Source organism: Pistacia vera, unplaced genomic scaffold (genome assembly GCF_008641045.1).
Source record: "Pistacia vera cultivar Batoury unplaced genomic scaffold, PisVer_v2 Contig181, whole genome shotgun sequence".
NCBI classification, from domain to species: Eukaryota; Viridiplantae; Streptophyta; class Magnoliopsida; order Sapindales; family Anacardiaceae; genus Pistacia; species Pistacia vera.
Window position 1 is genome coordinate 347,300 of NW_022195908.1, and position 72,089 is coordinate 419,388.

General features: G+C 36.8%; 3 protein-coding genes across 7 annotated transcripts; 2 read left to right on the forward strand and 1 right to left on the reverse strand.

Moving 5' to 3' along the window:
- Positions 1 to 8,803: 8,803 nt before the first annotated feature.
- Positions 8,804 to 33,524, forward strand: LOC116126622 (sodium/hydrogen exchanger 8). 4 transcript variants are annotated; one of them, XM_031412307.1, is made up of 23 exons: positions 8,804 to 9,056; positions 9,146 to 9,196; positions 9,287 to 9,378; positions 10,578 to 10,655; positions 10,748 to 10,905; positions 11,083 to 11,184; positions 11,259 to 11,376; positions 11,915 to 11,967; positions 12,041 to 12,106; positions 13,937 to 13,981; positions 17,046 to 17,098; positions 17,285 to 17,469; positions 18,102 to 18,149; positions 18,342 to 18,449; positions 20,520 to 20,751; positions 21,391 to 21,693; positions 24,478 to 24,575; positions 24,766 to 24,897; positions 30,229 to 30,447; positions 30,571 to 30,777; positions 31,074 to 31,338; positions 32,245 to 32,546; positions 32,921 to 33,524. In XM_031412307.1, the coding sequence occupies exons 1-23, from the start codon at positions 8,840 to 8,842 to the stop codon at positions 33,215 to 33,217; spliced, it is 3,429 nt and encodes a 1,142-aa protein (XP_031268167.1). In that variant the 5' UTR covers positions 8,804 to 8,839; the 3' UTR covers positions 33,218 to 33,524. The 4 variants fall into 4 exon arrangements, with proteins under 4 accessions (XP_031268167.1, XP_031268163.1, XP_031268164.1 ...); XM_031412303.1 differs by lacking the exons at positions 20,520 to 20,751; positions 21,391 to 21,693; positions 24,478 to 24,575; positions 24,766 to 24,897 and adding exons at positions 25,715 to 25,946; positions 26,586 to 26,888; positions 29,709 to 29,806; positions 29,995 to 30,126; XM_031412304.1 differs by lacking the exons at positions 20,520 to 20,751; positions 21,391 to 21,693; positions 24,478 to 24,575; positions 24,766 to 24,897 and adding exons at positions 25,715 to 25,946; positions 26,586 to 26,888; positions 29,709 to 29,806; positions 29,995 to 30,126 and having other exon boundaries at positions 12,062 to 12,106.
- A 4,354-nt stretch (positions 33,525 to 37,878) lies between these two features.
- On the reverse strand, positions 37,879 to 44,689 carry LOC116126621 (probable potassium transporter 17). Of its 2 annotated transcripts, XM_031412301.1 has the most exons (9): positions 44,466 to 44,689; positions 43,502 to 43,678; positions 43,104 to 43,323; positions 40,931 to 41,173; positions 40,811 to 40,861; positions 40,463 to 40,723; positions 39,706 to 39,758; positions 39,258 to 39,627; positions 37,879 to 38,851 (listed from the first exon to the last, which is right to left on the reverse strand). In XM_031412301.1, exons 2-9 carry the CDS (start codon positions 43,634 to 43,636, stop codon positions 37,998 to 38,000), a joined length of 2,187 nt encoding a protein of 728 aa, XP_031268161.1. In that variant the 5' UTR covers positions 43,637 to 43,678; positions 44,466 to 44,689; the 3' UTR covers positions 37,879 to 37,997. The 2 variants fall into 2 exon arrangements, with proteins under 2 accessions (XP_031268161.1, XP_031268162.1); XM_031412302.1 differs by lacking the exon at positions 44,466 to 44,689 and having other exon boundaries at positions 43,104 to 43,359; positions 43,502 to 43,634.
- A 25,090-nt stretch (positions 44,690 to 69,779) lies between these two features.
- On the forward strand, positions 69,780 to 70,328 carry LOC116126615 (secreted RxLR effector protein 161-like). Its single transcript, XM_031412294.1, has one exon. The coding sequence runs from the start codon at positions 69,780 to 69,782 to the stop codon at positions 70,326 to 70,328; it is 549 nt and encodes a 182-aa protein (XP_031268154.1).
- Positions 70,329 to 72,089: the final 1,761 nt, after the last annotated feature.

The following is a 72,089-nucleotide window of genomic DNA, read 5'->3' on the forward strand; positions in this document are numbered from 1 at the left end:
AACTTGAGTTGGGAGGTGAATGCTCGACCAACCGGGGTTGGGAGAAATATAAAGACTTGCTCGGCCAACCTAGGTTGGGAGGAGTTATCGACTTGTAATAGAACACCTAGGCGTTAGGTCATATGGTCGAGTCGGTATGACTGACTTGTAGTTGAACTCCCAAGGCATTAGGCCTTGTAACCGACTTGTGGTTGAAATTCAAGGCATCACGCCTCGTGGCCAAGTCGATGTGACTGACTTGTAGTTGCAAATTTCAAGACGTTAGTCCTTATGAGCCAAGTCGATGTGAATTGATTGAAAGTAAACATTGTTTTTCGTTAAATAGCACTTTTATTGATTCAAGGCCTTGAGGCCGACTAGCGTTGAAGGAGATGGACAGGCCCACTCATCTTTTTTGAAAAAATAAAATGAAGCTAAGACACGGTCTATCAAAAGTGATAACTCTTGAGGTGGATGACATTCTAGTTGTGGCTAATGTCTTTGCCTTTGGGAGTTTGGAGTTTGTAAGCACCTTTGCCGACTGACTTGGTGATCTTGTATGATCCCTCTCAGGTAGGACCGAGCTTACCAGCATTAATCTCCTTGGTGTTCTGGAATACTTTGCGGAGGACTCAATCGCCTTCTTTGAATGTTCTCACTTGGACATTACATTTGCAGTGCCAAGCGACGCATTGCTGGCAGATGGCATTTCTTATATGAGCTTGTTCCCCGAGCTCATCGATTTTGTTCAAGTTATGGCACAAGTTCTGCCTATTTGATTCTTCACTCATCCATTGGAGCCTAGATGATGAGACCGACACCTCGGCTGGGATGATTGCTTCCAAGCCGTATGCAAGGGAGAAGGGTGTCTCACTTGTGGACAAGAGGGCAATGGTTCTGTAAGACCATAAGACTCCCAGTAGTTTGTCCGCCCACACGCCCTTTGCTTTTTGAAGGCGCATCTTCATTGTTTACATGACTGTCTTATTAGATGACTTGGCCTGGCCGTTTGACTGAGGGTTTTGAGATGTCGAGAAGTTAAGCTTGATGCCCCACATTTCACAGAAGTCCCTGAAGCTAGAGCTGATGAATTGGGACCCATTATCGATGACTATCTTTTTCAAGATCCTAAATTGACATATGGCATTATTCAGATGAAGCCTTTTACCTCCCAGTCTCGGACTTGAGCAAATGCCTCTACCTCGATCTATTTTGTGAAGTAGTCTGTGACTGTCAGCATGTAACCTCGCTACCCAAGTGTAGTTGGAAGCTTTGCAACGATGTCCATCCCCCACTTCATGAATGACCAAGGGGTGAGGACAGAGTTGGGTCATTCAGGGAGGAGGTGCGAGACATGAACAAATCGTTGACAACTGTCACACTTCTTAACATATGAGGTTAAGTCTTAGTGCATACTCGACCAATATAATCTAGAGGTGATCACTTGGTGTGCCAGACTACGTCCTTCGGCATGGTTCCCACACTCGCCCTCATGGAGTTCTGCTAATACATATTGGGCTTCTTCCAAAGTGATGCACTTGAGGTAAGGACTGGAGAATGATTTCTTAAGGAGTTGACCTTCAAATATGGTAAATATGGCCACCTTGGCTCTTAGTCGGCATGCTTCATTCTTGTCGGTTGGGAGCTCATTCTTTTCTAAGTATTTGAGGATGGGAGTCATCCATGAGTCAGTCGACTCAATATCCATAACCTCTAAAGGTTCTTTGGGGATCAACACTATCTCAGACTAGGATTCTTTCCAGTCGGCCGTCCATTGGAGAAAAAGTAGTGGGATGGAAGAGTTAGAAATACTTTGAAGGACTGAGCCGAGGTTGGCGAATGCATCAACATAGGTGTTCTCAGTTCTTGGAATTTGGCTGATGGTAAACTCTGTGAAGGCCGATTGGAGCTCCTTAACCAAGTTCAGGTATGATGTCATCTTTGTGTCTCGAGCCTAACAGGTACCTTGTAGTTGATTGACTACGAGTTGGGAATCAGACTTGACTTCCAACCTCGTTACCCCTATCTCCTTCGTGAGTAAGTGACCGACTATAATCACCTCATACTCAGTTTTGTTATTCGTACACTTGAAGTCGTACCAGATGGCTCGCTAGATGACCTTTCCAACTGGAGTAACTAGTACTATACCTAAGCCGCTTCCATTTACATTGCTCAACCCGTCGACCAAGAGAGTCCATTTCAAGGGAGTTTTGCTTGTTAGGCATAGTAGCTCTTTCTCCGCCTAAATGGAAGTGTTAAAAGTGAAGTCTGCTATGAAATCTACTAACACTTGAGACTCAATGGCAGTGCACGGCTGGAAGGAGACATCAAACTCACTTAGCTCGACTGTCTATTGGATGAGTTGCCCTGAGAGCTCAAGCTTGTGTAGTATCTTCTTGAGTGGGTAGGTGGTAAGGATAGTTATGGAGTGACATTAGAAATAGTGTCGGAGCTTCTTGAATGCGTGGATGAGTGTAAGTGCCAGCTTTTCTCATTGACTGTACTGGGTTGAGGGTCGAGGAGCAACTTGCTTACATAGTAGACCAGCAGTTGTTTCCCGTTATCCTTTCTAATTAGGACGGCTGAAATAGTTGACTCCGAGACTACCATATATGTGCACAATTTTTCCCCGACTAGTGGTTAGAAAGTAGAGGGGGAGAAGTCAAGTACCTTTTAAGTTGTTGTAGGGCTTCTACGCAGGCTAGGGTCTATTCAAACTTTTTTTACTTTTGAAGGGTCACGAAGAAGTGGTGATACTTGTTAGACGACCAAGAGATGAATCGGCTTAGGGCAGCTACTCTTCCAGAGAGACCTTGGATGTCTTTGATGCAAGTGGGTGAGGGAGTGTTCAGGACGGGTTGGATCTAATCAGGGTTAGCCTTTATCCTGCGTTGAGTCATCATGTACCCTAAAAACTTACTAGAAGAGACTCTAAATGAGCACTTGGCTGGGTTGAGCTTCATATTCTACTTCCTCTGAACTGTGAATGCCTGATTGAGGTGGTCCAAGTGCTACTTGGCTATCAAGGACTTGATGAGCATGTCGTCAATGTACACTTCCATAGTATCCTCCAAGTATTCTACAAACATCTTGTTGACAAGCCGTTGATAGGTGGCCCCAGTGTTCTTAAGACTGAATGACATCACTTTATAGTAGTAAGTGCCACTCTTTGTGATGAAAACAGTCTTCTCTTGGAAATCCAGGTGCATGAGTATTTAATTGTAGCCAGAAAAGGTTCTATGAAACTGACCAACTCATGACTGGCTATGACATCGACCAGCATGTCGATATGTGTGAGAGGAAAGGAGTCCTTGGGGCATGTTTTATTCAGATCTATGAAATATCTGCAGACTTGGCACTTTCCACATTTCTTTCGAACTACTACCACATTCGCGGGCTAGTTGGGGTAGTGAACCTCCTGAACGAGCCTATTACTCAATAGTTTCTCTACCTCTTCATTGATGACTTGGTTTCGCTCTAGAGTGAACTTTCTTCTCTTCTGGTGGGTTTTGGTGAATTTCTCGTGGGTTCTTCTTGATCTTGAAGGAGTAAAGAGGTGAGTTTCGTGCTTTTGGGATTTGGGTAGTGGTTTAAAGTGTGAAGAACAAAGTTGAGTATTCCCCTGAAAAAGTTGGTTGGAATGCGCCCACTTTGCAAAGTCGAATGACATCTATACTTTTCCTTTATCGCTAAAAAAGGAGCAGATAGAGTCGTATGAACTCATATTGTTAAGAGCCGAACCAAGTTGACTGCTTTGCAAAGTGCACCGAGTGCAGTGGAATGGAAAGAATTTTGGGATTTTTGTGACTTTCAAAGGGGAGTTTGAGAGAAAGAATAGGTTTCATGTTTTCAAGGAGAATCGGCTTATTCGGTACTACCATTTGACTTCACTCAGTCATGACAACCGAGTCGAACGGATTGTGAGTCTCAATTGACAATTAGTTGTGTGACTCTTTGATTTTTGTAGTGTCGAGTTGGCTAGAGTTTCACCATTATGGTGTGCATGTCTAAGACTGGTGCCGAGTGGCATTGAGTGAAACTGTTATCGTCAAGTGACATTGGGTAGCGCTGAACATTAACGAGTGAAATACCTTCCGAAGAAGCAATTAAACATGCATTGAAGCATATAAAGTCCCAAAATGTGATCAACGTTTAAAGTAGTGTATGAACAAATAATAAACACGGGAGAAGCATTTTAACGCTTCAAAATATTATGTTTCATGTTGAACAAATATAATACGATATTTGAATGATTCATAGATGCTTTCAATTAAAAAAAGAAAAAAAGTAGAGAAAAACTTTCTTATCATAATGGGACTTTCTGATTAACAATGTCAGTCGAAGGGAGTTTCATGCCTTCTTTCATGTTGTAAGTCATCGTTGGCAGATGATTGTTAGGGTCCCACGTTGGGTGCCAAACTATAGATGCTAAAATCTACGGTTGTGGAAATAGGGTCTGATCCCATGAGGTTGAGGCCACTGGCAATCCGTTGGACCTGCGCATACAAAGAGACAAACGTGAAACTTACGAGAAACACCGAGGTGGTGTTTGCCGTAGGTACTCCGACGCTTAAGTTAGCAAGGCTAAAAGATACTCATTTAATAAGAGTTAAGGGAAAGAAGGATTACCGGGAGTCTTTTTGGATTCCAAGACTATGATGAAGGTGTAGAATTCTAGGGAGCAAGAATTTAGGAGCAAGTAGACAGTTTTGAGTAGTGGAGATTCCATGCATTATGAGAGAGCAAACCTCTGTTTATATAGTGAACCCAAGGGGTTGGAATCCTAGTAGGACACTAAGTCATACTTTGAGAGACAATCCCTATCATAAAAGAAATAAGATTTTCTGCCTTTATCAGATTAGGTTTAATAGTTTTAATAAGATTCAGGATCTTAGTAGAAAAGGAAATAGAATGAGATTCTGATTTCTTATTTATGGGTACAGTTGTAGGCTAATAGGCTGGAATCCAGTTTAGCTTAACTTGTAAGATAGCCCAACTCATAGAGTAAACAGTTCACAGGGTGACTTTAAACTTAGGCCCAATTGGAATTGGACTAAGACCTTGGACTGTGACATGTTTATTTCGTTATTGAGTCTCGTCAGACTTAAGATGATTTTTTGTCCCTACAATGGATGAGATGGTTGTAGGAGAAAAAATATGAGTGTCCATAAGCACTAAGACTTAGTAATTTATGTCGTATACCAACACAAGTGTGGTGTGTTGCATCAAAGAATGAGAAGTTGTGTAAAATTGGCAATTAAAGGCATTGAAGGGCTTTTCACACAAATCTCAAAGGAAAGTAGTAAGTTGACTGAAGACAGCACATAAAATATATTGTGGACTTCAAATATTCAAGAGCAAAGTGTGGCTGATAAATCTAGTCAAATATCGATTCAAGATCTACATGTGATACAAACAAAAAGAAGACTAAAAGATGATAAAAGAAAAGTTAGTAGCACTGGCATTTATAATGTAATGTATTTATTTAGTTGAACAAATAGTAAGTTTTTAAGCTAGCCCAATTCCCAAATGGTTTTTCTATAACAATATAAGATATGTGATACCCTTCGTTTATCTCAACTCAATAATTTGAATATTGAAATTAATTATTATTAATGTAAATCAATTGTGCATATATTGCTAGAGAGTGGTGTTAGATATCTGAATAATATTTCAATTTTTTCACTTCATATGAAATACTTGGAGTACCACCTAGTAATTTGTGATATAACATATTATTATTTCTAAGGGTATAGTCAGTATTGTTTTTTTTTTTTTTTTTTTTAAATCTGGTTTTATATAGTTTTTAATTTCTCAAAAAAACATTTATTCATCAATATTATTCTAAAATCGAAATTGAAAAGAAAATAAAGTTAATTACTAATTTGTATCGAATTTAATATAAGACAAATGTCAATATAAACACATAAATACAAATATATATAAAATTTGAACAGATAATATTATTTAACATTGAAAGAACTAGAAATATCATGTGTATTATTATGTTAGAGAATCAAAGTTAGTTTAATTGCTTGTAAAGAAAAAAAAATATGTAATAATTACGAACGATTTTTAATAAAGATATCCTAGAAACTTTGATGAAAAAAATAATATTAAATACCTTAAATATTATTTTTATTTTATAAAATAAAAAATTATATTTTAATTTATATATTTTTTTTTAGAAAATGCCCTCGATTAATACCTCTCACAAATACGCTGATGATTAATTCATCCTTGGTTCAATGATTTGAAAATTGAAATCAATGTCAATAGGTAATTATTGTTAAATGTAAATATAATTTTTTTTTCATAATTAAAGCATAGTATTGTACAACTTTAGAAACATCTTAAATTTTTTATCTCAAGTGATAACATTTGCTTATACGACAACAAATGTTAAGTAAATAACAAACTAAATTTAATATACTATTAGATGAATTTGGAATATTGCACTGAAATACGTAAGATTACTCGTCATCAAATTTACTAACCTACTAGATGATAAGGGTTAAAAGTTAGGATTAAATATTTGTTGTTGACCTCATTGATTGCTTTGGCCTTACCCAAAGTGATGTTGAATTAATATTAAATAACTGATCAAATATCAATCTTTAAACTAAGTAATTTAATTTGGACACGTAACAACTTCAATAATACGAAAACAAAAGATTATTTTAAGAGTAAACGACATGTTCCCACCCAAAGATTAGCGAAATAGCAAGCTTCGACCCTAGTTTTATTTATTCCAAAATTTCACCCTTAAAGTAGCATTGCTAGGTTATTAGATGTTATTATCGTATTACCCTTGACAACCTGACAAACATGCCCCTCGGATTTTCTAAGTATTTACATATTTGAAAACCTAACAAACACACCCCTGCAACTGTTACAGTCCCACCCACACAATATCACCACCATAGAACACAACAAAAGCCCTTTCTTCAAACACTTTATGTGCAATCGGGAAAGGGTTGAAGGTGAGAGTTTTGGGGAGCGCTAGCGACCGGAAATCAACAACACAACCTCAAAGCACTTCAAAAAACCTTCCTCAACCGTCCTCCAATCGAAAGAAACAAAAAATTCGAACAAATCAAACCCAATTAACCTTTCACACTCAGAAAACCCTATGGTGGGGAAGTTTTAATCACCAGCGAACGATGAGCGAACGGGAATGGGATTGTCAGGGCTTTTGGAGAGGAAGGGTCAGTGGGTTGATTGATGGTGACAACATCAATTTCCAGCGAAACAATCACTGGAAAAGCAAACGGCACACAAAAAACCAATTGAGAAGGTGGCCAGTGAAGAGTGTCCAAGCAGGGGTCGGACGACAATGGGTTTAATGAGGGGAGTGAGGTGAGTATTTTGGTGGTGGTGAGGGAGATCGGCGACGCCGGAAAAGGCCAAATCGGAGAGTGGTGAGTTGAGAGAAATAGGAGACTCTGGCTATGAGAAAAATTTGAGATATGGAGGGCTACCCTAAAATTTTCATTCTCAGTTTAGATTTAATCTAGTGTAGAATGACTATTTTACCCTTTGACCATTGTATTACAGTTTTTTTGTTACTTTTAAGGGGTGAAAATCTAAAATAAATGAAATCAGGGTGGGAGCTAGCCATTTCGGTAATCTTTGGGTGGGAAAATGTCGTTTACTCTTATTTTAATCTTCGCTAATTGGGAACCCTAACTATTTTGTTTCTGCTCGCCGCCTCTAATTTTTATTATATTAATTGGGTCAGAGCGAAACTTATTTAAACTTGTCAAGTGGGAAAAGATTCGATTTTCTTGTACATGTAACATGCATCCGATTATTAATTAAGTCGCGGCTTTGATAGTACGAATATCATAAGCAAATTTTTAAAACATGGAATCGACGAATAAAACTAATTAATTAACAACATACAATAATGGAGATAAAATTAAAATTGGATTTGAAATTTAAAAGTAAAAATAAAAACCTTTTAAAAGTCCCGATAAAGATATTTTACAAAACCCTACCATTGATTCTATTACAAGACTGAAGTCAGGTTAATTTCCAATATTTTATTTTTAATTAATCCCATTAATTATAATAAAAACAATTGGTAAACAAATTTAAAAGAGAAATAATATTAATTTCCCCAAGTAATGTTTGAGCATGCTACAAGTTAAGCTTTTTTTATTTTTATTTTTTTGGTGGGGATGTTCTCACTTTAAGATTGATAAAACAAGCGTGCAATTTGATAGAATTAAGCAAAAGAATATTAGATATAATAGGTGTTACTTTTGTTTAAATTTTCCAATTATATAATAGCGTAAAAGATGAAGAAGAAAAAATGCTGAGTTTACCGCAGTGGAGCGTTTACAACGTTGAAAGTTGAACAACTTGATCCTGATTACTGAAGTGAATGCGTACATGTTCATTGTTAAAAGTACCCCTATTAGATCATCTATATTACAGCAGTACCCACTCTTAGTCTCTTAGTACTTGAACTAGGCACTCTAAAATGGACCAAAAAAACCCCTCGTTTTCCTCCTATTTTTAAAACCCGCTACTCAAGACGAAATAAAATAATAACAATTTCTCTTTTTTTAATGTAAGAGGAAATATCTCAGATTCGTTAATTTCGTGAACAGTTGACCAACACCCAAGAGATTTGTCTCTTCGGAGAGATCCGATAAAATTGGATGTAACCAACAAATTTCACAAGATGGACTCCTAAAGTAATTCAGACTCTTCTCAAGGCTATTTTTGACAATTCAATCACCATCTCCCTCAGGACTCGGCTAAGAAAACGAGCATTATAAATATAAATTCAAGGAATCGATCTCAAGTGCACTAGAGTAGTGAAAGAAAGAAAAACTTGAAAGCTCTTCACATGGAGAGCTTGACGGAGGAGCTCTTTCCCTACAGAATCTTAGGCGAAGAAAGCGGAAGCAATTCTGGTTCTAATGAGAGTGGCAATCCAACCGACGCTGTCATTTTTGTCGCTATAAGTTTGGTGCTTGGAATTGCTTCCCGGCATTTATTGCGTGGAACCAGAGTTCCTTACACCGTCGCTCTTCTCGTAATCGGAATTGCTCTCGGCTCTCTAGGTTAAATTTTTTCTTCTTCAATTCGTTTTGTGTTTTCAAATTTTCTTTCTATTTAAAATTCAACGATCTTTTTTTTGGGTTTGTTTCAGAGTATGGAACAAGTCATAGACTGGGGAAGATTGGCGATGGAATTCGTCTTTGTAAGTTGTTCAATTAGTTTTATTCATAATGAGTTGAAAGTTGTTTGTAGTTTATTCTTTAGTGGAGTTGGTTTTGTTGTTAACGTGCAGGGTCAACTATTGATCCTGACCTTCTATTGGCTGTTTTTCTTCCTGCTCTTCTTTTTGAGAGTTCATTCGCCATGGAGTTGCACCAAATAAAGGTTTGTTTTATCTAGTTACTTTGGTTTCTATATGATTATAGCATGAGTATGATTTTGAGGAACTTATTTTATCTTTATCGCTTTAGGTATGTACTTGATTAAAATCTGAAATTCTTTATTAATTACAGACTTTCTTTTTAGCTTAAGGACACTGATATGTTGTCTTGAGGCTTTTGAAAACAATGAAATAGTTGGCTTTTTAGACCACCCCAAAATAGGCCTAACCAAATAAGAATCCAGAGTTTTGACAAGGAAAGAATTTCTAAGCAGGATATACAGATACAAAAGAATTGAACTTCTATGAATTAGTGAGTTTGATAGGGGTGGGTGCAATCACTTCTATCCTTCGACAAGTAAACTGAGCTCTAGCTTGATATTTTAGTTGCATGATCACGGACTTGCCAAAGACACAAGAACGAGAAACATGAGCTCCATGAATGATAGAAAATGTGTAGACAAGATCTACTTGATGTAGAGCTAGAAATCAATAATGTATGGATTATAAAATTATGATAAATGATCATTTGTAGGTAACTAAGTAGTTCAGAATGTGTTTTGTAGATAACTAAGTGTTTTAGAATGTTCTTCGACCCCTTCTCAATATTTATATACTTTGAGCTATGGACAATTAACTTTCCACTATTTTTATAAATAAGGGTTGGAACTATTCTGATTAGAACACTTGTTGGCAACACTTTGTGATCATATAAACCAAAAACGCCCAATCAATTATACGTTTAAACTTCTGAGATTAGTTATACTTCAACATTATTGGAACCTATTTGGCCAAGATATTTGTCCAAATCATAAAACTTTTTCCATTTTTTTACATAAATCACAACTGTGTGCTTGTGCTTTGGAACCACATATGCATGTTTGGGTTATGACGTACATGATAAACCCACTGAACCTTGGCCAAACATGCGAGCTGCATGTTAGACTTTAACTATTATTCTTGGACCCTTTTCCATCAGGCTTTAACCATTTGGATATTTAAAATTTTATGAAATATCTGTAATTTGTTTTCTGTAAGGGCCTTTTTTTATTTCCTTTCTTTTTTTTGTCTTATTGCGTACTGGTTTCTGGTGGAGCAAGATTACCATTATGCAAGTGATTAGTTAAATGATTTGAAGTTTCTGGACTCGACAAGAATCAACTGCCTTATTATTTATTTATTTGTTTTTTTTCTCTGTGTACAGAGGTGTATGGCACAAATGCTTCTTCTAGCAGGTCCAGGAGTTCTGATCTCAACCTTTCTTCTTGGATCTGCTTTGAAGGTATCCTGCATTCCACAAAGTAGATTCTTCTTCTTCCCTATTCTAGTATTTTTAGTTTAAATATATAATACATAAAAATTGCCATACTGCAGTTCACTTTTCCATATAACTGGAGCTGGAAAACATCATTGTTGCTTGGGGGACTTTTGAGTGCTACCGATCCTGTGGCTGTTGTTGCTCTACTGAAAGAGCTTGGTGCTAGCAAAAAACTGAGTACAATAATTGAAGGAGAATCCTTGATGAATGATGGGTATTTTTTATTGTTGAGCTGTTGATAGGTTTCGATAGTTGACTTGATGCCTCTTAATGTTAAATCAGCATCTTGCTTTAATACCTTAATGTAGTATTGATGTACTGAACATTTACTATAATGACTTCTTCTCTATATTTAATGTTCTTTGAAATACACTTCCTTTCCATTGTCCAGGACAGCGATTGTGGTTTATCAACTATTCTATCAAATGGTCCTTGGAAAGAGCTTTACTTGGGATGCCATAGTCAAATTTCTGGCTCAGGTCTCACTTGGAGCGTATGTATCTGTGACTTTCTTTGAGCATTTGTGACAGTCTTTACTTTTGTCATGAAACTTGTTTCTTGTTCCAGTGTAGCCATGGGTCTTGCTTTCGGGTTTGTATCTGTTTTGTGGCTTGGATTTATCTTCAATGACACAGTGATAGAGATTACATTGACACTTGCTGTGAGCTACATTGCTTACTTCACTGTAAGTTCCTTCCCAAATTTAGGATGCTAAATCAATGGTTTTTATTGTCTTATAGTCAATATGTCAATTATCACATTTGTGGAAGTTGTTAAGAAACTTATTTGTTTCCCTTAATAAAATTTAGAAACTCTTTTGAGTTTGAGCTTCTTTCCAATAGGGTTCAACCTAGAAAATTTTCCTGGAAGAAAGCCAATGCCGGCTTGTGTCTCAGACTTTAAAATATTGAGTTTAAGGCATATATGATTGGCAGTGTGCAGTAAGAACTTTTCACTAGGATTTAATGTTTATGCTTCATAGAACGTGTAATATTTTCTCAATCTAGATGTATGCCTTGCTTTTTTCCTTAGCAGTTTATTCCTGAAGGTATCAGCAAAAGAAATTAAATTTATATGTATTTATTTGTATCCAGTAAAAATGAAGTCAATACTCCAAGAGCATTCTCTGATTTTCTTGTCTAGAACGATTCATGAAAAGTCAATACTAAACAAACTTTCTCTGCTATGCATGAGAAGCCTGACTAGCCTTTTTCATATGGTAGGCTCAGGAAGGTGCTGAAATTTCTGGTGTGCTGACAGTAATGACTCTAGGAATGTAAGTAGAATTCATATTAGTATTTCCTATGCAACATTAGGCTAGGATATCTCTTGATATTATCTATGAACAGGTTTTATGCTGCATTTGCCAGGACAGCTTTCAAGGGTGAAAGTCAACAAAGCTTGCATTACTTTTGGTATGCCAAGCTCCTTTTTGTGTTAATTCAAGTAACATTTTTGGTTAATGACTTCAAAGATGAAAAGTAATCAAACTAATCATAGGAAAATCCATAATCAACGGAAATACTAGACCTTTTAGCAGAGGGTCAGAAGCTGGTGGACTCAATTTATATAAAAATGTCTGCTGTTGATCTTGAGATTTGCTTGCTTCGTTGTGTGTGTTAATGAGGAATGAAAGGTGGAGAATTCTTTAGAATAATGAACACTTTTAAAATTCAGAAAAGTCTATCCTTTGCATTAATAGAAATGATGCAGGGAGTGAGAAAGTAGAAATAAATAATTAATACTGAAACTAACTTTTGGCAGAACCTGTGACATTGGACTTCTTGGTCGTGTGTGACCAAATAACATGATCAAGTTTAGGACTTCTTTTATTTTGTTATTTCTTTTATATCAAGAAACTTCTTTTTCTTGTTTAGTTGGTTTGCCATTCAAATAGTAGTCCTATTACAATAAGTCGTAAGCTATATGCTTAGTAGTCCTACCAGCCTTTTATAAGTGTTTTCTGTTATTTCAGATAGTGAATTTATGGAGACTCAAATTTGAGTCCTATAAATCTGGCTATATTCTTGAAAATCTTTTGAACCAACAAGGATGTGATTTGATTCTTCATTTTCTTGTGTTTTTGATTCCATGTAATGAATACATTATCTTTAACTTTTATCTTTGTTTTGTTTTATTTTTCACATTTGATTATTATATATTTTTCTGTTATAATTAATTTCTTAAAAATTTGTAATCATGCAGTGGCTAAATTATCTTTAAATTATATTTCTTTGTTTTGTTATGTTTTCATATTTTATTGTTTCAAATTGTTTTTAACATTTAAAATATAAAAATATATTATAATTAACAAGAACATATGTGTCAAAATGCTAGTTTAAAGATGTTTACCTTCTACAAAAATTAATAACTTAACAATTAAACGAATGTAAAAGAAAAAGAACAAACATATTGTTCAGACCTATGCTTACTGATCTGTTGATCTTTCATTCTAATTCAGAGCTATTCATGTTTCAGATAAAAGAACAAATAGCCACCTATCCTTGGAAATTCATCTAACATTAGAATATATGGTAAATTAATTTAAAAAGCATAATATTTTTTTATATATGAAAACTAGAGATAACATCAGTATGCACAAACTTTTTAGTAAAGGACGCTTGATATCATGTGAAAGCGAGTGTTATATCAAATTACTTCATATAATAAGAGGTGTAATATAAGGTGAAAATGAATGTGTTTTATGGAAGTATTTTGTGATGAGGAGCAGAGTTGCTGCCATGATGGATAAACCTTAATCTCTTGTTGATGGGACTCCTTTGTCTTTTTGAAAAGTAGAAGGCAGAAGAAGAGAGAATAGTAACAAAAGAAAAATAAGTTGTTGGCTGTTTTTGAGAACATTTTCTGCTAATTTTGCTGGAGCCAAACAAAAGACAGGAAGAAGAAAATTTTGGATTGAAACCTTGAGGTTTAGCCCTATGGTAGGTTTGAAGAGTAAATGTAAGGCTGTTAAAAGAATTAATTTATCTCACTATGAAAAAAGAAAATAAAATTAGCGGGGTTTTACATGAGTTGCTACTCTTGTATTGTAAAAAGATCCATTAAGGACATAAATTTCTTAAAAGCATTACCATCACATAATTGTTAAATGTGTTCCCAGAGTAAAGTTGGAAATACCAGCCTTGAATGCCATGGTCATCAGGTTATATGCGCGAGGCATTTAGTTATAAATTTTGCATGTCAATATGTGGAACTGTGTAGTGTGCTGATTTGATTCTTTTCAGGGAAATGGTTGCTTATATTGCCAATACGCTAATTTTCACCTTGAGGTAAGAGAATAGAATTTTTAAATATTTTTCCTTTTTTGTTGTCAAGTAAAGGTAGAATTCTTATACTGTTTAATCTTTGTATTGATAAGCAAGTCAAAATGAGCTACACGTTTCATTCATGCTTCAACACACATGTAATATATATCTGTCTCATGCCATTCTTACATTGAGCATCAGCTGCATCTTTGTAATAAGGCTTGAAATTATTACTAGAAAACTAGTATATGAAGCCACATTCTCTGAATTTTCTCTTTTTCCTTATGATGATAATTGTTACTGAAACCATGGAAGGTTTTCTGAATTTTTATTTTCTAAATAAAATGCATAGGATACACTACAGAGTACAGAATTTATAGAGAACAATCCTCAACAACTTGATAACAATCAGCTAGGACTAATCCTAATTTAAATTCAGAAAAGCAACTAGATAACAACTAAGTTTAAAATTCAAACTGCTAGGCTAGGAAATCCGGTAGTTACATATTTGACGTTTTGTGCTTTTATCATTTGTATTATATGTCTTTTTTCCAGCCTTTAGGTCAATATGCTTCACATACTGTTAGATACTATTTTGTTCACTTTTTATGAGATTTTAATTAAATAAACTAACCTGAAAACTCCTATGGGTCGGGGTTCCAACTTCCCTTGTGGCCATCTGCTTAGGATAATATATCCTACAAGTTCCCTGATTATCAAGATTGTGGGGTTTAGAAGTGACCCCCAGTTTAGATTTCAATGACTACATATGAAAGGTCATTGGATTTTCAGTATCTTAAAAAAGAAAAAGTAACTGTAAAAGCGTCAACTAACTTATACAATACTTGTGGTACAGTCATTAAGCCTCAGATGACCGTTAATTTCTTACCAAACTAGCCACCCTAATAGATTATACGGGTTTCTTAATTTCTTTCTATCAGATTGATAAGGGTCCAATGATGGTGAGGCCTGCAAGTTCTTGAAGGCAGCTTTGTTTAGTGATGGCAAAATTCCTCATGGGCCACTTTTTCTGGGCTGGGGACGAGGATTGGGGTCATTGGCCCAACCCGGCCTGAAATCCCTGAAATATATTAAAAAAAATAGTAAACCAATGACAATAAAAAAATTAAGGGAATACAAAATTACTAGCAACAAAATAAACAGAAAACTAAATCAGTAAAAATATTTATTCCATTGGCCTCCTCATAAACTAAATAATTAAGTTTAAAATATAGTATAGCCAAGTTTTAACATTTTAATTAATGTAGCAATTTTTAGGATTAATATATAAATAATTATAATAATTTAAATAAAAATTGAATTATTTGATGTGATAAAATTGAAATAATTTTCTTTTTATATATCATATTACTCGAAACGAAAAAGAATTGAAAGGTCCTAAAGTTTGATAAATGAAAAATAAATTTATAGCAGGCTAAAAGCATTTGTTCCTCCACATTAACACAAAAGTTCTATAAAACTCTAAAATAGTAAAATCACCATGATATTAACAAAGAAACCAAGCAATCACTCAGACCAATGTGTCTGAGTGGTGTTGGTTGGTTTCTTTGTTGCACAAAAACCAATGATATTGACACATAAAATACACCTAAATAGCTGATTAATCAATCAATGATATTATAATGTTGTCCATCCATTAATTGGTCTTTTTATTTTTTGTTTGGGGCAGTGTTTATTCTAGAATCACAGTGAAGGTTAGATGAATAAGAGAGGAAGGAGATAAACAGTGGTTTTGGAATTAAATTTTATTTAATAAATTTTAATTAAAATGGGGTTCAAATAACACTGCTCTAAATAAAATACATCAAGACAATAACCCAAATTGAAATAACTGAATAACTATTCAGACCCATTAACCCAAGATAATTTAGAAAAAAGAAATAGTAAACAATCAGGGAAAATTAGGCCAGGATGGGGATCGAATTAAATTTCCAGGAATCCCTGGTCCGTTTCCAGGAATCCCTGTTCGATCCCCGCTTATTATAAGCAGGGATCAGGCTGGGGACAGGGGTGTTTTTTTTATTCAGGGATGGCCCAGCCTGCTTTGACCCGTTGCGATCCCTAGCTTTGTTACAGTAGAAAAATACACCATTCCTTGCGCTCCATTAACCCCAGGTGGCAGAAGGAAGCTTTCTTTCTCCTCATAATATTTGATAGGGACCAGCATCTGCCATCATGATTTTATGAGAAGAAATTGTTGAATGGAAGAAAACTTGATCAAATTTGTTTTGTATGACAAACATGTGAAAGAATTGTTATTGCATTGGAATTTTAGTGGTGTTAACAAAGGTTGTTGGTGGTTCTCATTAAGTTCAAAATGATTTCATTTTTTAAAATTTATGTACATTCCTAAAGTACATTGCTTTATTATCATCCATGTTGAGCTCATAAATTTTCTTGGTGTGAAGTTATTTCATTTAAAAGTTTTCAATTGGTATGTTAAATTTTTGGAAACCTTATTTTCTTAACTGATGCCTTCTAATTTATACGGTTCCTTGAAGCCTAAGCCCCCACGGCAAGCTAATTTTTTTTTTTTTATCAACCAGTTGCTACCAAGATATGTGTCCATTGGTTGATTATATTGTCATTACCATTTGTGACAATGCACTTGGAAGCCTTGGTATGTAATCAAGTTAACTTTGATGTAATTTAATTCTTTCCTTTTCAAACCCTGAAGTATGGCATGTGGCAGTCAGGTGTTGTGTTGTTTTGCACAATCTTTTGGATTTAGGGTAGTTGTTGGGGTTGATTGGGTTATGGGTCACAGGGGAATTGATAAATGGCACTTCAGAATAAGAACAAGGTTTCAAGGTAGTTTTGGGGGTCTACTTTGCCGTTCTTGTATGATATAGATAGATAATGCTAAGTTGAGAGACAATAAGATACTTCTCATATTACTAGGAAAATCATGATCATCTTATCTATTTTTGTCCCTATTCTTTTCCTTATTTTTAATTTCAGTTCTTTACTTTTGGAAATAACAATTAAAGACTAAGTTTATGTATTTATATTCTTATTTATGTAACTTTAATTGGATGGCGTTCTTAATTTTTTTTCTCTTTTGCAGTGGTGTTGTTATTGCTGAAGGAATTCTAGGCAGTGACAGTGTCTTTGACCATGGTAATAGTTATGTCAGACTGTATTTGCTTTGAACCTATGTATATAAGAAATTACATTTTGTATTTAAAACATTATAGATTTTTCAAACCAATGCCTTCATTTGTAAGAAAGAAATATTTGCACATTAAATCACTATTTCAGCTCTTCATTTTTTAATGATATCAATAATTGATGTTTTTGTCTCAGGATATTCATGGGGCTATTTAATTCTTCTATATGTTTTTGTGCAAGTTTCACGGTGTGTTGTTGTTGGAATACTGTATCCTTTTTTGCGATATTTTGGCTATGGTTTGGATTGGAAAGAAGCTGCTATTCTCATATGGTCAGGCTTGCGAGGGGCTGTTGCGCTGTCACTTTCACTATCTGTTAAGGCAAGTTTCTATGAATTTTATTATCATAATTTATATTACTAATTGACCTAGTATTTGGAGTATCAACTCAAAATGATTCAGAACAGTGCCCCTACATATAACCATGAATTCATATATGCATATCTTCTTCTATTTTTTAAGAAAAAAAAATCTATTTTTATATCTACTTTCTGGGTTTTAGTCTGTTGGATCCTAATTACATACTCGACTCTTTTTCTTATTGACCATGAAACTATTTATGGCTAGCAATGGATGTTTAATCTGTGTTAAATTATACTTTGAAACCTACTTTTGTACAGTGCAGACTCATATATATGTTTACTCATTTGTACTACATGCAGTGCATGCCTTTTGAGTTTGTCTCTGAAGAGATGATTGTGTAAGAAATTTTTGTCAAATTGTGCCAGCTACCTTATCAGTGGCTATGTAACATATAACTTTCAATTCCAAAAAGTCTGATGGCTAAATGTTAAAGCTCATTTATTTCAAGCATACGAAATTTCTATGTCCATATATGTTAAGAGAACCCATAGGCTCCTTTATTACTTTCATGCCTATACATATCACATACATGTATTTTTGGTCCTTTAAAACTTATTTGCTGCTAATTTATCTGCTTCTTGGTTTTTTAGCGTTCTAGTGATAGCTCTCCACTTATCACATCTGAAACGGGAGTCTTGGTGAGTTCTTTTTCATTTTATTATTATTATTTTTTAGTTTCTAGTTTTAGAACATGCATGTTGATTTTATAATTAGTCAACTTATGTACGAAAAAGAGCATATATATAATTTACCATCAAAATGGATTTATATGACATGGATGTCATATTTATTTTTTATTTGATGTAATTCTTTATCTTTAACCTTTGTAGTTTGTCTTCTTTACTGGTGGCATTGTATTTTTGACGCTCATTGTGAATGGATCAACTACGCAATATATTTTACATTTTTTAGGGATGGATAAGCTATCAACTGCGAAGGTAAGATTTAACTTCATCTCCAGAATATTGATGTTGTTATTTTTTTTTTTTCCCTTTGGAAGTTTCTGTAGTAAGTTCTTTAACGCATTTCACAATGTGGTATTTGGCATTTATTAAGAGTTATGACAGCTTCTCTACAATTAGTCCAGGTTCAGTGTATGAAAGTTCCATGAGTGAATTAGATGTCATCATCTCAGTCATGGTTGACTTTAATAATCCAATGTAATAATGCATCGGATAAAATTGCCACCAATTTCTCTCACAACTTTGTCTAGCAGAATAGAACTAAACACATAGACAACACTTTATCTAGGAAAAGCTAGAGAATGGCTTGTTTAGTGTGTCGATTCCACTTTTGATTAGGGATATATTTCACACTTTTTTTCTTTTTATATAAATTTTGATTAGGGATATGTCTTCCTAACACTGTCCAAAGGCTTCCAAGGAAACTGTTCAACCTCTGATTGAAAAAGCTGGAATGTTATAATATCTTTGAATCAGCTTGAGGGAGAATGTTGAGTCAAAGTTTCCTATTCTCGTCATAGGTGTAATTTGTGGGATCATGTTTATTTCATGGTTGTATTGTTTCCTATGCTTTGTAACTAATTGACTGTCTATATAGATTTCAAATTTATATTTTCCTAGTTTCCTTTTCTTGTGACCTAGCTACAGGGTATGATGTCTATATATGTTGTAAAATTATTTTCTGCTAATGTATCAATCAAAACCATATCCAATTGTCCCCCCTTTGCCATCTCCAAATTCATTGTCAAATATTCTGCAAGTTTCTCTCTTTAAGTTCTTTATTTATCTATATTTTTTTTTTTGTAAGAACACTGAACTTAAAGCCATACTAGCCTACCAATTGCTTAGGATACAAAAACAAAATTTTCTCATTATTCCTTAGTTCGACACTGCTCTTATTTCACATAAATGCCTTAGAGTTGATTTGTTGCAATGTCAATGATTGTTCCACAATTCTTGACTATAAGCCTTTTGTCTATGAAGACATGCATTGTATAATTTATAGCAAACTTATATGAGAAAATATTGAATTAATAGTTCAACTAGAGTTATTCTGATATTCTCTGCTTAGATTTATGAGTTTTACATTTTACACTTTTTAAGATTTTTATTGACAATCGGTTCACTTTGGTTTATGATGTTATTTTAGAGAGTGAAATCCAATGTGACTAAATTAATTTAGATTTTTTCCTTTGAGACCCATCAGATTAAATATTTTAAAACAAAATCAATATCATGCGTGTAAATGACGGGTGCTAGTGGTATGTTGACATGTTTGGTTAATCTGCAAAGTAAATCAGTTAGGTTTCTCTCAGATTATTATTTGGCTTAACGTTGAGACCTCAATTGGTCCTTTCCATGTTCCTTGCCTTTATTGGGTCTTATGTGCTGGGACTGGAAGAGAGTTTTCTGTAACTTAAAAAAAAAAAATGTAGAATTGAAGTTTCAAGCATTTCAACCAGCAGTGATAGGCTGGAATTGGTTCACCTGCTCACACTGTTCTAAAGAGATTATTGAGCCCACTTTGTCACTAACCCAAATTGCTTTCCATATTTACTCTTGCAAAGGGATAGCTTGGAGAAATGTCTGTTTTTATCTTTTTGTTATAAGTTAGTAACTTGCTAAAATAAAAAAAGAAGAATAGATTAAAGAACTTTGCCCTGGTGCTGAGGAACTATTGATGAGATCTTTGAATACAAAATGAGTTTGAAAGCAGGATTCTTAAAGGAGTCTGTTTATTTTAACATTGTGTAACTCTAAAAATGAAAAAAAAAAAAAAAAAAATTATTTGATCTATTATGGCCCAAAAATATGTAAACAAGTATTATGAATGTAGTTGACAAAAAAATTTCCCATATACTCATTACTGGAACACTGGGTTTAGGCTTTAGTTTAAACTTTGGCAGCTTTGATATTAAATATATTTTTTGACATATATCCTCTATGCATTAACTTTGTTATGAACTGCAAGTTCCAAAAATACTTCCTTATTTTTGTTTTGTTTGCTGCCAATGTTCACCATATGATGGCCTCTATATGTTACAGAAGCGTATACTAGACTACACAAAGTATGAAATGTTGAACAAAGCAGTAGAGGCATTTGGTGATCTAGGAGAGGATGAGGAATTAGGACCTACTGACTGGCCTACAGTTAAAAGATATATTAGAAGCTTAGATAATTTGGAAGAGCGACAAGTGCACCCTCACAGTCCATCTAAAAGTGATGGTCATCTAGACCCCACAAATTTGAAAGATATACGCATACGTATTTTGAATGGTATGTACTTTATTGTTTTTGCTTTCTCTCCTGCTACTCTTTTTCTTTTCGAATAGTTTGTGCATTTTTTCTTCACAAATAGCAGGGGGTTCTGGGTAGGCATAACCTCACACTATCCCTGCCTCTTTGTTATTTGTTCTCTCTGTCTATCCTTATGTGTGAGTGTATCTTCCTTCTTTTAAACTCATTATGAAATGTTTGTGTTTCAAAGGAATATAATTTCTTCGTGTAATCAGGATTTGACTAAAATGGCATCATAACCAAGTTGCAATTTCTATGTTTGGTTATTCCTCCCGCAGTTTAGTTTGTGGTACACTTGCTAGATTCAATTGAATTAGTTGTTGGTTGGGCTTTCGTTTGAGGGGAGTTTGTCGGTCTCATAAATGAAAAATGTAAGATTGAAGGTACCAATTGATGTTGAACTAGAAAATTATGGAATGAGACAAAAAGAGAAACAGAAACAGAAGGAAATAGGGAGGATGAAAGAATAATGAGACAGGACAAAAAACAGGAGAGATTTATTCTATCGTTTTGGGTGCGAAAGTTTACACTTAATGCTTATTTCTAATGTCCTGGAATTAAATCTTGCTTCATCTATAGGAAGACTATGTTAAACTGAGAATTTGTTTTTCATATCAGGTGTCCAAGCTGCTTACTGGGAAATGCTTGACGAGGGAAGGATAATGCAATCTGCTGCTAATCTTTTAATGCAATCAGTCGAAGAAGCAATTGATTTGGCATCTAATGAGCCTTTATGTGATTGGAATGGTTTGAAAGCTAATGTTCATTTCCCAAATTATTACAAGGTCCTTCAATCAGGAGTTTTTCCACAAAAAGTGGTTACATATTTCACTGTGGGAAGGTTGGAATTTGGCTGTTACATATGTGCCGCATTTCTTCGTGCTCATAGAATTGCACGGCAGCAATTGCATGACTTTATAGGTAAATTATTCCTTTGCTTATTCTATTTGCTTTATTTATTGTTAGCAAATGGTTTGTTGACCAGAAACTCTTTATTCATACTTGGTTTTCCCTAATTTACTTTATTTTCTTTTTAAGTCTCTTGGCACTGAATTGAATAGGCTCTGTAAATCCCAGTATACCTCCCATCCTGAAACACATAGCTAGAGCATATCCAATTTTTATATTAGAGACAACTTAAACGAGGGGCACTAATATATACCTTACCAGTACATTAAGCATGTAATTCTTTCAGCTGTCAAGAGTACATTAATTACCCTGCTCAGCACAGATCCTGTATCTTTTTTCATTTTTTAACTCTTTGACTTTGGAATGCTATTAGGAGAATTTGGAAAAAATTCTGTCTTGATCAGAATGTCTTAAATAGTATTTTGGGATTTGTCATAGAATAGTAAGCTAGAGCACATAGTGCATTCCCATTATTGATGTCTGATTGAGGTTAAGGTGTGTTCAGAAGAGGATTATCCGAATCTGTTTGGTGGAAATTCGGAATCACTGATTCGGGAATTGTCAATTAATGCCCCAAGCTTTTAGAAATTGAAGCAGGGAAAGGTTGCTACTAGAAAGACTTTACATTGAGATGAGTTAACCGGTTGCTCAAGGAAACCAGTGGAGACAAACCTCATTTCACAGTTTCAAGATAGCATTCTGTTGGTGTCTTGGGGAGATGTTCTGAAGAAGATAATAGCATTCTGTTGGAGTGTCCTGAGGACATGTTTTAAAGAAGATCATAGCATTCTGTTGAGTGTCCTGAGGAGATGTTTTGGAAAAGATTTTGATAGAATTTGAGGTGGGTCTGACTCCTCACCCAATAAGACTTTGTTGAATGGGAGGATTACCCTCTCTTATAAACCAGAAGGCTTGAGCGTGTCTAGTCGGTGTGAGACTTTCATGCATGTTTTAATAGAGATAGTTGTTGACTCTAACTCCTCACCCGTTGGTCAAACACTCAGCTCAATTGAACCTGGGCTCTGATACCATGATAGAATTTGAGGTGGGTTTAATTCCTCATCCAATAAGGCCTTGTTGAATTGGAGGATTACCTCCTTTTATAACCTAATAGGCTTGAGCATGCCTAGTCGGTGTAGGACTCTAACACTCTCTCTCACGGTCAAACCCATATGCTGGGTCATGCCTGTTGATGAAGGTGGTTGCTGGCTTTAACTCCTCATCCGTTGGTCAAGCGCTCAACTCAACTAAATCTGGCTCTGATACTATGATAGAATTTGAGGTGAGTCTGACTCCTCACCCTATAGGCCTTGTTGAATGGGAAGATTACCTTTTTTTATAAACTAGAAGGCTTGAGTTTGTCTAATCGGTGTGAGACTTCAACACTCCTCACGATCAAGCCCATATGTTGGGTCATGTCTGTTTTAATAGAGGTAGTTGCTGACTCCTCACCCGCTGGTCAAGCACTCGGCTCAACTGAACCTGGGCTCTGATACCATAATAGAATTTGAGGTGGGTCAGACTCCTCATCCAATAAGGCCTTGTTAAATGAAAGGATTACCCTCTCTTATAACCCAATAGGCTTAAGCGTGCCTCTTGACTCCTCACCCAATAAGGTCTTGTTGAATAAGAGGATTACCCCCTCTTATAAACTAATAGGCTTGAGCGTGCCTAGTCAGTGTGGGACTCTAACAGATTTCAAGGTTCTATCATTGCAATCACCATTTTAGATCAAAAAGCTAGCTTGACAACTGAAAGAATCCAGAGTTGACATATGATGCATCTAGTATAGGCCTGGAATCTATGAGTCTATTTACTGTAGAAGGAAAAGATATATAAGAATTTTCTAGAGTATTTTTATTTAGAAAATTCAGCGTTGGTATAGTGGCTTGAGACTCGATAGAACTATGAATCATCCAAGGGATTGTACCTCTTACCTAAGTAGCAGAACAGTCTTTCAGTGTGCTGACAAAGACAGCTGCATTTGATTTTGTAAATTAGACAGTACAATCCCTGGGAATGACCCCCTCCATCTCTAAATTAGGTGGCCCACACGCGAAGCTTCCATTTATTTTTCCTTCGTTTGACTTGTGTTTTCACCATAATCACACTTAAAGTTATCTCTCATCCAGGATTCCTCTCTTGACGTACACGTCCACCCGTTTGGGAAGCAATTTGAGGACTTACCTCTCCCAAGTAGAATACTACAGCCTTAATACTATGATCCTTCCCTTGAATATGTTCATGTACTTTAAAGAAAAGGGAAAGGATCTTTCCCTAATACCGGATCCACATCTAATAGCACTGAAGAGTACAATCCACCATGAAAGTCAGATATGCATTCTTATTATATGCTATGTAAAATCTGATAACATGAGATTGCCTACAACTCTACAGCGATTAGTCCTTTTCTGATTCAATTGGTGGCTCAGAGAGGTCATTCTGTAAGAAAAACTTGTAAAATAAGTCTATTACTCTTCATCCCTTCCGTATAAAATTATAAATTCTGATGAAAAGAGAGTACAAAGCAATCCTGATGGTGCCAAATGAAATTCTAGCTTAGGTACTTGAAATTAGATAATTTTCTGTTCAAACTCAATTGTTTCCCTACCCAAACAATTTGGAATTGTCTAGAATAACCAGCTTCTAAACTTATGCTAGAATTAGGATTATAAGTGCATTTGACATGTAACAAAAGCAAAATATAACCTATAGTCTGAGATGTTTCTAATTTTCTTGGATTTCCATGATCAATTGTATTACTGCTCTTAATTCTTATACATCGAACTAATCTAGGTGACAGTGATATTGCTTCTGTTGTCATCGAAGAAAGCAAGGTGGAAGGGGAAGAAGCAAGAAAGTTCTTGGAAGATGTCCGTGTAACATTTCCTCAGGTTTGTGTGATTAGTAAATATTTTTGGAGGATCAATTTTACTGCACTTAAGTTGGAAATAGTCATTTGAGTACTGTCTTTTTTCTCTTAATTTCTTCTTAGAGCTCACCAAGACAAATGTACCATTAATATGTTCTCTAGCATAGAGAACGTTGTGTGATGAATTCATATATTGGAAAAAAAAAATGTAGGTTTTGCACGTTGTAAAGACAAGACAAGCAACACATTCAGTGCTGAAACATTTAATTGAGTATGTCCAAAATCTTGAGAAGGTTGGATTGTTGGAAGAAAAAGAAATGCTTCATCTTCATGATGCTGTCCAGGTATCTTTTTGCTGTGTTTTTGGCAATTAGGCATCCTAATTTTTCAGTTCTTCAAACACTTTGTTTAATTATTTGTAAATTGTAGTATTGTAACTCTTGCAGACTGACTTGAAAAGGCTTCTAAGGAATCCTCCTTTGGTGAAGTTCCCAAAAATAAGTGATTTGATTAGTGTCCATCCTTTACTGGCGGCCCTTCCTTCTAATGTTTGTGAACCACTTGAACTTTCCACCAAAGAAAGTTGAAGAGGAGAATTACCCTCTCTTATAAACCAGAAGGTTTGACGTGTCTAGTCATTATGGGACTTTAACATTCCTCCTCACGGTCAAGTCTGTAGTTTGGGTCATGCATGTTTTAATGTTTTTATCTTTTTGTTATAAGTTAGTAACTTGCTAAAATAAAAAAAGAAGAATAGATTAAAGAACTTTGCCCTGGTGCTGAGGAACTATTGATGAGATCTTTGAATACAAAATGAGTTTGAAAGCAGGATTCTTAAAGGAGTCTGTTTATTTTAACATTGTGTAACTCTAAAAATGAAAAAAAAAAAAAAAAAAAAAATTATTTGATCTATTATGGCCCAAAAATATGTAAACAAGTATTATGAATGTAGTTGACAAAAAAATTTCCCATATACTCATTACTGGAACACTGGGTTTAGGCTTTAGTTTAAACTTTGGCAGCTTTGATATTAAATATATTTTTTGACATATATCCTCTATGCATTAACTTTGTTATGAACTGCAAGTTCCAAAAATACTTCCTTATTTTTGTTTTGTTTGCTGCCAATGTTCACCATATGATGGCCTCTATATGTTACAGAAGCGTATACTGGACTACACAAAGTATGAAATGTTGAACAAAGCAGTAGAGGCATTTGGTGATCTAGGAGAGGATGAGGAATTAGGACCTACTGACTGGCCTACAGTTAAAAGATATATTAGAAGCTTAGATAATTTGGAAGAGCGACAAGTGCACCCTCACAGTCCATCTAAAAGTGATGGTCATCTAGACCCCACAAATTTGAAAGATATACGCATACGTATTTTGAATGGTATGTACTTTATTGTTTTTGCTTTCTCTCCTGCTACTCTTTTTCTTTTTGGATAGTTTGTGCATTTTTTCTTCACAAATAGCAGGGGTTTCTGGGTAGGCATAACCTCACACTATCCCTGCCTCTTTGTTATTTGTTCTCTCTGTCTATCCTTATGTGTGAGTGTATCTTCCTTCTTTTAAACTCATTATGAAATGTTTGTGTTTCAAAGGAATATAATTTCTTCGTGTAATCAGGATTTGACTAAAATGGCATCATAACCAAGTTGCAATTTCTATGTTTGGTTATTCCTCCCGCAGTTTAGTTTGTGGTACACTTGCTAGATTCAATTGAATTAGTTGTTGGTTGGGCTTTCGTTTGAGGGGAGTTTGTCGGTCTCATAAATGAAAAATGTAAGATTGAAGGTACCAATTGATGTTGAACTAGAAAATTATGGAATGAGACAAAAAGAGAAACAGAAACAGAAGGAAATAGGGAGGATGAAAGAATAATGAGACAGGACAAAAAACAGGAGAGATTTATTCTATCGTTTTGGGTGCGAAAGTTTACACTTAATGCTTATTTCTAATGTCCTGGAATTAAATCTTGCTGCATCTATAGGAAGACTATGTTAAACTGAGAATTTGTTTTTCATATCAGGTGTCCAAGCTGCTTACTGGGAAATGCTTGACGAGGGAAGGATAATGCAATCTGCTGCTAATCTTTTAATGCAATCAGTCGAAGAAGCAATTGATTTGGCATCTAATGAGCCTTTATGTGATTGGAATGGTTTGAAAGCTAATGTTCATTTCCCAAATTATTACAAGGTCCTTCAATCAGGAGTTTTTCCACAAAAAGTGGTTACATATTTCACTGTGGGAAGGTTGGAATTTGGCTGTTACATATGTGCCGCATTTCTTCGTGCTCATAGAATTGCACGGCAGCAATTGCATGACTTTATAGGTAAATTATTCCTTTGCTTATTCTATTTGCTTTATTTATTGTTAGCAAATGGTTTGTTGACCAGAAACTCTTTATTCATACTTGGTTTTCCCTAATTTACTTTATTTTCTTTTTAAGTCTCTTGGCACTGAATTGATTAGGCTCTGTAAATCCCAGTATACCTCCCATCCTGAAACACATAGCTAGAGCATATCCAATTTTTATATTACAGACAACTTAAACGAGGGGCACTAATATATACCTTACCAGTACATTAAGCATGTAATTCTTTCAGCTGTCAAGAATACATTAATTACCCTGCTCAGCACAGATCCTGTATCTTTTTTCATTTTTTAACTCTTTGACTTTGGAATGCTATTAGGGAGAATTTGGAAAAAATTCTGTCTTGATCAGAATGTCATAAATAGTATTTTGGGATTTGTCATAGAATAGTAAGGTAGAGCACATAGTGCATTCCCATTATTGATGTCTGATTGAGATTAAGGTGTGTTCAGAAGAGGATTATCCGAATCTGTTTGGTGGAAATTCGGAATCACTGATTTGGGAGTTGTCAATTAATGCCCCAAGCTTTTAGAAATTGAAGCAGGGAAAGGTTGCTACTAGAAAGACTTTACATTGAGATGAGTTAACCGATTACTCAAGGAAACCAGTGGAGACAAACCTCATTTCACAGTTTCAAGATAGCATTATGTTGGTGTCCTGGGGAGATGTTCTGAAGAAGATAATAGCATTCTGTTGGAGTGTCTTGAGGACATGTTTTAAAGAAGATCATAGCATTCTGTTGAGTGTCCTGAGGAGATGTATTGGAAAAGATTTTGATAGAATTTGAGGTGGGTCTGACTCCTCACCCAATAAGGCTTTGTTGAAGAGGAGAATTACCCTCTCTTATAAACCAGAAGGTTTGAGCGTGTCTAGTCAGTATGGGACTTTAACATTCCTCCTCACGGTCAAGTCTGTATGTTGGGTCATGCATGTTTTAATGGAGATAGTTGCTGATTCTAACTCCTCACCCGTTGGTCAAACACTCAGTTCAATTGAACCTAGGCTCTGATACCATGATAGAATTTGAGGTTGGTTTGATTCCTCATCCAATAAGGCCTTGTTGAATGGGAGGATTACCCCCTTTTATAACCCAATAGGCTTGAGCATGCTTAGTCGGTGTGGGACTCTAACAGTGTCTCTCACGGTCAAGCCCATATGTTGGGTCATGCCTGTTGATGAAGGTGGTTGTTGGCTTTAACTCCTCATCCGCTGGTCAAGCGCTCAGCTCAACTAAACCTGGCTCTGATACTATAATAGAATTTGAGGTGAGTCTGCTCCTCACCCTATAGGGCTTGTTGAATGGGAGGATTACCCTCTCTTATAAACTAGAATGCTTGAGCTTGTCTAGTCGGTGTGAGACTTCAACACTCCTCACGGTCAAGCCTATATGTTGGATCATGTCTGTTTTAATAGAGGTAGCTGCTGACTCCTCAACCGCTGGTCAAGCACTCGGCTCAACTGAACCTGGGCTCTGATACCATGATAGAATTTGAGGTGGATCTGACTCCTCATCCAATAAAGCCTTGTTGAATGAGAGGATTACCCCCTCTTATAACCCAATAGGCTTAAGTGTGCCTCCTGACTCCTCACCCAATAAGGTCTTGTTGAATGGGAGGATTACGCCCTCTTATAAACCAATAGGCTTGAGCGTGCCTAGTCGGTGTGAGACTCTAACAGATTTCAAGGTTCTATCATTGCAATCACCATTTTAGATCAAAAAGCTAGCTTGACAACTGAAAGAATCCAGAGTTGACATATGAAGCATCTAGTATAGGCCTGGAATCTATGAGTCTATTTACTGTAGAAGGAAAAGATATGTAAGAATTTTCTAGAGTATTTTTATTTAGAAAATTCAGCATTGGTGTAGTGGCTTGAGACTCGATAGAACTATGAATCATCCAAGGGATTGTACCTCTTACCTAAGTAGCAGAACAGTCTTTCAGTGTGCTGACAAAGACAGCCACATTTGATTTTGTAAATTAGACAGTACAATCCCTGGGAATGACCCCCTCCATCTCTAAATTAGGTGGCCCACACGCGAAGCTTCCATTTATTTTTCCTTCGTTTGACTTGTGTTTTCACCATAATCACACTTAAAGTTATCTCTCATCAAGGATTCCTCTCTTGACGTACACGTCCACCCGTTTGGGAAGCAATTTGAGGACTTACCTCTCCCAAGTAGAATACTACAGTCTTAATACTATGATCCTTCCCTTGAATATGTTCATGTACTTTAAAGAAAAGGGAAAGGATCTTTCCCTAATACCGGATCCACATCTAATAGCACTGAAGAGTACAATCCACCATGAAAGTCAGATATGCATTCTTATTATATGCTATGTAAAATCTGATAACATGAGATTGCCCACAACTCTACAGCGATTAGTCCTTTTCTGATTCAATTGGTGGCTCAGAGAGGTCATTCTGTAAGAAAAACTTGTAAAATAAGTCTATTACTCTTCATCCCTTCCGTATAAAATTATAAATTCTGATGAAAAGAGAGTACAAAGCAATCCTGATGGTGCCAAATGAAATTCTAGCTTAGGTACTTGAAATTAGATAATTTTCTGTTCAAACTCAATTGTTTCCCTACCCAAACAATTTGGAATTGTCTAGAATAACCAGCTTCTAAACCTATGCTAGAATTAGGATTATAAGTGCATTTGACATGTAACAAAAGCAAAATATAACCTATAGTCTGAGATGTTTCTAATTTTCTTGGATTTCCATGATCAATTGTATTACTGCTCTTAATTCTTATACATCGAACTAATCTAGGTGACAGTGATATTGCTTCTGTTGTCATCGAAGAAAGCAAGGTGGAAGGGGAAGAAGCAAGAAAGTTCTTGGAAGATGTCCGTGTAACATTTCCTCAGGTTTGTGTGATTAGTAAATATTTTTGGAGGATCAATTTTACTGCACTTAAGTTGGAAATAGTCATTTGAGTACTGTTGTTTTTCTCTTAATTTCTTCTTAGAGCTCACTAAGACAAATGTACCATTAATATGTTCTCTAGCATAGAGAACGTTGTGTGATGAATTCATATATTGGAAAAAAAATGTAGGTTTTGCACGTTGTAAAGACAAGACAAGCAACACATTCAGTGCTGAAACATTTAATTGAGTATGTCCAAAATCTTGAGAAGGTTGGATTGTTGGAAGAAAAAGAAATGCTTCATCTTCATGATGCTGTCCAGGTATCTTTTTGCTGTGTTTTTGGCAATTAGGCATCCTAATTTTTCAGTTCTTCAAACACTTTGTTTAATTATTTGTAAATTGTAGTATTGTAACTCTTGCAGACTGACTTGAAAAGGCTTCTAAGGAATCCTCCTTTGGTGAAGTTCCCAAAAATAAGTGATTTGATTAGTGTCCATCCTTTACTGGCGGCCCTTCCTTCTAATGTTTGTGAACCACTTGAACTTTCCACCAAAGAAATCATGAAACCCTGTGGCATAACACTTTATAAGGAGGGTTCTCGGCCAAATGGTGTCTGGCTTATCTCTAATGGTGTTGTTAAGGTAAACAATACGTTCACATGGGCAAGTTAGATCTTTTAGTACAAAGTTATGTTGCTAGTTCTGCTTGATGCAAACCAAGTTAAAAAAATTTTTTCTTTTTTTTTTTTTTTTTTTTTTGGGCAGTGGACAAGTAAGAGCATTAGAAACAAGCTCTCATTGCATCCAGTATTTACTCATGGGAGTACTTTGGGCCTGTATGAAGTACTAATTGGAAAGCCTTACATATGTGACATTGTCACAGATTCATTTGTACTCTGCTTCTTTATTGAAAGTGAAAAAATACTTTCAGTACTAAGGTCAGATCCTGCAGTAGAAGATTTCCTGTGGCAGGTATGTTTTACTATATACTTTTGTTATTGTATTCTCTGTACATAAACTTTTTGAAGGCATTAGGTGAAGAAAGCGTAAGACTTTGGTATTTACATGTGAAACATATATATCTGTGGGTGATCAAAGCTTTACTTAATTAAGAATGCACTTTGTCAAGCATTTGAGGTACCTTGTTTGATCAGATCAGATAATTCTATAATGTATAATCATCTTGAAGAGGATAATTGAAAGGAATATATCTCTGATTAATTGTAATATGATTATTTTTATCTAGTTTAGCTATCTTGTTTCTGCAGGAAAGTGCTATAATTCTTGCCAGGATATTGCTTCCTCAAATATTTGAAAAGCTGACACTGCAAGACTTGAGAGCTCTTGTTGCAGAGAGGTCAAGTATGGCTACATACATAAGAGGAGAAATTATAGAAATACCTTACCGTTCCATTGGCTTCCTGTTGGAAGGATTCATAAAAACCGATGGTGTCGAAGAAAAACTTATTACATCACCTGCAGCTCTGTTTCCTTCACAAGGAAATCAAAGCTTTCAAAGTGCAGAAACATCTGGTAATTTTTTAGCCAACCTCTTATGACTAGACAATGTCTTAAAATCTTTGTAGTTACAAGTATACGATGGTTCTGAAGTTTGAATGCCCAGATTTTGAGATAACATGTAGATGTCAGTGTTTGCACCACCCACTGATGCTTTATTGAACATTATTAAAAATAATGATACCTAAAAGGCAAGAGCAAAGTTACTTCCTCCTGCCAGACAAGTTTCTCTATCTTTTTCCTTTTCTTCTCGGGTAGAGCCCAGAGAAGATAGGGTTTCTGCCTTGTTTCTTTTCATAAACTCTCTGCACCTCACAGATTCCTTGTCAATGGCATTTTTTTTTCTCTCTCTTACAATTTCCTCCTTTCAGTGTGATGTGGATTTTTCTAATTTTTTAGTAATTTTCTGTGCTTGGTGGGATTATTTGAAGGATTGGGTTTCTGTTCTGTTTTAAAACAGACTTTAAAAGTTGTACACTGAAGATCTGGTAAAACAAGGATATAATTTTTTAGACGCAAGAAATGGAATAAATAGTAGAAGAAATAGAAACGGGAGAAAAAAAGGAAGAATCAATCGAAAAAAAGTATCAATTGTAAGAAAGCCATTATTAGTTATTAATTCATTTTAGATCTCATATTTATACAGTATGAGTTATTATGACCTCGGCAGACCATGAAATACAATTGGATTGCTATAGTGACTGATGACTCATGGCGTATGCTGAATAAGAAATGCAAGTCATCAAATGCATTTTACCAAATCAGAGACAAAATGGAACTTTCCAGCTATATTGATTAGATGGGCCAAAAGAAACATGTTAGCTGGATTATTTCAGCCATTCCTGTTTTTGTATTATCCATGTTGTAGTTGGTAGTGGCTAACTGATATTAGAATCAGATCACTGACACTGATCAATGCAGGTATCAAGATGGTTAGTTTTTCTCATCAAGGATCTTGCTATCAAGTTGAGTCGAGAGCAAGAGTTGTTATTTTTGACATTGCAGCATTTGAAGCTGACAGTGCTCTCCTCAGAAGGAAATCCTCATTGTTATCACATTCAAGTGATCAACCACATACATCCTTAAGTAGAGAACATGGTGGTCTAATGAGTTGGCCTGAAAATTTAAAGGCATGCCAACGTAAGCTGAGCTCTCTAGAGACTAATCGTAATGCAAACAGCTTTTCAGCAAAAGCAAGGGATGTGAGCATCTTTGGCGGCACGGTATGGTGAAGTACCTCTTTAAAAAGGAATTTTCATTAGTAATTTTATGGAAGAATTGTTCAGTCTCCCAATACCTCGAATAAATTAGTGTGTTGCATACTCTTCTTCGTATGGTCGTTTAATTACTTGAAGCTTTTTTCTTTAGAGAGAGAGTTTGCAAAGGCTGTGGTAGGGGCTTTTATTTGTTATAATTGAAGTTATGTCATATTTCTGATAAGTTATTTTTCAATTCATCTTTTTTGTTCTCTTTTTTCCTGGGAGGAAGAAAGACTGGCTATCAGAAATCTTAAATCATGATTCTTAGATGGTGAAGTCTTGATTTGGTGGTTTTGATTGTTTTCCTGGACTAATGTCTTCATCATTTCAATGTTAAGGCTGGCATTCCAAGTCGTGCGCGAAGTTTTTCAAGTGGTATTGGAGTCAAGCTATCACATAACCTGTCCTATTCAAGAGTTCCATCCCATTCTGCCTATCAACTACCATCTGTTAAATCAGAAGGGCCTGCTACTGCAAGAAAGAAACTGGAAATGAGGAAGTCCACTGGGGAGATTCCCGCAGACACAACTGAGAGTCATGTGATAGATTATTCTAGTGATGACTCGGGCACAGAAGATGAAGTCATAGTGAGAATCGATTCACCAAGCAGGCTGTCTTTTCGGCATGCCTCTTGAAAGCTTGGTTGTTGTGAGATTGTATAAAGTTGTAGTTGTCTTTGTATTATTGAATCTGTTTGTATGTTAAGTGTGGTTTATATATAGATGATCTATGAGCAAGTAGCATAATAAAGTGGGTTAGTTGCTGTGTGGAGTTAATGTTGAATCAGTTCAGTTGTACATTTCCCTTGTTCATGGAAGATAGATATGGTCCTTTTTGGAGAATGCAGGTTGCGTAGACCGCTTTTTCGGGGAGTGACTATTGAATTCTTTTGTTAAGATCCCTTACTTTTGAAAAAGCATCACAAAACGCCCCGAATGTTCATTTCTCATTCTCAATGTGTAAGGAGGAAAGTCGTGATTGGTATAACTCTTTGGGTTCAGTGACTATTGCATTATGAATAAATGTCCTTCAAAGTAGGTGGAGAGGAACTTAATGAGCCACATATTTTTGGTAACCACATATACAAAGTTAAGGTAGGGATTTGGCCTTTGGGAGCTCAAAGTAAAACTTAGGTTAGCGAAATTTGGGTAAAACTCTGGTTAGGATAAAGATTTAAGCCGTGAAACTTGGATGAGTATTATATAAGCTATAACATAGCGGTCTGAATCCATAAACATTCCTAATTATCTTATAACTAAAATGAAGTATTTAAGGGTCCGTTTGGCACACTCTTGGGAATACTATTATTAGTATTTCTAATAAAGTTAAACAGTAAAATTAACTTATTCTGACAATATTATTCTATATTATTCAATTTCTTTTAAACCTTTTAAATTTGTTAATTTAACTAAATACATTCAAATATTTTTTTTAGAAACTGCAAAAACACTCCAGTAATAAACATATACCAGATTTCGGCCACCATTGTCAGAAGTTGGCCGGAATCTGGTATAACGGCGTACTACCGGCTGAATTTGGTCGATAGTGTGTCGATCTAGCCTTTTCTGATCAGATCCCGGTGGATCTGGCCGGAAAATGTCAAATCTACGGCCAAAGATTTGGCTGTTGACGACCAAATCTTTGGCCGTAGCCAATCGTCAACGACGGCTAAGATATAGTCGTCGTTGACCATCAACAATGGCCATATCTTTGGCCGTCGTTGACGATCAAATGCGGCTAGATTTGGCCGTCAATGGCTAGATCTAGCCGTAGATCTGGCCTTTTACCAACTAGATCTACCATGGATCTGACCTGAAAAGGTCATATCGGCGCACAATCGGTAAGATTTAGCCGGTCATGCGCCGATACGACGACTCCAGCCACCCTCCGGCGGTGGTGGCCTGCTGCCGTATTTAATGGGTGAGTTGATGTGTTTTTGTTAACTTTTAATATTTTATTATAGGGGTGTTTAGTAAATAAACAAACATAGGAGATATTTTTGTTAATTTCTAAATCCTACATCGTAATATCCGCTCAATTTAACTTTTTTTCAAAATATTACTCAAAAAAGTATTAGAATAGCGAACCAAACAGACCCTAAATACTTTTAAATTTAATTTTTCCATTTTTAAAAAATTAAAAATTTATAAGAAAAAATCGAGTTGGCGCATGACATTTATATAGTTCTAGCCTTGAGGCCCAACAGTTTGGTTAGGTTGGTGCGAGTGCGACACAAGCATTGCTCATGGAGGCCTACCTCGTTCAATGGCTCCATTTGGGTCCAACTATATTGGTACATTATACATTCCATTTGATAAAGAAACTTTAGTTCTTAATACATTCCATTTAAGAGTTTTAAAATTTTTTTTTTTCTCTTATAACTCTTCACAAATTCCATAAATGTATTTTATTCAATTTTTTCTTTGAAAAGGGTTTATATACACATAAGGGGAGTGGTAAGAGTGTTTTATAAAGAAGAAATTAAATATAAATTTAGTAATTTAATTCAAGGATAAATTTGTAATTATACAAGAAATGGGATTTATTTAGTCCATCAATGGGGACCCAATAGAAACACTCTATAACTTGTTTGGGAAAATTTACTAAGCTAACCTTTTTTAAAAACTCAAATTAACAAATAACCAACTTTTAAATGACTATGTAAAAAGATCTCCGTAAGATTTTTGAACATTTCTATCCTTATCTTCTACACTTAATCACATTAATATCATTGTTTTCATGATGAGAAAAAGCTTTTGATTTAAGATTTAAATGTTGAATATTATAATTTTTTGGTTTTTTTTTTTTTTTTAAAGAATATATTCATATAGTGTTAAAAGATATATGAAATGTCAAAAATATATTTAGCGTATATAAAAAGCAAAAAAATATATAGTGTTAACTAAATTTGGTTAAAAAATGGCTTTTTTAGAAAACTGATGAATAAATTTGAGTGACTAGACTCTTGCAATGCACGAGTGGATATAATGGTATTAGCATCACTCGAGTGGACTTTTTTAATATTTTTTATGGGATAAATTGATATTTTATATATAGTAAAATATCTCTATAGTCTTAATAGTGGTACTAAATTAATTTTACTATTGTGAGAAGATTATAACCTAATAGAAGTATAGTTACAACTTACAAAATTTATTGTTTTGACTTAATTATCCTTAATACAAGTGGTATAGAAGTAAAATATATACTACATTAATAATTAATTAATAGAACATGTCAAATCAAGAGGAACCCAACCCTTTGAGGGTAGGTCTCATTTAAAAAAAAAAATGTTTATATAGGCTCACAAAAAAATTGTTATTATATATATATAGGCCTACCATCATATTTTTAAAAAATGAGAATTATTATACATATATCCAGACCCACAAAAAACTTGCTATTAATATATATATTTTAACTCCACATCATATTAAAAGTTTAGAACTCTCTCCACTCTTCTCTACAGCTTCACCTGCTTTTTAGGATTTTATCCTCGAAATTATTTGCTTTCTCATTCTCTCATTCTCTTTCTTATGCTATTTACTCTTAAAACTTTTGAAGACTGAAATTGTTGAAGCTTTCACTACTCAATGTGCCACAATTAGCTCCGTTTTTTGTTTTATCAGTTTTAGGTATGTGTATTGCTCATTTCAATTTAATTTATTTTAGGGTCGAATCATGCTTGTTTTTTAGAGGTTTTTTTTTATTATAATTTGGTGGAAAAATGTATGGATCTTATGAGTTTGTTTTGTGTTTTGTATCTAAGAATATTCCTGCTTTCCCATATTAAACCTTAAGTAGATCGTTAGATTCTCATGGAAAAAGACAATGTTAACTTGATTTAAGTTTTGGTTGACTTTAACTTATGCTAGGTTTGATCAATGTTATAAAAATTTATACTATAATTTTTGGAAACCAAAAATAAAAAAAATAAAAGAGGAGAAATAAGAAATCTGTGTAGAATATTTTTGGTGGATTGTGGTTGCTGTAAACTCTTTTGATTATATTGGATTTAAGTTAATCGTTAGATTTCCGTGGTTTTTTGCTGTCTTCACATTGAAGAGGTTTTTCCACGTAAAAATTTTGTTATGTTTCCTCGTGAATTGGATGATTTGGTTTCTTATAGATTTATTCAAGTAGAAAAGTATTATATTATTGCATTATTTCCTTTACTTAATGTTTGGTGATTTTTTTAAAAGTTTCCACTAATTGTTTGGCAAACAATAGTGTTAAGAGTGTGGAAATCTAGTTAATGGAACCGGATGGGGTGTTTTTCGAACCGAATTGGTTTTTCGGTTTAAGCAATATTTTGAACCAAAACCGAACATAATATCTTATGAACCGGTTTCTAACCGAATCGATAATTCGGTTCGAAAACCAATTAAGCGGTTTTAAACCGTTTTATACAAAATCTTAAATTGAAGAGCAACTCTTCAACAAAACTTATTCACTACCTCCGATTATTTCAACTTTAATACATATCCTCACAACAAGAATCAATAAAATTAACCAAAATTTTAACACTACAAAATAATCCCAATCTTTTATCACTATTCTCTTCATTATTTTAACTTCCCAATTGCATTTACAAGACCAAATCATAGATTCATGAAGGAAAAACCAAAGAAAATAAAAAACTTACAAAAACTAAAAAACCCCATTTGCTATAGATTCGATTACTCTAAAAAACTAATTTTTTGGACCGGTTTTGGTTCGATTTTCAAGTTTGGATTGTTTTTTTTTTTTTTTTTTTGCAGCCCTAAATAGAAAGTCGTAGAGGGCCCTCTAGCAAAAATCCTAGTTCTATCACTATGTCAAATCCAAGGTATAAATATTGATAAAAGAGATTGACATAGTTTTAAAAAAACTAGTACATATATCTTTTCTAATATATATATAGAAACAAGTTTCTTGAGACGAGATCTCAAAAAATTATAATTTACTACAATATGAAGTTTATTCTTATTTATAATTCATTTAAGTTTAGATCAATTTTTTTTATAATTACATGAAAGTTATTTTTATATAGGTATTATTGTAGTGAGGTTTTACTGTATAATATATTATATAAATTATCATTATAACCCCTATAAAATGTTAAAACACCCAACTTCAGTGAGGTTAATATTATTATATCCCATTCGTGCAAGACGGTACTCGTGAAAATTAAGGTTTGTTAAGTGCTCTTTCAGTTATTTATCAAAATTTTAAATTGAATGTAGAAGTAAGGAAATGACTTTTCTTTATATATATATATATATATATCTTTGACTTTTCTTCAAATAACCTGATTTTCAAATCCAAACATTTCTGATGAGGAACAATATACTTGTAATTTTCCCTCTTCACTATGTAATGTATCTATCCTATGCAACTTCTTGGAACTCAAAATCTTACATTTCCACTTTACTCTTATGCCTCGTACAGCATTCCCACCTCAATGCGCTGCGGTAATGGCACGCCAAAGGCAGGCAATGACGACCTGCAATTATTGCGCAAGACTTCATAAAACGCAAGTATTATTCTATCAAACCATCCACAATTATTCCCTATGTAAAACCTTGTCTTCCCTCGAATATGCACCACGCCAGACCGCTTTGCATCCTCTAGATCAGAATTGTCTTCCTTGATCTCCATAGGATTGGATGATATACACCCCGAGAGGTTTTGTATATGCTCCTTCAAGAAATCAGTAACTTCATTTACAAAGTCATGACCTTCAAGATTCAGGGAATCAGCATAGCCATACTGAATAACACATCCGTAAACTCCTCTAAGGCCTAGTTTGTTGATGACAATCCTCTCTTCTAGAGCAACCTTAGGAACCAATAAGTACCGGAGAGTAGTAAAAATGGTAACTTTATGAAGAGATCTCATATTTTTAATGTAATGTCCAAGGACAGGAGTCAGCCCATCTTGAATGTTGGTGTAAAAGAAGCACAATCCAGGAGCCCTTTGAACACCTGGATCAGATAATAGAATTCCAAGTCTTTCCAAGTTAATCTTGTGAGTAAACTCATATTCTATCTTCCTTTGCCTCCCATAGAACCATCCAAACATAATGAAGGCAAGAAAAAAAGATATGGCAAAAGGAATCCATCCACCCTCAGGAATTTTCGTGAAAACAGCGCTCACATAAACACCTTCCATTGTGAAAAACACCAAGAAGTAGAGTGCAACTAAGATTGATGGAGTTCTCCATATCATAATCATGACTAGTGTCAATAATATGGTGGTGATGAGCATGACTAAGCTAACAACAACACCTGCAAGCAAGGGTTTAAATCAGTGAACCATAGGCCTATATGAAATGCAACAGAATGGATTAATACATGCAAATAAAGTTACGAACAAATACCCCAAAAAAGCGTGCTTTTGCTAAAATAGATATCAGAAAGTGATGATGCTGTCAAAGTCTTTGTAATTTCTTTTTTTTTATATTCTTCTTAACCAATTATGGAATAGAAATTATAATCACAATTTCCCTTAATTGGCTAATACTATAAACTCAAATTTTTGCGAGAACATGTATTTATGGAGATCTAATGTTATCATAAGTAGCGCAATGGTAACTAATTATTAACCACAAACTGCTATAAAGTAAGTATAAAACAATGATAAGAATTTCGTGGTTGTCACTAAAAGAAAATTGCTGATATTACTTTACCATACCAAAAGCATTTCCGATATCTTTTCCATCTCCAAAGATAAGTATAACAGCAACACAAAGAACCATAAGTATGTAGTTGATTTCTGGGGAGTAGACCTCGCCCTCCTTTCTGGAAGATGTATGCACCACCTTGACCCGAGGAAAATAGTCCAGCACTACAGACTGCTTGATGACAGAAAAGGTGGCTGATATTAATGATTGGCTGGCAACAATTGCAGCTGATGTGGCTATGATAAAGATAGGCCAGTAGATTGCTTCTGGTATAAACTTATAGAATCCATCATCATGATCATTGGGGTGCCTGATCAGGTACGCTGTCTGCCCCGCATATGTCAGAACAAGTGATGGATATATTGTAAACAGAAAAGCTATCTGTTAAAAGAAAGCATGGAAAAGGTGTGAGAATGACATTGTAAATAGAGACAAAGAAGACTAGGTGATGAAATTTACCTGAATGGAACTCCTGTTGAAATGACCAAGATCTGCAAATAATGCTTCAGAACCTGTATACATGGAATAACGTCCACATAAAGAACGCATCATTTGGTTCTTATAAATCAAAAGAAAAAAAATGTCTTATGATGCAAATATGCAACAAATTGCCTGAGCTTCACCCATCAAATTTGCAATGAGCCGGAGATGAAAACAAAAGGCACCATTCAACAATAGGCTTAAGTAATTCGTCTAATGAAAGATGAATATTGGAACATAAATCTTCAAGTTCCCTTGTAGTATACACTTGTCATATTGTTACAAAAAGCCTACTAACTTGGAGTTACAGAAAATGAGGTGGTCTCTACCTTGAAGACCATTCAAAGCCTTATCTGTGTTGTCTAGTTGACAGCATGAGTGGCGACAAAACAAAACTAGCCAAAAGATACAATGGTACAAAATCTCTCTTTATTCCTTTTAACTTCCCTTGTATCTAATTAAAAGTCAGTAAAATACTACCACAATTATATATGAGTTACAATTTGTAGTGCTTTTTTTCTTTTAAATCCAATCTATTGAGCATATAAGAGAAGAAGCTCATGAGAAGACTTCTATATTTGAGTTTTTCAGAACCATAATTATATATACAATCCAAGTGCTAGCAGATTTTGTGATCTCAAGCAGATGATTTTATATAAGGACAGGTACATACGCAAACTAAAATGGAGTCACTCTTCTATTTTATGACTTTAGAGAAGTTGAACATGAGACTCACCTGTGATGCAGAGGACAGTTCCTCCAAGCAACAGCCAGCCTTCCTTTCCATTTCTCAAAAAGAAATGGACTATGTAGTGGGGTGATAAAGCTTTGAATATACTAGGGTAATGGTGTATAATACTATAAATTCCCACAAGTGGAGTACTGAAGGTCCATGCACCCATGATGGGGGAGAAAAGGAAGCTCACACGGGAGGTGCCAAATTTTTGCAGCAGGAACAGAACAATTAGAACTACTGCAGAAAGAGCTTCCACCAAAGCTGCAACATCATGAGAGTAAATAAGTTGGATTTCTGTAATATTATCATGCTTTTGATCAAGTTACAACAATTTGCAGCAGTGCTTACATTTACTGACAGAAGGAAAAGGTGCTCTCACTCCATCCATTGCAGATAACACTGTTAATAGATGACAAACAAAACATTAGAACATAAAACATTAAAAAACAAAAAATAATGCTGACAAACCTGATATAGCAGGCGTAAGTATTCCATCTCCAATAAGCATGCACATGCCTAACATAGCAATGAAAAGCAATACCCTCCGGGCAACAATACTTTTTTCAAAAAACTTGCCCAGCCTGGTTTTAGTTTCAGTACCATCATGCAAAACAGAGCGTGAAATACCCAAGTTGGAAGATACATTTTTGGGAGAAAGAAATCCAATATTCATATTCCTACAAAGTAATGAGTACAAGGCAAATGTTCCACCTGCAACCAATCAGTTGTATACAGAAGTCAGAAATCCAGGCACTATTTTATTTTACCAAAAAAACAAAAAAAGGTATATGCAAGGGCAATTGAAACTTCCCAGAACTTCTATTTGTATCTTTTGCAATAGTTATGTTTATATTTTGAAGAAAACAAAATTTTCAACAGGTCTGCGAGGGCATATTTGAACAGATTCCATGTATCATATAATAGCCCCAATTACTGGAGAGTATTAGAAAATGCATTTTTGAGAAATTGATAGAGATAAAATCAAGTATCAAAACACTCAACAATCAACAAAATTGCAATTATTTTATTTTCCAACTTTCACCTTGACCATTTAAAATAAATTCAAGCCTCTCTCACTTTTCACTTGTCAAAGTAACTTAAAGCAGTGTTCATTCCACACCCATCCATATGCATATTTCTGGTATCCTATCCAAGAAATAAGATGTGTGTCTATATCTAACTCAGTTAATAAACACCAAAATATTGTCGCTAGGCTTATAATGCTGCACAATCATGGTCAACCATACAATACCAAAACATTGTAGAATGCAATGACAAAAGGGCAAAAAATACTGGCCAAAAACATTGCAGCAAAGATGTGGGTAGAAGATACTATAGAAGTTCCATGAGAGTGCACAAAAGCTTCACAATTCTTCCCTGATCTTGAGACAGTTTCTAAGTTATTCATAGCTATAATATACAGTAATCTGCCAACATAAAACAACTAGTTCCACCACTGACTACTGCCCTTTTTTCCTCATATTCCTAGAAAAGTACTAATACCTGATGCTCTGCATCAAATTTGGTCATTCCAAAGTCATCCTATCATCATTTTCCTCTTCAGAACTCCCGTGCATCAAAATGATATTCTTACCGCATATGAATCTTATCTGGTGGATCTATCCTCAATATGCATATTCATACATAAGCACCCATATCAATAAATCATATTGCTTCAAATGGCCCATATTTTTAGCTTCTTTAAGATCAAGGGAATTGAACATAGGCTCACATCCTGGTCCCAGGTTGCATAACTCCTTATTTAATAGTCTCTCTACATCCTAGTACTGTTAACCATTAAGTGTCTTTCTTCTCATGTATACTTTCTGTTTTCAAAAAATTATAATTAATAAATAAGAAATAAATGTTTTGAGTGCAACAGTAAAGCGTCTAGTAGTTAAGATTCTATATACAACCACAAGCCTGAACTTTTGACCAAATTTCCTAGTAGCCCCGAAACAAATTCTGGGGCATCAAATTGCATATTACATCATAGGGAATTGCACAACCAAAAACATTTTTGCCTTTTTAATTTTCAAACACTAAGCAACATATGTCCATGAGTAGTCATCAAAGCATAACAGAATATAGATCCAATGAGCTCAATTCCAAGGTACAGGAAATACAGCATAGAAATCTACAACAACAAGAATACCAAGTAACTATTCTTCACTTCTTTCATTTTATCAGGTGAAGATATTTGGAAATATAGTAATAATATTAAAAATATCTCTAATCAATTTCCAAATGCAACTATATAGTCAAGTGGACTTAAATTTGTTAGCTCCTTTACTTTCTTGAAGCATATGTGATCCACCACAACAAAATAAATTAATAAATAATTAAAAAAGAACTCAAAAGTCCACCATTTCTTCTCCTATATCCTCAAAAACAATATGGGTTAAGTGCAAAAAGCAAAAAAATTTAGATTCTTTTATATGGTAAAACCATTTTAACAAAAGAATTAGAAAATTAAAAAGACAAATATCAACACGAATAGCACTAAATTATGAAGATAAATCAATAAAACCATTTCAAACACCCATCTTTGCTCAAATTAAAAATGCATAAAAAGTAAAAACAGTCACAAAACTTGCTGACTTTCAACTTAAACACAAAGAATCTCTATTGAAAACCGTACCTTCTCCCTGATCATCAGCTTTGAGAGCTATGCTGGCATACTTAACAACACCAATAAGCGTAAGAGTCCAAAACATAATACTAAAAATCCCCAAGTAGTCTCCTTCTGTTGGAGACCTCAATGGCATTGATGGATACACATAAAGTGGTGATGTCACAAGCCCTCCAAACACTACACCAAGTGTCTTGTATGCAAGTACCAGAGTCTCCCATTTACCTTTCTGCTCATCCAATCAATTCGCACGGTTAAAATAACCCTAAAAATCAAAAAAAAAAAAAAAAAAAAAAAAAAAAAACTGTAAAAATTAAACAGAAACCATCAAAGAAAACAACTGAAAAACAAAAACCAACACGTGCATATGCAAAAGCAAAATAAGAAAGAAATGACAAAACACAAACCGTTTTTTCCGAAGAAGGATTGAGAGAGTTAGCATTACGAGAGTGAAGGAGATGAAGATGGCCGTTTGTTGAAGACTCAACCACCACCTCCGAGAGAGTCGGAAGTGAGTCACGTGGACCGAGTTGCCCTTCCATAAGCCTCACTTGCTTCTTTACTTCAGACTTGGAACGTTCTTGCTAGTTGCAAGACAGAGAGGAGACAGTAGAGTTTGAGTTGTTAATATATACAGGAGTTAAAAACCATAACCTCTAAGCTTTGATATAATAACAAACATTGTTTTAAGGTTTTTTTTTTTTTAAAAAAAAAAAACTATAAATTATTAACTTACATTTATAATATTTATTAAATTATCTTTTTATCATTTATCTTCAAATCTAAATTTTTCTTATTATTTTAAAAACGTTAAAGGAGACTTTTGTTGTTGAGTCATCTCAATTCCCAAGGGGAAAAATTCATTTAAGGAATTTATGAAAATTGCAGATTTTGGAGGGCCCCATAAAATGGATTTCCATTACATAGAGGAGTGGTGGACTGTCACATGCAAATGAATCTCCACCGTTCATTTATTCATCAGTGGATTTTATACATTTGTTTTGTATTAGGAAGTCTAAATTGCTACACAATTAGTGGAGAAGAAGAATCTTAAGTTATAATCTTTATGGGTGTGTTGGTTTTGTTATTTTGGGCAGGGTTTTTAAAATAGTATTGTAAAGTTGAGTTAAGTTATTATTATTAAAACAAAATTTGAATAAAATATGTGTGATAAAATATTTTAATTTTGTTATTTGAGTTGAATAAATTTTTGAATATTTGTTTGGCAGAAGATCTGGTGCTCACTTCACAGATCCTAACAAACACACTCTACTAAGAAAACTTTACTACAATCACTTACTCACACACACACAAACACTGTATATAAACAACAAAACCTCATAAGCAAACATAATACATAAACAACAAAACCTGAGCTGTATGTGAAAGAAGCAGGGAGTTGTGCGTCGAAATAGTGCAGATTGGCCTGGCTGAGCTTCACAAGAGATTGAATGTAGGTGGAAGAGAAGTTGCAGCAATGGTTGGTGGTTGGAAGAAGACACACTTAAGAAATAAAAAAAAAGAAGAAGAAGAAAGAAGGAAAAGAGAAAAAAAAGTTGCAGACGGTAGGTGGAAGAGAGAGTTGTTGCGGTGCTTAGAAGAAGACAGACTAAATAAATAAAAAGGAAGAAGAAGAAGAAAGAAATAAAGGAAAAGAAAAAAAAAAAAAATTGTAGATGACAGGCCCCACAAACAGAATGGTCAAATCTGTCAAGAATCAAATTTCTTGGATATAATTACTGGTAATAAAACAAATGCATATCCTGAAAATTGGAGCCCAAATAGTATTATAAATAGGTACCCAAAATGTTTTCAACACCAAAAGTCATTTTTATAATAAAGATCGATTTACAATCTGATCTCACAAATTTTTTCTCACAATTTTGACGTGATAGCTCGTAATTAGTTAGCTCACAATTGGATAGACAGGATCCACAATTGGGCAAATAAAACTTATTGTGAGTTGATCAATTGCGAATCCCTACATCGAGGTTTTGACAACAAATTTGTGAGATTAGGTTATAAATTTAGTATTGTCCATATTTTTATATCAAGTAATATATGGATGCTAAAAAATGTCACTGGACTTACGTTTCTTATGAATTTCCTTTTTTTTATATTGAAAATAATTATTATGTGACATAAATATATTAACCTATAATATCTTGATATTTATTTCTTTAAAATAATAATAATAAAAAAGTATCTTATAATTGTTATAATTTTGTGTATTTGACAATAACTTTAAAAGCTGCAGTATATGTAATTGTTTTTCTAATTTTAACTTTTATACAAGGTATCTAACAACAAATTTTCATATATTTCTAAATTTAGAAAAAAAAAAACTATTATAAACAATGTTAATGGACATATAATATGTAAGAAAGTCGTTAATCTAATCTTTAAAAGAGTTGAGATACTCTTCAAATTTTCTCTGTTCATATGATTTAGAAATATTCCATTAATTTTACTGGACGATCGACAAAAACGTAATCAGAAATGAAATGTAGAAAGGTCAAAGTTGGATGAATAATGCAATTTTAAATTAAAATAAGCACAAATTTTGTATTTATAAAATTCTCATTAACTAATATATTAATAATTATCTTCGACCGGATTTCATGTTTTAAAAGTATTGTATAATGACTTCATTATTAATACTAACAAATACATCTTTTCATTATATATAAAACTAAGCTATTATTAAAATTTTTTGTTGACATGCTTTAGAAATATTTCATTAATTTTATTGGATGATCGAGTTTATAGATAACATAAGAGATAACATAAGAAATTCTCTTTAATATGAAATCAAAGAGCATTTCCAAATTCATGATATGTTTCGTTTTCAGATATACAGGAATACCATTCAACTATTGTCACTATTGTTAAAGTAGAATCGGACTGAAGAAAGACTTCTTTTTATTTTGGTGGAAGACTTGGAAACTGAAAAGGCTTGACAAATCATTTCAATTAAATCTGCTTTTAAATGCAATAAAAGCACTTTATTTAAAGTTTAAACTTTAAAGGCTACTTTTTTTTTTTTTTTTTTTTTAGACATCTTATTAAAAGACAGTATGAAGTTCAAATTAAATTAAAAAGCTATGAAATTAAATTAAAAAGCTATGTAATTTTAAAGTGTTAACTAAATAGCCTTATTATTGATTAAGGTTAATTAAACATGATTAGTGGTTAATTATGATTAATGAAGTACAGTAAAACCTCTCTATAGTCATAATTGTGAGACTAACTAATTTTATTATTATGAGGAGCTTATAACTTAATAAGGGTGTAGTTAGACCTGGCAAAACCAGTGGGTGGGTCGGGTACGGGTTGAGATATACGGGTCCACAATATTGGACCCGTGCCCTACCCTATACGGGTGGACCCGCGGGTGGATCTGTTTTTTCTCTCTCCAAATTACTTATATAAAATTAGATTATAATTGGGTTTCTTATCTTTGTCTATGCATTTTTCATTGACAAGTTTTTAAATACTTGAAATTTAGGTACAAAAGGTGGGATTCTATTCTGTTATGCTTGGGAGAATAGGGCTGACGTGGCACCCAGTTAAGTGCGAAAGGCCAGACCTCGGGAAGAGTTTATTGACATTCTGGCGCAGCCGCATCGTGTGATCATGGTTGCACCCACAGCCTGCTTCCGTCAGAATAGTGGGTGCACATCAGCCCAGCCAGGAGTTGTGATGATCCTGCGTGTCAAATCCCTGCAGCAAATCACGTGAATTACTCTAGAAGATGGATAATGTGACATAAAGAAGGATTTGCACGGATCATCCCACCAACTTACAGATTCAGTGATCATTACCTCAAGGCATCCCACTATAAGTTGAGAGCTCCTCTCTCATTAAGGGGATTCGCACATTTACTCTTGACCAATCTCTCTTTCTCTCTAGAATAGACAGCCTTTGATACCTTGTATCATCAGTGTAAAGTCAGTCGTCTAAAACGACCTGACCCTTATAATTAATAAAACCATCAGTGGACGTAGGATTTGCTTCCTTAGCATCTGAACCACTTTAAAACTCCTTTCTCACTGCATTTACTGTCATTTTCCTTTCCATTCACGTGTGTCTTTTGAGCCAACTCAACATTTCACACGTGCGTTTCGTTGGTGTCAAAATCACGCATCAACAGTTTGGCGCTAGATTTAGTGTTCATCCTTCATCAGGAGAATCTCCAACCTATCGGTCCTACAGCAACAAATGGCTCGCCAACTAGAACCTGAGCAAACCAACCAGGGCGCTGAGGGGCTCCCCCAAATTCAGGGGGACACTTCTTCCAAAAAACCTTCAGCCCCGCAAAATGCTGCAGGAGATATCCCATCAAGTTCACAGCTTGACCCCGCTATTAGAAGCTACCTGGAGAGGTTTGACAATACTTTCTAGACAGTCAACCGAAGGCTGGACCGTTTGGACCAAGGCGTGCCATCGAAGTCAACTGCGGCGGTGCAACCGCCAAAAATGCCTGCAGGTCGTGCGAAAGTGCGACAAAGGGAAATAGCCCGTGCTGCGAGCACTGCAGCGCGTAGACGAAAGGGTAAGTAAGTGGCAAAAAACAAGCCCACGGGCTCCAAAGGGCCAGCAAACTCCGACCGCGTCCCAAGCAGAATACCAGTCTGGTTGAGACTCGGTGAAAGGAGGCAGCCTGAGCTGTCCTATGCCACGTCGCAAGTGCACACCCATAAAAGTACTGGACGGGGTGATTCCTATCACCGCTAGCAAAATGATCATGATCGTCACCGTGCGAGAGGGTCCCACACTTTGCGGGGCGGTTCTTACCACCGCGAAGTTTGTGAAAATACCCCGCACCTTTCATCGCCATCACATGCCTTTAGCCAACGTGTGTCGAGAGTGGCCGGAACTGCCGACCGAGGCGAAGAAGAACCTGACCTCCGGACTTTCCTCAACCGTAATCGTGAGGGTCGAACTCGCATGGGTGAAAGCAATCCCCAAGCGGCTCCATTGCCGCAAATTGAGGAGCTGCAGCGAGCTCTAGACAGAGTATGAGCTCAGCAAAATGAGCAGGGGCAGGTCGCATCTGCATCCCCCTTCTCTACCGAAGTGTTAGCCGCTCCACTCCCACTAGGATTCAGGATGCCCGACATGCGAGCGTTTGATGGGAACTCCGATTCGCAAGATCATTTGTATGAATTTAACGACCTGATGGAGCTTCACCAGGTCTCAGATCTAGCAAAATGCCGTTGTTTGGTATTGACTTTGACCTCTCATGCCAAACGGTGGTTCAGGTCACTCCCAGCGGGATTGATCAGTTCGTGGCCTCAGATGAGCGCGACGTTCCTAAGGCATTTTCAAGCAAATCAGAAGTTCTCGATGCCTTTGAGCTACCTCAGCAATATAAAGCAAGAAAGGGATGAATCCCCCCAGTCCTACATTGACCGTTTTCATAGAGAACTCAACAAGGTGGCTCATACCCCCAAAGAGTCTGTTCGGACTCTCATCATAGCTGGAGTCCATCCACAGACCGGCCTGTGGAAAGAATTACAGACTGAGGACGATGTTTCCCTCACTGGATTTTATAATCTTGCGGAGAAGTACCTACGGATAGAAAATTCATTGGTGGCACTCCGCCATCGCGACCATGGCGCTTCGGGCAGTACACCTGGTCGGTGGGATAATAGAAGAGCTGATCGCAGGGGGGACGCAGACTATCAGCGAAGAGTGAAGAAACCTCGTTACAAGCCCAAGAAGTCCTATGCTCCCGTCCCTCGTCGCGATTGCGACAGAAAACAATATACTCCACTGAACGCATCTGTATCGGCTATTCTCGATAAATTCGAGGAGGCCAGCCTGCTCGAAGAGCCCGAGCTCATGAAAACTCTCGTGACTGCCAGAAATAATAAAAAATATTGTCGCTATCATCAGGACAATGGGCACCATACCAATGAATGCCGAGCTCTCAAGCAGGCAATCGAAAACCTTATCAAGCAGGGACATTTCAAGGAGTATATTGATGACTCTGCTCCCTCACAAGAGAAAAATCAGGGGGAGTCAAGTAAGAAGCGCCGCGATCAAAAAGGAGTGTGCACCCTCAATTTAATTTTCGGGGGACCGCACTTCGCGAGGAACTCGCGAGATGCCCAAGAAAGGTACGCTCGTGAGGCACATCACGAGCCCATCAGAGCGATGAGCGTGGCACAGCGACCATAGAAGGTTCGCCGGGAGGAGGAAATTTCCTTCTTCGAAAAAGATATGGCCCGGTTGCATCATCTTCACGATGATGCCCTTGTGATCACGCCCCTCATAGGGCGCCATAATATCCAGAGAATGTTAGTGGATAACGGAAGTGTTGTGAACATCCTGTTCGCTTCAACTTTCGAAATAATAAATTTGAACGAGGCCGACCTGAAGCCTGCCTCGTTCCCTCTATATGGCTTCACCGGGGACCACTTGCTCCCCAAGGGCACGATCTCACTCCCAGTCACATTGGGTGACTCCGACGAGGTGACTAGAGTAATTGAGTTCTTGGTAGTGGATTGCCCATCCACCTTTAATGGAATCCTAAGGTGACCTCTGCTGAGACACTTCAAGGCAGTCACTTCAATATACCATTTGAAGATGAAGTTCCCCACCCTGATGGGGATTTGGGAAGTTAGCAGGTCTCAGTGTGTAGCTCGGGACTGCTATGTGAAAACAGTACAGATGACGTGCAAAGGCAAAGACACCTCACGCGGCGATCACAACCAGACAATGGCGATTATCCAAATCGAGCCACAACCTGGCCCAGCTGAGGATAATATAGATCCTCGCATTCAGGACTGCCTTTCCAGTGGGCCAGTTGAGGACCTGACTGAAGTACTGGTTGACCAGACCGAACCAAGCAGGGTGCTAAGGATCGATAAAAATCTCAATCCCCAACTCGCTACCAAACTAACTAGCTTCCTCAGGGAAAACATCGATGTGTTCGCATGGTCGCAAGTAGATATGGTCGGGATCAGCCCGAATATTATTTGCCATGCATTAAACATCGATAGTGAAGCCAAGCCAGTTTGCCAGAAGAGGAAAGTGATGGACCCGGAGCGATATGCTACCTTGAAGCTTGAGGTGGATAACCTCCTCCGAAATAGATCAATTCGAGAAGTACTCTATTCGACCTGGGTTGCCAACTCAGTTCTAGTAAAGAAGCCTAACGGCAAATGGCGAACCTGCGTCGACTTCACCGACCTCAACAAGGCATGTCCAAAAGATAGTTTTCCCTTGCCAAGAATTGACCAGCTCGTGGATGCCACCTCGGGGCACGAGCTGCTAAGTTTTATGGACGCGTACTCAGGATATAATCAAATTCTGATGTACGGGCAAGACGAAGAGCATACATCTTTTATTACAGATCGGGGACTGTACTGCTACAAAGTTATGCCCTTCGACCTCAAGAACGCTGGTGCACCTTACCAACGACTGTTTAACTGGATGTTCTCCAAACAGATAGGTAGATCGATGGAGGTCTACGTAGACGACATGCTGGTGAAGTTGCATGTCACTTCAGATCATGTAGCACATCTCGCTGAGATGTTCGGCATCCTCCGACAGTACCGAATGAAGTTGAACCCCCTCAAATGTTCATTCGGAGTATCCTCGGGAAAATTCCTAGGGTACATGGTTAACCAGTGGGGAATTGAGATCAACCCCCAAAAAATCCAAGATCTCCTCGATATGAAGAGCCCGACCAATAAAAAAACAGGTTATGAGCCTGAACAGGCGTATAGCGGCGCTAAGTCGCTTCATATCAAGGTTAATAGATCGCTGCTTGCCATTCTTCAATGTATTGAGGGCCAATAAGAAGTTTGAATGGACTCCCGAGTGTGAACAGGCCTTCTAGAAAATAAAGGAACACCTCGGGAAGCCACCACTTATGTCCAAACCTCTCCTACAAGAGATCCTCCTTTTGTACCTGTCCGTCTCGCAGTTCACGGTCAGTTTAGCTCTAGTTCAGAAAGAGAACGGAACGTAATGGCTAGTATATTACACGAGCAAGCGTCTGTTGGATGCCGAGATGCGGTATCCGAAAATAGAGCAATTAGCCTATGCCCTGCTGATCACTTCCCGAAAGTTGCGACCTTACTTCCATGCCTATACTTTTCACGTATTGACTAATTACCCGCTAAGACAGGTCCTCCAAAAACTAGAGGCATCCGGTAAATTGATCAAATGGGCCATAGAACTCAGCCAGTTCGATTTCCATTACAAGCCAAAAGCAACTATTAAAGGGCAGGCTGTTGCTGACTTCATGTCAGAGTTCTCGCATCATCCAGCGAACGAGTCGGAACAGCCCAACGAAGTCATCCAGGAAACTGTTCAAAATCTCTCGACCTGGACCCTCTACATCGATGGATCATCGAACAAAAAGAGGGTCGGAGTAGGCCTTCTCTTGTTAAGTCCCGAAGGGGCCCGCATTCATGGCATTCTCCGGTTTGGTTTCAAAGCAACTAATAATGAGGCCGAGTATGAAGCTCTACTTGCTGGACTCAGGTTGGCCAGGGAAATGGGTGCAACCGCGATCAGTGTCCATAGTGACTCCATGCTGGTCGTTAACTAGATTTTGGAAGAGTATCAAGCCAAGAAAGATAACATGATCAATTATCTGAAGAAAGCTAAGGCCGCACTCGAGCCGTTGAAGCACTTCACGATCACTCAGATCCCTAGAGAAAACAATTCTGTGGGGACGCCTTGGCAAGGATAGCCTCATCATTAGACTCGAATGCACCGGAGAACATTCCTGTTCGATTCATCGAAATCCCCGGTATCAGCCCAATCGAACAGACCGTGAATGTAACGAGTTCAGACTCATGGATGACCCCCATTACTCGGTATCTCAAGGATGGGATCCTGCCTGACGATAAGGTTAAGCAAGGGTTCTGCGAACATGATCTGCTTGCTACACCCTTATCGGAGACCAGCTGTACAGGCGAGGGTTTAGTGCCCCTCTCCTCTATGTGTATCCAACGAAGAAGCGGATTACATCATGAGGGAGATACATGAAGGGATCTGTGGTAATCACACCACCGCGCAATCTCTTATGAACAAGGTTGTTCGTCAGGGGTACTATTGGCCCCGAATCCAAGATGACGCCTACAACTTTGTCAAAAGGTGTGATAAGTGCCAGCGGTTCGCGAATATACCGCGAGCTCCCTCCCACGAACTGATAACCATGACTAGCCCCTAGCCTTTTTCCATGTCGGGGATCAATCTCATCGGTCCCATGCCAGTCGGTAAAGGGGGAGTCAAATATGCCATGGTCGCGGTAGATTACTTCACCAAATGGGTGGAAGCCGAACCGCTAGCTGCGATCACGACCAGAAAGCTCAAAGACTTTGTTTTTAAAAATATTATGTGCTGTTACGGAATTCCTTATACCCTCATCTTGGATAATGGGAAACAGTTCGACAACGAGGAATTCAAACAGTTTTGCGACGAGCTGGGCATCCATAAAAAATTCTCCTTAATCGCAAGGCCATAAGCAAATGGCCAAGTTGAAGCTGTCAACAAAACCATCAAGCACACTCTGAAGGCCAAACTTGGCGCAGCCAAAGGGAATTAGGCCGACGACCTCCCCGAAGTCCTATGGGCGTAGAGAACTACTCCTAGAACCTCCACCTCAGAAACACCTTTTTCGCTAGCATACGGATGCGAAGCGATGATCCTTGTAGAGGTGGGAACTGGTTCACTTCGGAGGGACTTGTACAATGAGGCCGACAACGAAGCACTTATGAGAGCAAGCCTAGACCTTGTTGAAGAACATCGCAGCAAGGCTTTGCTAAGGATAGCAGCCTATCAACAACGCACAAAGAGGTTCTTCGATTCAAAGGTCAGGTGAAGAGACTTCCAGGTCGACGACCTTGTGTTAAAGGAAGTTCTTCTCAGTAGCAGGGAACCAAGTGCGGGAGTGTTAGGACCAAACTGGGAAGGTCCATACCGCATCGACAAAGTGATAAGACCGGGGACTTATCATCTCAAAAGGCTGAACGGTTCCAAAGTACCCCGAGCTTGGAATGCTGAGCACCTTCGACCATACTATCAGTAATTCCGAACTCAGTTTTCCTTGTAAATTAACTTGCGATTTGTGTAAATAATTTCCTTGTAAAGTGTCATTTTGTGCGCTTGTAACAATCTTCGCATGTAAGCTTGTTCGTGTGAATGTGTTATGTTATCACACTTGTTCTAGTAAATGTAAGCAATCAAGAAGTACTCATGTGTAATAAAGCAAACAGAAATTGTAAAAGCAGAAATGTATTTCATTAATGTGGAGTACAAATGGCAAAATGGCATGACTATAAGCCCTAATCCGGCTCTTAGAGGGCCGACCTCGTCGTCCTAGGGTTGGTCAGTTGAGGGTTTATCCAAGGCGTGTCCCGAACCTCCTGCTCGGGAGGCCGCCGCTTCATCATCCTCCCGCGCCATGGACATAAGTGTATCTCGCCAGTCTTCTGGGAGGTTGGACATGTCAAGTCGCGGATTCTTCGATCGCAAGGCATAAATAAACTCGATCGCCCATTTGGCAACCTTCTCCTCGACCTCTGCTGCCTGATTCTGCATCTCTTGTGTCAAGGAAGCCACTTTTCCTTGACTTGCCTGAAGTTCAACTTCGAGAGCTTGCCTTCACTTCTTGGAGGCGTCCCTCTCTTGTTCTGTTCGCGAGGCTTGCAGAGAGGTTGCTTTGAGCTCCTGGTCCTTCTCCCCAGCCTCCTTAGAGAGTCTGGCTATGGTTCTTTGTAGCTCATTTATTTCCTCTCCATGCTTCTCGAGCTGCGCTTTTTGGAAGTCCACCGTACGAAAAGCCGCGTCTCTTTCGTTCAGGTACCGATTTTTTGACTTAGAAGACAGGTTTCTCTCTGTTTCGATGGCTTCCAAGCTTCGCTTGAGCGTTGTGTTCTCTTCTTTCAGAGCAACGCCTCCCTTTGCGGCTCCTAGTTGAACCTTCTCTAGGGACATTCGCATGGAAAGAAGAGCCTGCGAACAAAGAAAGATAAAGTTAGCTAATCAAAAGAAGCTAAGGGTTGTCCTCGCCGAGGACAGTTCGTTCACCTTGCTTAAGTGTTGGAACGATGTGGACATTAGGTCCACGTCATTGGAATCTGCGAACTGCTCAAATGATTCCAAGAGTCCGCATTCCAATAAGGCGTAGACCACCAGCTACAGGTACTCCGACAGGTTCCTCAGCGAGTCCAACGCTGGAGTATCCTTCTTCGTGATTTCAGCAGTGGTCGTGTCGTCCATCGGTTCCTTACCTGACCTCCTCTCGTCCGGTCACGACCTCTTTGATTGATTGCCCTCAAATTCGGTCTTTCACTCTTTGACCTGAATCTGTCTCCTCTTCTTTCGCTGGGTCATTGTCTTCAACCTCGAGCAAGCAGGCGACGGCTGGGAGACCTTTGTGGTTTGTATTGGTATGTACTCTGACGGTTGTGCCAAAGAAGTTCCAGAAGGTAACGCTGGTGGGCCCGATGTTGCGCCTTCAGCTAGGGGAACGGTCAGAGCAGCATCGATCGCTTTGGCTTTTCTTGTCCGAGGGAAATTGAACGGCCTTTGTCGCGGCTGCTTTGACTCATTCGGAGGCATGGTCGCTGCATGCAAAGAATCATTAGCAAAGATATCTCATTTCACGACCAGAAAGGGACCAGTTAGCAGGACTTACTCATTGGGGCTCTAACGACGCGTTTGTGTTGAAGAAACCGTATTTTCACAAATTCATGGTCATCACGAGTTTCTTCGCGTCGCGCTTGTCCTCGAGTAGGAAGCCAAAATGCACGATCCTACTTCTATCAAAGAGTAGCCCTAAGTCGGTCATCTTGTTAACTGTCAAAAAGGAATCAGGTCGTTAGAAAGAGCACATTTCGAGTGTAATGAATTTGTCAAAAAAAAAAAAAAAGAAAAAAAAAAGGCATACTCGGATCCTGAAAGCGGCAATTGCCATCATAGTGAAAAAAGAAAAAACTTCATTTCATAGGCCTCGCGTTGCTCGGGTAACTGTATATCCCCTCAGTGATAGTAGGTCGCCTAGACAAGTAGTAAGAGTCCTTATCCTTGCTCTTTTTCAAAAAAATACGAGCAGCCGACCTCCGTCGCAGTCAACTCGCCCAGCCCGTTCTCGTGGCACGCGATGTACATTTCAACAGTAATGACGTACGCGTTCGGAGTCAGCTGCATCGGCACGACCCTGAAGTCGTCCAAAAGCGGCTTGATGAAAGGGTGGAAGGGGATCAGTCCCCCACCCTTGATGATCTCCTTGGAGACCGCGGCCAGACCACTTAGCGGGTATCGCGATGAGTGTGCCACGTCGAGGAAAACGTCCACCTCGATACTGTACTGTTTTATTACCCTCTCGAGCTCATCCCCGGTAAGTACTGAGAAGACCTCGATAGGGATGCTTGGAGCACCCTGTGGGGATGAACCAGTTCCCTGTTCAGATTTGGTTGTTGAGGGGTCCATTTTGCTGGTCTGCAAAAGCGACAAGCAGAAAGGTCATTTAGCCACCGTACGCTATTTCGTACGATTATGTGGGAGGAAACAAACTCCCTAAATCCCAAAGGAAACCCTAACAGCATGATTCGAGCCGCCATTCATGGCTTTAACCCGACCTAAGCATCTCATCTCTGATAGGCTACCGGAAGACAGACGCCATTCAACCATGGAAAATAATGAAACAAAAACAGGGAGAAGCTCTTACCTCTCGGAGTATGAGAATAGCTTCCGCTTTGAATACTAGAAAAATGCTGGTTTGAAAAGCAGAGGTTCCAGGTTAGTAAAATTTAAAAAAGGTTTATATGATGTGTCAAAAAACATGGTACTAAAAATGAATAAATGGATGTTTACTTTGTTTGAGTAATGCATTACTATATTAATAAATTCACAAGACTGATGAAGCATGGTAAATGGATTCCAAAGACTGATAAAGAACAAATGTTTCAAACATTAGGGAATTATGATAAGTTACAGTCGAAAAAAATGGTTTTTATTGTTTAATATATCATGTTCGTGTTCTGACTTTTGAAATAATTTACTGTTAAAATAATTTTTTATAAAATAAAGATATAAGCTTTTTAATTATTGTTGTTGTATTAACTTTTTCTTTGATCTTTTTGTTAATTGTGTTTTAGATATCACATTATAATTCATGGAGAGCAATATACTCTCAATATTCTATATACAGTAAAATCTCTCTATAATCATAATATTGGGACTAACTAAATATACTACTATGAGGAGGTTATAACTTAATAGAGGTATAGTTACAAAAATTATTGTTTTGATTTCTTATTTTATAATTTATGTTTTTGTAATATTGAGATTTCAATTCATGTTTTAGTAGTATTAGGATTTCAATTCATTGTTTTAGTAGTATTAGGATAGTACGAAAATGAATATCAAAGAGTCATTGCAGAATTGAGTGATTGGATTTGACAAATTCACTACACTAATCAAATAGATATTAATGTCTTCCTCAATTATCCAAATGAGCAACAAGTCGTATATGCTTTAACTGAAGAAGAAAACATTACTGGAATTAGATAAGAAGAGGAAAGAGATAATCCTAAGGATGATAGTACATAAATACTAAAAGTTTTGTGCCAAGAAGCTCTAAACATGCTTGAGAAGCTAGAAATATTTTGGCTTTAACAAGAAGGTGTCCATGCTGGCGACTTAGTATGTACCCGCAAGATAAAAGATGTGGTAACAACTCTAAAGTACAAATCATTGTCCTAAACAACTTTAGATAAATATTTTATTTTATCTTAAATCTTTAATGTAACATAGCATATATTTTTCTAATATACATATAATTATTACTATATAGAAGCAAGTTTCTTAAGACGGGGCCTAGAAAAAATATAACTTATTACAATGTGAATATTATTCTTATTTATAACTGGCTCAAGTTGGGACTATAATTTTTTCTGACTACATGAAAGTTATTCCTATATAGAGTATCACTATAGAGAGGTTCTATTATATTTTATTGATTAAAAAAATGTGTACACAAATATTGTTTATATTTTTCCCCGATGAATGTCAAGCTTCTCTTCCTTGGTAGCAAGTCGGGAATCACATCGATTTAAATCTGACAGAATATTCATGGTTGAATCTGTTATTTCCAACAGACCATTCATATTATTCGTGTTGCTTTGTCTAGCAACGTTCGGTTTTTCCAGGTTGGCCTTAACTTTCTGCAGAATCTCGATTAATTCAAACTATATGTCTGACATGGCTGCTTTAACTGATTAGATGAAACAATGAAATCGAATTTATTAAACTTTACATATAAAGAAACCAGAGCAAATGTATAGGAAAAATTTAAGAGAAACTATTCAAAGTTATTTACCGTATGATCTTGCTTTCTTGGCTTCTAGATTGCCAATTGTTGGTCTTCTGTCTATCATTTCTTAATGCTATATGACTTGTTGGATGGATTACAGAGTCTATTTGATTATCCTTTTATATATATAAATATCATTGAATGACGTTTCATAAACAAAGAATACAGATACACATAATGCGAATAGGCAACTGTTCATTAAAGAATATAATTGTTATTGATAGTTAAAGCACATGTTCGGATAACTTGCAATTGAAATCGAATATTTAATATGAATATGACTTTTGAATTATCAATAACATAGATTCAGCAATTACATATTTATGACTATGTATTTATATGTATTTAATTGTTATTTTTATTTTAGTTTTTTAAAGAATGTGTGTATAAAATTTTTACAGTATAATGATGTTATTGTAAAGTATTATTTTACTTGATGTTTTAATTATTAGATTTTTATAAATTTGTTTATTTTGTTACACAATCAATAGTAAATTAAACGATGGTTTATGTTTTTGCTATATTATAAAAAATAAGAAAATAATATATTACATTAGTAAGTTTACAGGTTTTTTCACTGGCAGTGTTATTCGGCTTTCCGTGAGTTATGATTATTCTATAGTACAACCGGAAACAATATTATGATGATTTGGTTGGGCACATGCATGAGTTTACAAATAATCTGTTCACACGGGGATTTTACTTCTTGTCAATGTTCGTCGTCATAGTCTTCATAGAATAGTGCTAACAGCTATGACCAAATTGTTTGTTACACAGATTTGTTAAACTAAAATGCTCTCAAATAAATTGTTTGGCATGTTTGTTTGACAGCTTTCAGCAAAATAGTTCATTGCACTTTTTTTTTTGGCAGTTTAGTAGCTGACAAATAATTTGTTGGCATGGAATAGTGTTAAGATCTATGATCAAGTTGTTCATCAGACATATTTGTTAAACCTGGATGTTCCCAAGTAATTGTTCGGCATGTTCGTTTTACTTGTTCGTTTTCTAGTGTAATAAGTACTAATGATTGTTCCAATTGTTCGGCCATGTCATTGAATAATAATAATTTAAAAACGTAGATGAGAAACTTGAGTTATAATTGATATATTAATTTTAGTATATTTTTTTTACTTGTACAAGTTTGATAAGTTGTTTAACTTTTTTATCAATAGACATCTTGTTTTTGCATTGGTTCTTGAAATTATTTATGGTTATCAATGTACTGTTGGTAAAAAGGGATGCAGCAGCGAAACTGAAAAAGTGTAGGAGCTCTTGAATATTTGTCAAAGCGTCGTCGTCTTATCTTTGTATTAAATTGAAAGATTAATAGCTGAATTGAAAAGAGAACTAAAGCAGTGAACAAATTAAGAGAGAAAAGAAAAGGAAAAAAAATCTGTTTCAAGTGTTCTGTTATTGAAAAATTGGTAAAGCAGATCAGTTACAGACGACTTTATTAGTCTGTTACAACTTTTGTTTCTTTACAAAAACAACCCTACTCAACTTCTAATCTTTGCAGAAACAACCCTGCTTCTTATACTTATTCCAATATCTTCCCGTAAACCAAAGCCCCTGAACTGATTTAGTTAATCTTTCTTGATCAATATCTTCCCGTAAGCCAAGCCCCTAAACTGACTTTTACTCTTTCTTAATCAATATCATTCATCACAAACAACAACTCAGCTCTTTCAAAAATTCCACTACATTTCACTTGTATCACAAAACAGATTTCATTCCACTGTATCACAAAATAGCAGATTTCATTCCACTGCATCACAAACAGCTTTCATTCCACTGCATTTCACTGCATCACAAAACAGATTTCATGTTGCAGAGACTCCAAACCATATCTCCTTCCTGCTAAATCTTACAGCTTCACAACAACAACCAAGTTTCTGCAAACTAAAAAAAAAATCCACTGCATCACAACAACAACCAAACTGCAACATTCCACTGCATCACAAACAACAACCAAACTGCAACATTCCACTGCATCCACACAACACCAACTGCAACATTCCACTACACACAAACAACAACCAAGCTGCAACATCCACTCAACATTCCATTGCCACACAACACACCAATCTGAAAAATTTCACTGCCTCACAAACAACAACCAAACTACAACATTCCACTGCAACACAAACAACAACCAAGCTGCCCATTCCACTGCAACATTCCATTGCAACACAACAACAACCAATCTTAAAAATTCCACTGCATCACAAACAACAACCACCTGCAACATTCCACTGCAACATTCCATGCAACACAAACAACACCACCTGCAACATCACTTGCAACACAAAACAGATTTCCTGTTGCAGAGACTTCAAACCATATTTACTACTGCAATTCTTACTGCATCACAAACAAAAATTTCTGCACAAACTCCTACTACATTACAAACTATATCTCCTAACTATTGTGAATACTGGTTGCAAGCTCAGATGTGACGTTAGCTTCTCCTTAGCAAGCAAACCGTGAACAAGGAAGGGCTTTAGTTAGGATATCAGCTATCTGATATTCAGATGAAACATATTGCACATTTAACAACCTTTTTGTAACTAATTCCCTAACAAAATGTACATCAATTTCGATGTGCTTTGTTCGGGCATGAAACATCGGATTTGAGGATAATGCCCCAGCACTCATGTTATCACACCATATGATGGGAGTGTTGTTTATATGAATGCCAAGTTCCTTGAATAAGTTCTGAATCCAAACAAGTTCAGTGGCTGTTTGACTAGAGATCGGTATCAGCTTCTGTAGAAGATAAGACACTACCTTCTGTTTTCTAGATGACCATTGGACCAAGTTACCTCCAAGAAATACATTGTACCCACTGGTGGATCTCCATCAATTTCATCTCTAGCCAAATCAGCATCGAAAATGCTTCTAAAGTAAAGGGCTGTTTCTTGGTAAAGAGAATACCATCCTGCAATGTTCCCTTGACATATCTGAGGATTCTTTTACATGCTGTCCAGTGAGCTTCAGTGGGCTGCTGCAAAAATTGACTGAGCTTATTGACAGCAAAAGCTAAGTCTGGCCGAGATAGTGTCAGATATTGAAGTCCACCAATGACACTTCTATACAGTTGTAGCTTGTTCAAACACCTTGCTATCCTCCTTGCCAAGTCGAAGACTAGTAGCCATGGGAGTGGAACAAGGCTTCGAATCTGCCATTCCTGCCTTAAGGAGAAATCATGTGCATATTTGGTCTGGGACAACATTAAACCAGAATCATTTCTCTTTACCTCAAACCCCAAGAAGTACTGCACTGTACCAAGATTTTTTTAGGGCAAATTTGCTATTCAAGTCAGCAACTAAGCTTGATATGAGCTCAGAATCATTCCCTGTTACAAGGATATCATCTACATACACTAACAATACATTAATTTGAATCCTTTTTGTAAAAAAACAAACTCACATCTGAAACATAATTTTCAAAACCCCAACGATCAAGGCGATTTGAGTTTATCAACCAAGCTCTAGGAGCTTGTTTTAGACCATACAAGGCTTTACAAAGTTTGCAAACCTGTCAGGATGACCCTTGGCTCTGCAAGACCAGAATATCCTTCAGGAGGAAGCTAAAGACAGTTTCAGTTAGTTCCCTATTCAAGAACGCATTATTCATCCACTGCTGGATTTCCCAATTTTGGTGCACTGCATAGGATAACATGACTCTGATTGTGGCTGCTTTAGCAACCGAAGAAAATGTGTCGAAATAATCAGACCGGGTGTTTGTTGAAAGCCTTTAGCCACACCCTGGCCTATACTTTTGAGTGTCCCATCAGAGTTTAATTTTGTTCTAAACACGTTCTAAACACCCATTTGCATCCTACAATATTCATCCCTCTCATAAGGAACAATCCCCCATGTGTTATTGCTCATCAAAGCTGATATTCAGAGTCCATGGCCTGTTTCCCCATCAGGACTTAATAATGCTTCAGTAACTGTTTTAGGTTCTGGAAGAATAGGAATATGAGTAACTTCAGCTTGATAGGCAGTGGAACCAGGATAAGTGGCTGACTTTGATTTGGTTATCATGGGATGTGTGTTTAGAGATGAGATAGAAGGCAATGGAAGAACTACTTTTAAGTTGATGCCAGTATGTGTTAAGTCTGATTCAAGGAAGGAGGAATCTGCATTTATAACTGATGTATTAGACTTATTCGGTTGAACTAATGATATGGGAGAAAGATTGGATGTAGCAACAGGTTGAATAGGTTCTGAGTTAGGTTGTAATGGTGATATTGGAGCAGGATTGGATGTGGTAGCAGGTTGAACAGATTCTGAATTAGGTTGTAATGGTGATATTGGAGCAGGATTGGATGTGGTAGCAGGTTGAACAGATTATGGTTCAGGAACACATTGAGGTAGAATCCATGAGCTACTAGAGGTGTTCAAACTAAGATCAACTGGAGAGGTACACCTATGTATTGTGAGGGAACCAAAATCACCTTTGAAGGGAAAATCTGTCTCATTAAACTTGACTTGCTTGGCAATATACAATCTGCCAGTGGAGGCCAAACACAAGTATCCTTTATGGGCAAGGCTGTATCCAAGAAAAGCACACTTCTCAGTGTGATAAGAGAGTTTGTGTCTGTGATATGGTCTTAAGTAAGGATAACAACTACAGCCAAAAACCTTCAATTCAGTGTAGTTGGGCTGCTGCTTAAACAAAACAAAACAAAATATGGTGAGGCAGATTCAAGTACTGAGGTGGGTAATCTGTTTATCAGGTATGTGGCTATGCTAAAGGCTTCCTACCAGTAATTTAGTGGCATACCAGCATGAGCTAGAAGGGATAACCCAAATTCTGTAATAGTTCTGTGTTTCCTCTCCACTTTCCCATTTTGTTAGTGTAAATGTGGACATGGATGCCTAAATAAAATACCATTCTACTGTAAATAACCACTGAATGATCTATATTCACCTCCCCAATCAGTTTGTAGGCTCTTTAGTTTATAACCTAACTGTTTTTCCACAAAGCAATGAAATTGTACAAATGCTCCATAAGCTTCCGATTTGAGTTTCAGAGGATAAATCCAAGTAAAAAGGCTAAAATCATCAACAAATATGATATAATACTTGAATCCTTCCCAAGAGTTAATTGGAGCTGGTCCCCAAAGATAAGAATAAACTAACTCTAAAGGATCCTTGGCTCTAGAGTGAGAAATAGGAAATTGGCATTGTTGTAACTTACCAAACTGACATGCCTCACAAAAGAAACTTTTATTTCTGCTTAAAGAGTGCTTTACATTTAGTTTGTCCAAAATGACATGAAGGGTTCTAACATTGGGATGTCCTAACCTTGCATGCCATAACATACACAAATCTGAATTTGCAGTAACAGATTGAACATCATCAGTGGAACATTTATTAACCATAGCTGTGATAGGAGCATGAGAGGATTCTAAGAACTGACAAGCAGCAGGGAGATATGGAACTGAGCTGAATGACTGATGAACCAGTGGTCTAACAAACTGTGACAACTCAAGCTGATACAATCCATCCTTGACTGCACCTTGAAGAAGCACAACTCTACTACATTTATCCTTTACCAAACAATGGTCAGAATGAAACTCCACAATGACATTGTTATCTTTAGTGATTTGAGAAATACTTAGTAAGTTCTTGGCAATATTGGGAACACATAGTATATTCTTAAGATGAATCAGTCTAGTTGTATCATAAGAGGGTACTAACATCATACCTGAATGAGTAATAGAGATGGATTCCCCATTCCCAACTTGTACTTTTGAGCCTCCTGAGTGAGCAGTTTTGAATGCCAAGTTGGAACCATCTGCAGTCATGTAATTTGAGGCTCCAGAGTCCATATACTAGGACTGGTCTTGCAGAATTTTTGGAGAGGCAACTGCTTGATAAGAGGTTGCTAAAGATTGAGATACTTCATTGGTGATTGTTTTTGGTGTAAAACTGATAGAATGACCTGTATTGGTTGAAGTGTCAGGATAGTATTGTTGATGTGGTATTGAAGAGAAATGAGCAGGAGTTGGTGCATTTGATTTAGACATAGGAGGAGTTGAGTAATCATGAAAATCTGCAAAATTATTATGGAAGGTATTGATAGAGTGTTGTGTGTAGTTTGGGGGTTGTGTGTAGTTTGAATGTTGTGTGTAGTTTGCTGCAATTAAGGCTTGTGCAGGTTCAGTAGAATGCTCAGTAACAACAATTGGAGAGGGACCTATTGAATTGTACAGAGTAGGCTGTATCTGGGAGCTGTAAGAATTGGCAGTAAAGCCTTGATACTCCTGATCAAATCGGTGGTAACACTGGATGGCAGAATGGCCTGTTTTGCCACATACTTGGCATACTAATCTTGGCTTAAAGTAACTTCGGCCTCTGCCCCTGCCTCTCATCATGTTGTTTTGAAATTGAAACTGTCCAGCAGAGTGATATGTGTTGGGTGAGTAACCAGTTCTTCCATAATTTGTTCCTTGATAACTGTTCTATCCAAAGTCAAAATTACTTGCTGTAGGATATGCTGAACCAGGGGTTAGACCAGAGGTTGGAATGTTAACATTGGGGCTGTGTGAATACTCATGACCAACAGCCCGAGGACAAAATGGTACAACCATTCTTTGACCAGATGAATTAGTCAGAGGACTAGAGCAATTGGTGGTGTTTTCTTGCTTGGAGGCAAACAGAGCAGAATTTAAATGCTCATGAAAGTTTGACAGAGCTGAGTGTTGTCTCTCCAGTCTCATTTCATGTTTGTGAAGCATGAATTGAGCTTGTTGAATGGTTGCATTACTACTGTGATATGTTAAATTCACCATAACCGCATCATACTCTGGTCCTAGACCATCCAGTATATAAAAAAGCAACTCTTCTTCTCCAATATTAACACCACTTGCTACTAACTCATCCCCTAATTCCTTCATTTTCAGGACATACTCATTAATACTTAAAGAGTCCTTCTTTGTGGTCTGTAACATATTCCTTAAGTGAAGTGTTCTAGCTTTCGAAATTGATTGAAAATGAAATTCTAGTGTGTTCCATATTTCAAACGCACTAACACATTTGGCTACATGTCTGAACATAGATTCAGAAATTGAAGAAAACAACCAACTAACTAAAAATTGATTTGTTCTTTTCCAATTAAGATACTTAGGGTTTTGTTTCTTCACTAATTCATCAGTTGTAACAAGTTTTTCAAAAAGAAACATAGAAGGACAGATGCTCTCACCGGTGATAAAGCTTTCAAGACCGTGAGAGGCTAGGGCTGGAAAAACTTGTGATCGCCAGTGACTATAATTCTTCTCCACAAGTTTTACTGATATGGTTGGAAGCGTGGAGTGAACAGCTGAGTTATTTGCATTTGCATTTTCAGCTGATTCAACTTCAGATTTTGACGAAACATTGAAGAAATAAGCTCAAATTCTACTAAGTTGACTGAGCTGAAAGCTGAGTTCTATATAAAAGAGAAGAAGACACTCGTGTATTTTATTCATTCAAATATTCAGTTACAGTAACAAGAAATCTAAAATCATTTCTTGATTAGCCCTATGCCTTTCTTGTTTTTCTTAAACTAATTTCAGTTTATTCACATGGTATCAGAGCTGTGACTCACGTCAATGGCTATCGATCTTGATTCTTCGAAGACGCTTCACCGCATAGGAAGAACGATGCCTGTAGTGTAGAATCAAACCACCACAGCACTTGTCGCAAGCTTGCAAGTCATCAATCCCAAATTGACGAGGAATAATTACCAATTCCGGAGTTCACAAGTCATTTTCGCTATTGGCTCACACAATTTGGAGGACCACCTATTAGGTAGGGTTCCTTATCCTCCCTCAATTTTAGTTTCTGATTCTGATATTACAAATAAGCTAGGTCAAAATAAAGCTGGTAGTACTGTTGGTGAAAGTCTTAATCCAGCGTTTGTCTTGTGGAAAAGAATAGATAAGCTCATAATAAGTTGGTTATTAGCTTCAATTTCAGAGTGCATGTTTGGATCTGTATCCAAGTGTAGATCTTCCACTGAAATTTGGTTAGCTTTAGAGAATGAATTTGTTACAGATTCAAAGGTTAGGGCTTTACATCTTAAAAACCTTTTGCAAACTACACACAAAGAGGATATAAGTATTGGAGAGTATGTGAAGAAAATGAAAGATATTTCGGAGAGTCTAGCTGCTAGTGGATAGTTGTGTCTGATGAAGATCTGTTACAATATGTACTGGATGGATTGGGGCCTGAATATGATGCTGCGGTAATGACACTCACATCTAGATTAGAGTCCAAGATTGATACTGTTTCTTTGTAAGAAGCCCAATTCTTGTTGCAAAAGTATGAAATAAGGCTGGAAAGGTTCAATTCTGTGGACCTTTATAACTCCTCAGCCCATGTAGCTTCAGTTCATAACCACAGATGTTACAATGTCTCTAATGTGAATAATCATTCAAGCTATAATGTAGCAAAAGTCTCTGAAAATAATCAGTCCAGTAATGTTCCTTCATTGATATCCTTGGGGAATCCACACTGTCCACAAACATATATCAGTCCCCAATCTTACTCAAATTCGTCTCAGCCTTTCCAACAATATACCATTTCCAATCAACCTTCCCAATCATTCCTACCTTATGCGGCCCCCAACATATATAGACCAAGACCTCCTGTCTATGGAAGAGGCAGAGGTCGAGGCACTGGCAAAGGAAGAATTATATGCCAAGTGTGCAATAAGGCAGGGCATTCAGCTATCCAATGCTATCACAGGTTCAATTCTACCTATAATGGCCATCCACCCTCTAATGTTCCCTTACAGCAGCCTGGATAGCAGAATGCTTACTCTGGAAACCTACAATACCATAATTCCCAGTACATTAGTTCTCCTAATATTGTCCCACAGAAGAATGCTTTTTCTGATCATCAGCATTATCCTAGTTCTCAGTACTCTGATGTGAATTCTCCTACCTTTGGAGTCCCTAGTCAACAGCCATCAGGACCTAGTCAAGCTCACCTGGTCCAAACTAGTTTAGGACTAGCTGTTTTTGTAGGTTCACAGCCTGGAGTTGCTCATCCTAATTCAACAGTGCTTCACACTCAGCAAGTCCATCCTACAGCCACACATTTTACACCCACAGACCTTGCCTGGTACATGTATTCTGGTGCAACAGACCATGTAACCTCCAACTTGAATAACTTGAATATTTGCAAGAACTATGATGGTGAGGAACAGCAACAATAGGCAGCGGTGAGTATCTTCCCATTTCCCATACAGGTAACTTTTTTTTTCCAAGTAACTTTCATTCCAAATGTTTGCATTTGAAGAATACCCTTTGTGTACCCAAAATCACTAAAAATCTCCTTAGTATCTCTAGGTTTATAAAAGATAATAATGTGGTTGTAGAGTTTGATGCTAATTGTTGTGTTGTAAAGGACAAAGCCACAAGAGCCACACTGTTGCGAGTGGGGCTTAAAGGGGGTCTTTATCAATTGGATATTCCATATAGACCTTCTGCTTTGCCAATGTCTACCTCTTGTCCATCCCAAAGGTTTACTGCCAATGCACAAACTATGTTGCCTGCTACTGATTTTCCTACTACTCTATGGCATTTTTCTAAGTCTCCAGCAGTTCCAGTGTCTAGTAGTCCTAATAACAGTCAGTCTAGTGATAGTATATTTTGTAATGTTTCTGTTGATAATAAGTCACTAGTGTCTATATCAAATTTAGGGAGCAACCAACCTATTTCTAATCTGCACATTGAGAAGGACACATTGCTTCTATGTTGAATAATGAAAATATAACATCTCATTCTGAAACATCTGATTTTGTTATGTTAAATAAAATTATTGGTTGTGTTCAGACCAATGATTGTGTTCACAATTCCAATTCTGCTGATATATGCACTCATCATTTCAAAAATCAGTCTTGACCATAATCCTATTTTTTATTCTGCCAATTACAAACATGCTATTTCAACCACTAATCTTGATTGCATTCATAATAATCTGGACTGCATTACAAAAACCCATTGTTTAAGTGTGAATAAGCAGCCTCATCAGTACACAATTTGGCATAAGAGGTTAGGACACTCATGCTCATGTACTTCAACAAATTTTTTCTACCTTTCCCAAAACTGCATCACTGTCTCAGCTTCACAAATTGTCTCCACCACCTTTCTCATTTTGTGATGCGTGTCAACTTGGTAAGTTGCATCAAAATAGTTTTCCCATTTCCCAATCCCATGCACTTGAACCTCTAGCCTTGGTACATAGTGATGTGTGGGGACCAGCCCCTGTCTCTTCAATAGAGGGTTTTAAATATTATGTTTAGTTCCTAGATGACTTTAGTAGATTCACTTGGTTATTTGCACTTAGGGCAAAGGCTAAGGTTAAGTCAATTTTTATTAAGTTTCATCACCTTGCTGAACGGCAATTCAACACTAAACTAAAGTGTCTTCAAACTGATCAAGGGGGAGAGTATAAAGCCCTTCTTCCTTATCTCCAAGATAATGGTATACAAATTAGGTTCTCTTGTGCTTATGTCCACCAACAAAATGGTAGAAGTGAGCGCAAACATAAGCATATAGTCGAAACGGGTCTTACCTTACTTGCACATGCATCCATGCCTTTAAAATATTGGTGGTTAGCCTTTGAAATAGCAATTTTTCTTATCAACCGAATGCCTACTGATGTACTTCAGAATAACACAACCTATTTTAAACTTTTCAAGCAAATTCCTTCTTATGATAGTCTTCGAGTATTTGGTTGTGCTTGCTTTCCTTATCTTCGCAATTTTAATAGTCACATATTTGATTTCCATTCTTCTAAATGTGTGTTTGTCAATTATAGCTTGCTACACAAAGGATACAAGTGTCTAAGAGCTGATGGAAAAAAATTTGTTTCCCCTAGTGTTAAGTTTAACAAAATTGAGTTCCTTTTTTTAGATAATAGGTTTGAAAACATTGCTGGTGTATCTGGTCATAATTCTGATTCTTTAGTCAGTCCCTAAACTACAAATTCTTTCAAATTTCCATGTGTTATTATTCATAATTCCTGTTCTCTAGCTGGTTTTGCTCCTTCTCCAGCAAATGGCTTTCAACCTCAATCCTCTTTACATAATACAACAGTTAGTCATCCCTCTACTTCACTGCCTCAGCCTCATACACATCCGACTACAACAGTCCTAAATACCTCCTCACCAGCCTTACAGTCCTCCAAACCCTTATCACAAACTACTCATATCTTACTACATCAATCCCAAATACCTCCTCACCAGCCTTACATACTGACTCCGAATTACCAAACTTACATACTACCTATTCCTCTCCAAATTCAACTTCATTAGTTAATTCTCAATTAGTTTCTAATCTCCCTATCATCCCTTCCCACTGTCCCTCACCCAACTGCACACTTGAAGTTGATCTAAATCCATCAAAGTTCACAAATATTCAGCTCAGATCTACTGTTAATAATTACCCCATGATTACAAGAGCCAAGTCAGCAGCTAGTTTTCTGCTAATAATGATGCTGCTCTACCTCATACTGCCTATCTTACAAATAGTCAGCCTATTACAGAACCAAAACCATTAACAACTACTGAAGCTTTAACTAGCACTGCTTGGAGAGAAGCCATGAAAACAGAATTTGATGCACTTGTTCACAACAACACCTGGACCACCTACAGCTGATATGAATATTGTGGGAAATAAGTGGGTCTTTCGCACTAAATTGCATGTAGATGGCACCCTGCAAAGTATAAAGCCCGTTTAGTGGCTAAGGGTTTTCAACAAACACCAGGCTTGGACTATTTTGAAACTTTTAGTCCAGTCTTCAAACCATCTACTATCAGAATTATCCTGACTCTAGCTGCTACAAACTATTGGGATATACAACAAATTGATGTAAATAATGTGTTTATGAATGGCACCTTGAATGAGACAGTTTACATGAAGCAACCGATGGGGTTTGAATCAGCTACTCACCCCTCGTTTATGTGTAAATTGAATAAAGCCTTGTATGGACTTAAACAGGCTCCTAGAGCCTGGTTTGACAAGCTTAAAAATGCTCTTCAAGCCAAGGGGTTCAGAAATTCAATTTCTGATTCTAGCCTTTTTAGTCTCAAGTTGGATTCTCTATGTGTTGGTCTATGTGGATGATATATTTCTCATAGGATCAGATTCAGTCTATATCACTTATTTGGTTAAAGAGTTAAACGATCAGTTTGCACTTAAAACCTTGGGCTCTCTCGAGTATTTTTTGTGAGTGGAAGCAACTAGATCCTCTGTTGGAATTCACCTCAAACAATCTAAATATGCATCAGATTTACTTCTTAAGACAAAAATGTTTGAAGCCAATCCTTGCTCCACACCCATGGCAGTTGGTACAAAGCTTAGTCGTAATAACAGTGAATTGTTTGAAAATCCCAGCCTCTACAGAAGTACCATAGGTGCATTGCAATATCTCACCCTTACTCGACCTGATATCAGCTTCCCGGTTAACAAACTCAATCAGTTTTTACAAGCCCCCACTGAGTTGCATTGGCAGGCTTGCAAACGGGTACTTAGATGCATAAAAGGTACTCTAAATTTTGGGTTACAATTAAAACCAGCAAGCTCATTGCATGCAAAGTGTTATGCTGATGTTGATTGGGGAAGCAATGTTGAAGATAGACGATCTACTAGTGGATATTGTGTTTATTTGGGTCCCAATTTGATCCAATGGAGTTCCAGTAAACAAAAAGTAATAGCCTTGTCTTCTACAGAGGTTGAATATAGAGCTTTGGCACAAACTGCAACAAGAGCTGCTTGGTTACAAATTATGTTCACTACGCTAGGAATCAGCTTATACTCAACCCCAGTCATTTGGTGTGACAATGTTAGTGCAAGTGAGTTGGCTTCCAATCCTATTTTTCATGCTTGAACTAAGCATATAGAAATAGACGCTCACTACATCTGAGAGCAAGTTCTAGCAAAAAATCTTGTTGTTCAATATGTGCCTTAAAAACTTCAGATTGTTGATCTACTAACAAAACCCTTGTCTGCTGCTCAATTTTTTAAATTGCACCAAAAACTGACTGTTATTGCTCTTACTGACACTGCTGATTAGAGAGATCTTTGTTAGAGTCATGAAAGTGACTCTATTTTGGTGATAAAAATACCCCATGTGTGATTAAATTGAAGTATATTGAGACAATTAAAGAATTTATGAATTTATTCACGAAAATAACATCCTAATATTTTTCTTATGAATTTAACGTGTTTGGAATGATTTTGGAAAGGATATGAGTTGATATTAGGTTGTGGTTTATGGATTAGAGGTGATTTTGTCTCATTTATGTTGTTTAGGGGGTAAACTATCATATTTATAAGGGTTGATTTTGTCATTTTTCAATATGCAGGGACCAAATGGATATTTGCCGCAATGTGTATAAAATTCCAGGTGAAGGTCGTGAAACGAGGGACACGCGCCAGAAAACCCAAAAAAAAATCCTAGCCTCTCACTAGAGTTTGGTCACCGGCTGGCCACGTTTCATCTTCTAGGCCAGCGACCCTTCACCTTCCACCGGCGAACCTCCCCCGCCACTGTGAGATGCGATTTGCTGCCGCGATGCTTCACATTCTGCCACTACGATATTTTGCATCCCAGCCGAGATTTCGCCAGTTTCCGGCGACGGTTGGGCTCCCCAGGACCTGATCTTCCTTCCCTACGGTTGGATCTACCCATTCCAAGCTTCAGCCGCCGCAAAAACCACCGAATCCGCCAAATAGCCGCCACGCCTCTTCATCTTCCAGCCGAGATCTTGCTTATTTTCGGTGACCTTTCACCTCCCCAGGACCTGATCCGAACTCCCCATCACTAAAGCTTTCCATCAGTACCTTCGGATCCCATTTCCACCACCATTTTCTGGAAGACCCACCAAAAAATTAACGTTTTCTAGCGAGTGCTACTGTTCGTATTCTGAGCTATCTGTTGGTCATTTTCGCCCCTTCTTTGCATCATGTCGTTGTTGGTTACCTCCTCTCCGGATGATCAGCTCCGTTTCCACCGTTTTAGCCTCCGTCATCACCATCTTGAGCGGTTGAGTTCCGGGTTGTCTGTTACGGTGTAGGTGAGATCGAGATTGACTCCATTGATCTCCTCATTAGCTCTCGACTAGTTGGATGAGCCCGAATGTTGGACATTTGGTTAAGTTTCTTGTATTAAAATTATATTTGTTTTCGTTTCAGTTTGTTTTGCGATGCTTTAATACTATTCTGATGCTCGACGTGTTGAATTGATAATGTCCATTGAGAACGTTTATTGATATATAACTTTTCGCATAATTGAATGTCGGTTTGAGATTATTGAATGTTGATTATGACTTTAAATTGCTTCGGTACTAATTGCAATCAAGTTGTAGTAGCGTTTAATATCATTTCTACTAGGAATGCATTTGTTGTGTAATTAGTTGATTGGATGATACAGGCTGATAGGTTGTACTTGTTAACGTTGTACCAACTAGTGGTGTTTAAGGGTTTAGCGTTTTTCGGTTAGTCGATGATAGTCTTTAACCAATCGATCTGTAACTAAGACGACGGGGAGACAGGATAGATTATACCTAGATTGCCGGGAGATATTTCTATTGATTTGCCTAGCCTTGTAGGATTAGGAAATTGAAGAGCGAGGAGAGGAATTGTGAGA

Bases quoted from the DNA above. Each gene is read 5' to 3' on its own strand.
- LOC116126621 (XM_031412301.1), bottom strand. From the start codon at position 43,636: ATGGAAGGGCAACTCGGTCCACGTGACTCACTTCCGACTCTCTCGGAG. The intron at 40,724-40,810 runs GTAAGCACTGCT...ATGATGTTGCAG, and splicing joins TTTTCCTTCTGTCAGTAAAT to CTTTGGTGGAAGCTCTTTCT. The intron at 39,759-40,462 runs GTGAGTCTCATG...CCATGTATACAG, and splicing joins AACTGTCCTCTGCATCACAG to GTTCTGAAGCATTATTTGCA.
- LOC116126622 (XM_031412307.1), top strand. From the start codon at position 8,840: ATGGAGAGCTTGACGGAGGAGCTCTTTCCCTACAGAATCTTAGGCGAA. The intron at 17,099-17,284 runs GTAATAGTTATG...TTTTTGTCTCAG, and splicing joins TGACAGTGTCTTTGACCATG to GATATTCATGGGGCTATTTA. The intron at 31,339-32,244 runs GTAATTTTTTAG...TGATCAATGCAG, and splicing joins TCAAAGTGCAGAAACATCTG to GTATCAAGATGGTTAGTTTT.
- LOC116126615 (XM_031412294.1), top strand. From the start codon at position 69,780: ATGGCAGTTGGTACAAAGCTTAGTCGTAATAACAGTGAATTGTTTGAA.